This window comes from Bombina bombina, chromosome 7 (genome assembly GCF_027579735.1).
Source record: "Bombina bombina isolate aBomBom1 chromosome 7, aBomBom1.pri, whole genome shotgun sequence".
Lineage (NCBI taxonomy): Eukaryota > Metazoa > Chordata > Amphibia > Anura > Bombinatoridae > Bombina > Bombina bombina.
In genome coordinates, this window is record NC_069505.1 from 366,595,075 (window position 1) to 366,667,163 (window position 72,089).

Sequence of the window (72,089 nt, forward strand, 5' to 3'; positions counted from 1 at the left end):
GCTCTCTCCCCCCCTCTCTTTTGCTCTCTCTCCACCCTCTCTTTTGCTCTCTCTCCCTCTCTTTTGCTCTCTCTCTTCCCCCTCTCTTTTGCTCTCTCTCTCCCCCCTCTCTTTTGCTCTCTCTCTCCCCCCTCTCTTGCTCTTTCCCCCCCCTCTTTTGCTCTCTCTCTCTCAACCCTCTCTTGCTCTCTCTACCCCCTCTATTTTGTGCTCTCTCCCCCTTCTCTTTTGCACTCCCTCCCTCTCTCTCCCACCTCTCTTTTGCTCTCTCTCTCCACCCTCTCTTTTGCTCTCTCTCTCCCCCTCTCTTGTTCTCTCTCTCACCTTCTCTTTTGCCCGCTATCTCTCACCCTCTCTTTTGCTTGCTCTCTCTCTCTCCCCTCTCTTTTGCTCTCTCTCTCCCCTCTCTTTTGCTCTCTCTCCCCCCTCTCTTTTGCTCTTTCTCCCCCTTTCTTTTGCTCTCTCTTCCCCTCTCTTTTGCTCTCTCTCCCCCTCTCTTTTGCACTCTCTCTCTCACCCTCTCTTTTGCTTGCTCTCTCTCCCCCCTCTCTTTTGGTCTCTCTCTCACCCCTCTTTTCTGCTCTCTCTCACCCTTCTATTTTACTCTCTCTCACCCTTCTCTTTTGATCTCTCTCCCCCTTCTCTTTTGATCTCTCTCTCACCCCCTCTCTTTTGCTCTCTCTCCTCTCTCTTTTGCTTTCTCTCTCCCCATCTTTTGCATGCTCTCTCCCTCCCCTGTATTTTGCTCTCTCTCACCCTTCTATTTTACTCTCTCTCACCCCTCTCTTTTGCTCTCTCTCACCCCTTTCTTTTGCTCTATATCTCCCCTCTTGTGCTGCTCTCTCTCTCATGCAGACACTCAGACAGCCACAGCAGCTCCCGCCCGGCCCCTCCCCCGTCATGCTCAGACTCCACCCCTCCACATCCAGCCCACCCCTTCACTGCACAGCCCCGCCCCTTCATGGCCAGTTGGCTACGCCCCCTTCACGGATTAGGTGCCAGCAGCCAGCCCAGGTCAGTTTGTTGAAAGCCAGGTGTGTTTGTCCTTGTGCAGTCTCTACTGCACATGACAGCTTCGGACAAACACACTTGGCCTTTTATATTATAGGATTGGCAAAAATACTTCTAGTGAAAGTTATCATTATTTTAGTGTTAACATTTTTCTCTGCATGTGCATGTGGAGCATTGCTAGATATTCTCAGTGCACAAGCGGTTTAAATACTGCAGTTGCTCAGATCGCTAGTGGGACTTGTATCATGTCAACAATTAACAAATTGAGTCATTACCAGATGGTACAAGCACCGTAGGTTCTCTGAGCAAGTGCTGTGTTTAATAGGCTGGTGCACAGTGCATACTTAAATAATCTTTGAAATCAGCTATAGCTTTTATTAGAAGCATTTTTGCTAATACATGTATATTACAAAAATGCTTCTATTCAAAATTTAAATGCATCCAGGTGGATTCCAATTTAGGCTGGAATGTCCCTTTAAGGACAAATGTCTAAGTTTCCAGAGTGAAACCAGGGACTTCCTCAGTTCCATCCATAGCCTGCTCTGAACACACCCATAAAACCCCCACAATGCGTACAAATGCTTAAAGGGACATGAAACACAAATTTTGTCTTTCATGATTCAGATAGAGAATACATTTAATTTACTTCTATTATCTAATTTATTTAATTCTCTTGGTATTATTTGTTGAAGGAGCAGCAATACACTAATGGTTTCTAACTGAACACATGGGTAACCCAATCACAATAAATATATCTATGCGGCCACCAATCAACAGCTAGAACCTAGATTCTCTGCTGCTCCTGAGCTTGCCTAGATAAACCTTTCAGCAAAGGATAACAAGAGAAGGAAGCAAATTAAATAATAGAAGTAAATTGGAAAGTTGTTTAAAATTGTATTCTCTATCTAAATCATGAAAGAAAAAAATGTGGGTTTCATGTCCCTTTAAATTCATCCATGGCACACACCTGTGGTTTTGCGCCTCAGGTCACAGCTCCACCCACAAAACAACAATGGCCACAACCCACGTCTCCCTCCCTTCCCAATCCCGGGACATATATAAATATATAAATATAAATTAGCTCATACACTAATCAAGCAATTACTATATAGAAAATGTAAGGCTCCGATTTTAAATTCCAGCAGGATTTACTCTGTCCTAAAGGGGGCAGTAGAAGTTTATGACATACTAGAAATTAAAAAGACTCATATATTACAAAATAACACAAACTTTAGATTTTAAGTCCCTTGGTTCTGGATTTTCAGAGCTTTGCCCTGAACTGTTATTTATCTGACATATTGAATCAATCTGTTGATATTTTCTTGTGTTCTCCAATCTTTGACCAAAGTTTTTAAACATGGTGTTCATATGTGAGATCTTCTCCGTTTTTTCATGTAACATCCTTTTGCATTGTATAAGCTCTTCGGCTAAGAAAAATATTTCATCTTCTTGCTGGGCATTTTCTCTTTGTAGTGCTGCAATATTTTGTTTTAGATATGTGATAGTTTCCTGGAGCTTCCCGAAAAAAAAGAAAAAGATATAGATATTCTGTTAAAGCATTCATTATTATAGTGTGTGAGTTGTTTATAGTACATTATTATAATACTCATTGGTCATATTTTATTCCTAGCCACTTTAAAGGGACATTTGACTTAAAGGGATAGTCTAGTCAACATTACATTTTCATGAGCAGCAATTTTAAGCAACTTTCTAATTTACTCCTATTATCAAATTTTCTTCGTTCTCTTTGTATCTTTATTTGAAAAAAGCATGAATATAAGCTTAGCAGACAGCCCATTTTTGGTTTAGCACCTGGGTAGCGCTTGATGATTGGGGGTTACATTTAGACACCAATCAGCAAGTGCTAGCCAGGTGCTGAACCAAAAATGGGCTGGCTCCAAAGCTTATATTCTTCCTTTTTCAAATAAAGATACCAAGAAAGCGAAGAAAAATTGATAATAGGAGTAAATTAGAAAGGTGCTTAAAATTGCTGCTCTATCTGAATAATGAAAGTTTAATTTTGACTAGACTATCCATTTAAAGGGACAGTGTAGACCCAATACAGAATTTGGATTACTTGTTGTTACATTCTAGGGAAGCATACTGCAACTGGTCCCACATGTATAAACTTGTAAGAAGTACATGAAACATTTAAATACTCATCGTTTGTTAGGAGTAAAAAATGGCCGCCATTCTCTGCCCATCTATTGCATCTACATTGTGGTATGTTGTTTCTCCAATCACTATAGACTCTTAAATAAATGTTTCTACTCTTAAGTGTGCATGTGCAATTTGAAATTGCTAACTGAAAAATATTAATGTGCACTGCTAGCTAAACTGCCGTGCAAGAAAACAGCTAACTAGATAAGAAGAAAGCTGTGGGTGGGCTTGGCAGACATTTTCGGCTACTAACAAACAATGATTATTTAAAACTTATAGATGTGGAACCCGTTGCAAGATGCTTGTCTGGTATGTAACAATAAGTATTAAAGATAAGGCCCCAATGATCAAATGTGCCACAAGGCTGAGAGATTGTCACCATGTCGAGAAAGCCAGAGAATTATTTAAAAGTGCCGACAATACTGTTTAAAATTCACAATGGATGGTGATGCTGGCAAAATATTCCAAGCAGCATTGCCTCCTACATTGGTGGTGTAAATTAAAGATTCCTTTTAAATATATCACACAACAAAATAAAAGCACCCCAGCCTACACTAACAACCACCATAACCCCCACCGTAATAACCCCTACACTACTAAATTTAGCCCCCACTGCAATAACTCATACACTAATTAACCCCTATACCGCCATAACCCCCACCGCAATAACCCTTACACTACATAACCCCTATACTGCCAGAACCCCCCACCGCAATCTACCATGAGCCTATTAACCCCCTAACCACCAAAACCCCACCACAAACCACCCCTAACTTATTAACCCTCTAACTGCAAGTAAGGCCTACCATAAAACTAAAGTCCCTTAAAAAAAGCCCATTGTCACGAAAACCTCAGGATTTAGCTAAAAAGGGGTTAATTCTGGGTAGCTTGAACTCAAAACAGTTATTTGTTTTTCAAGAAGAATTGTGACTTGTGTTTTCTTTGAAGTGCCAGGAGCCTCATAAATAGCTTCTAAGGCTCACTCCACTAAATGTTATTGTGTATGCATTGAGTCATAAAGCCACTCAAGCTCTTAGTTTCAGAGATACACAGGATACAGTTTATGGCTTAGGCTGTCAGTAGAATGCATGATGCAAAACAGGACCTCAGTCACAAAAAACTGACCAGGTCACTGAAAGGCCATTGGTATATTATGTACATATGTGTGTGAAACTGTAATGACATTAAATGAAGGGAAATCTGTCATATCTGGTATCAAATTGATTCTCCCAATGAAACTAGGAGATTCCTGATAGGTATATATGAAAGTGGAGTTACCTAGCAGAAATTATAATGGATTGTATAATTTCAGGCAAGAAATTAGTCTATTGAAGGTCATAAAGACAGGGGGGTTTCCTAGTCCGCCCAGGAGGGTGTGGTTAGGCAACCTGATCTATGGAAAATAGGTATAAGAATCTTATGTTTTTAACAATAAGATTGTCATTCTTACAAGGGGAGCTGTTCTACAGAGTAAGGAGCCATCGCTTTCTGCCATTCCCCTGGCACAAATCTTGAGACTAGGAAAGTATTCAATCTGTTTTTCTCCTCTTTTTATTTTAACCTGTTTGCATGTGTAATTTTATTTGTAACAACTTTTTATTAATAATGCATTGCACATAATATTTTTAGCATAATAAATAATTCCTTTATTAAGTTTGGCCTTTGTCTAATAATTGAACCATGTTACTGAAAGAGACTGGGATATTAGAACTGTATAATTTAGGTTATTTTCTGCTAAATTATATTCAAAGAATTAATGTGTAAGTCTGGGTTTTTTCTTAGGATTTTCCCTTTAATAAATTTTAAGTGGTGACAGTATTGGAGCTATATGGTTGTTAGTCTAGTGTGGGTGACATTAAAGGGGAGTCTTGGGCATTTCTTTTACGTCTAGTACAGACTAGGGAGTGTTGTTAACCCTTGCACCCACTGAACTACATCACAAGCTGGCCTGGTGTGGCTAGATTGTGACCTATTTGTGACAGTAAAAGGGAGCTGATAACCCTTTCTGTGCTAAATAAGTGACTGGCGCAGGCTTGGATAACCTTTGTTCGTCACACCCATCCTAAAATAAAAAAATCCTATACTAACAATAAAACCTACTCTAAACATTGCCCTTAAAATGGCATTTGTCAGGCAGTGCCTTAGTTAAAGTGAATAGAAAAAACACCTATATTAAAAACAAAGTACCTCCCCACCCCCAAAAATAAGCCTATCTTTTAAAAACCTACACTAAAAATTGCCCTAACAAGTGCATTTTGTAGTGCATTGCCCTAAAGTGATCAGCATTTCTGGCTTTAAAAAAAAGTGAAAAACCCTATTTTAAAAAAAATCCTATCCTAAAAAAATTGTCCAGGGCATTTTGTAAGGAATTGCCCTAAAATTATCAGCACTTTTGCCTTTAAAAAATAAAATAAAAAATCCTATCCTAAAAAAATTGCCCTAAGAAGGGCTTCGGCAATGATCTCTTTTTCTAACCTCCCCCCCCCCAAAAAAAAAAAACCTAATGCTAAACTCACCAAACTTGAAGGGCAATTTTTAGAGTAGATTTTAGTGTTAGTATAGTGGGTTGGTTTTTTTTTGGGGTGGTCTCTTTTTTAGGGGACTTTAGTTTTAGGATAGGCCTTATTGTTTAGGATTTTTTTATTTATGGCAGTGTTTATTTTTTATTTTTTGTAATGCTAGTTTTTTTTTGTAACTTACTAGGTGTTAGGTTAGAAGTATTGGGGTGAGGGTTAGCTTTTATGGAGCAAAGTAGTGTAGGGTTAGTTTGTAATGGGGCTTGTGGCAGTTTAGGGGTTAATAGGTTGTTTTTTTGTGATGGGGTTGTGGAGGTTTAGGGTTAATTGGTTAGGGGGTTTATTGTGATGGGGGTTGTGGCAGGTTAGGGTTTAATAGGTTAGGGTTTTTTTTGCGATGGGGCTGTGGATGTTTAGGGTTAATAGGCTAGGGGGTTTATTGTGATGGGGGTTCTGGTGGTTTAGGGGTTAATAGGTTAGGGGATGATAAGGTTTATAGGTTGTGGCAGATTAGGGGTGAATGGTTTAGCAGTGTTAGGATGGGGATGAGGACGTGTAACGAGTTAATAGTTTCAAGGAGCATTGTATGTACAGGGAGTGCAGAATTATTAGGCAAATGAGTATTTTGACCACATCATCCTCTTTATGCATGTTGTCTTACTCCAAGCTGTATAGGCTCGAAAGCCTACTACTAATTAAGCATATTAGGTGATGTGCATCTCTGTAATGAGAAGAGGTGTGGTCTAATGACATCAACACCCTATATCAGGTGTGCATAATTATTAGGCAACTTCCTTTCCTTTGGCAAAATGGGTCAAAAGAAGGACTTGACAGGCTCAGAAAAGTCGAAAATAGTGAGATATCTTGCAGAGGGATGCAGCACTCTTAAAATTGCAAAGCTTCTGAAGCGTGATCATCGAACAATCAAGCGTTTCATTCAAAATAGTCAACAGGGTCGCAAGAAGCGTGTGGAAAAACCAAGGCGCAAAATAACTGCCCATGAACTGAGAAAAGTCAAGCGTGCAGCTGCCAAGATGCCACTTGCCACCAGTTTGGCCATATTTCAGAGCTGCAACATCACTGGAGTGCCCAAAAGCACAAGGTGTGCAATACTCAGAGACATGGCCAAGGTAAGAAAGGCTGAAAGACGACCACCACTGAACAAGACACACAAGCTGAAACGTCAAGACTGGGCCAAGAAATATCTCAAGACTGATTTTTCTAAGGTTTTATGGACTGATGAAATGAGAGTGAGTCTTGATGGGCCAGATGGATGGGCCCGTGGATGGATTGGTAAAGGGCAGAGAGCTCCAGTCCGACTCAGACGCCAGCAAGGTGGAGGTGGAGTACTGGTTTGGGCTGGTATCATCAAAGATGAGCTTGTGGGGCCTTTTCGGGTTGAGGATGGAGTCAAGCTCAACTCCCAGTCCTACTGCCAGTTTATGGAAGGCACCTTCTTCAAGCAGTGGTACAGGAAGAAGTCTGCATCCTTCAAGAAAAACATGATTTTCATGCAGGACAATGCTCCATCACACGCGTCCAAGTACTCCACAGCGTGGCTGGCAAGAAAGGGTATAAAAGAAGAAAATCTAATGACATGGCCTCCTTGTTCACCTGATCTGAACCCCATTGAGAACCTGTGGTCCATCATCAAATGTGAGATTTACAAGGAGGGAAAACAGTACACCTCTCTGAACAGTGTCTGGGAGGCTGTGGTTGCTGCTGCACGCAATGTTGATGGTGAACAGATCAAAACACTGACAGAATCCATGGATGGCAGGCTTTTGAGTGTCCTTGCAAAGAAAGGTGGCTATATTGGTCACTGATTTGTTTTTGTTTTGTTTTTGAATGTCAGAAATGTATATTTGTGAATGTTGAGATGTTATATTGGTTTCACTGGTAAAAATAAATAATTGAAATGGGTATATATTTGTTTTTTGTTAAGTTGCCTAATAATTATGCACAGTAATAGTCACCTGCACACACAGATATCCCCCTAAAATAGCTATAACTAAAAACAAACTAAAAACTACTTCCAAAACTATTCAGCTTTGATATTAATGAGTTTTTTGGGTTCATTGAGAACATGGTTGTTGTTCAATAATAAAATTAATCCTCAAAAATACAACTTGCCTAATAATTCTGCACTCCCTGTATATACAATGTTTAAATTATATGTATTTTCTTGCATAATGCAAGTATTGTATAGATTTAAAAATTTGTTTGTTTTTTTCTTTTTAACATAAATATTTATTTTTTAAATATAATTAGGTTATCAAAGACAGTAGCCACAACTTTAAATTTTTACATAACGGCATTTGTTTAACTTTGCAAAGTTACAGATTGTGCAATACTACAAAGATGAGGCTACTGTCTTTGATAACCTAATTATATTTAGAAAAATAAATATTAAGGTTTAAAATAGAAAAAAGAACGTGGAAAAACGAACAGCTGTTTAAAATCAATACAATACTTAAAATCCATAGTATCCACATTGTAAAATAGGATACATTTTAATGATACATTGTATATACATGTGTCACAGATACCAGACGGCTAAGGCTATCCCCCACCCCCCTACAACCTCACTCCTGTTGTTTCTCAGTGGTTTTGGGCTCCTCAGAGCAACCACCATCTCTGGAAGCTGTTTGTTTGCTTTGTGTTGGCTTGTTTTTGTGTTCAGAGAAAAGTTGGTGTATGACCAGGAAAACCCTCCTAGGCTGGCCGGGCTCCTGGAACTCCCGGTCGTCCACAGGACAGCAGAACACCCGCTAACTTTAACCCAGGTCGCTCCAGCAACCATGTGCCCCAGAGCTCTGCTCTTTTTGGGATTAGTAGCCCCTGGGGAGTACAAGGGGTGGTGGAATTGCCGGAGGGGAGCTCCTTTGGGAACCGGGGGTTTTGGACACCCCTAACCCCATAACTTCAACGGACTGTAACTCCGGTTCCCAGTAACGAATTATGATGATTTTTGGACTGTGAAATCTGGGGACCGAGAGCTTTAAAATGACACCCTGGAATCACCACCCATATGTATTGGGATTATGACAAACCGAAACTGCCACCCATATGTATTGGGATTATTTGGGACTGTGGCTCCAATGGAGGTGCCGGGCTGTCTGGAGGGGCGGGAATGGCGGGAAAATAGTGGGATTGTCCAGGGTCTTATCAAGATGAGCTGACTGTATAAAAGGAGTGTGTGTTTTCAATAAAATCAGTTCCTGTCTAACCTGAATGCTAGTGTGTCTAGTTATTTGGGTTGGTTCCAGCTAAAATCACTTTCCTGGGCTACATAGCAGCCTGTTCCAGGCAGAGAAAGGATCCTCAGGTAGAGCTATCCAGCCTGGGTAGCTGGAGTCTACCACAGGGTGGGACCCTGAGTACTGGTGCTGTAAGGCATCAGAGGTGGCTACAGGCTGTGGTCACTTGCCAGCTACATAGCTGCAGTTGGCAGGGAGGAAGCAGGACCCCTTTTGGCGGGGCTACCCAGTCGGGGTAGCCGGGGGTATCCGTCACAACATGTATTGGCATATCTTCTATAGTAATAATAGGAATGTTTCTTAGCGAAGATATAACGTAGATGTAGGCATTCTGTGGGAGTTAGCAGGGGAGTAACCTGCATTTTAATTGGGATACATCACTAGTATTCCAAGGGCAGCCCTACAGGTTAGGTATAGGGTTTCAGCCATATTTGTTTCAGATAGTGTAGGTTTAGTTACAGTTAGGTTAGGTATTTTTTAAATGTTCCTACGCAGAAACCTATTTTTGTTTCAGTGAGATCCCCCCCCTCCGCTGAGATTGCCAACGAATAGCGATGCCCATTATATCCTATGGGACACACATAGGCATTTGTAAGCACTTTGCGGTTCAGCCCACTTTTTTTGAATACATAGACAGACTGATGGACACTGAGCCTGGCAAACCAAAGCAGCCAGTTTTTTTGCCTGTCTTTCAATGTTTTGAATATCGGGGCCTAGACTGTCCCTTTAAGTATTGGGTCTAGACTGTCCCTTTAACGTCCTCAATCTACCAGCAGCAGCTTTTTCGGCTCTATTTTGATTTGCTGCAATCAGTTTTTGACTGATTCTCACGCTTGCCAATCGGTTCTCAGACTCTCAATTAAAGCCCTATTTTCCCTATGGGGCCAAGAGCTTTTCAAGTTCTTTATTGGCTTTTTGAATCTGACACCTCTAGGCACTGGATAAGTCCTTGAAAGGGCATTTAGTTCATCTTTACAACTATTTTATGGTGATTTGCAAACAGATTTTTATCTAGTACATATGTTAAACACAGGAAATATTCTAGAGGTTTATTAATATACATGGTATTGATTCATTAAAGCTCCATTCATCCCTATTAGAGAGGCTGTATACAGGGAACATTGCATTTACATATATATATATATATATATATATATATATACAGTATATATATATATATATATATATATATATATGTGTGTGTTGACTACATAATATCCTAAACAGCTAAGGGGATCTGTACAGAAAGTCCCTTCAGGACACCTACATACAGTATGGCATGTTTTTATATCATATTGTTGTGATTGTCACTAACCGTACTGGCGTCTTTAAAATCGTGTTTTTAAAGGAGATCGTTTAATTTTGACTTTCAGATTTAAATATTGTAATCCGTTTGATAACCCATCTGAATGCATCTTTTTGGTTCGTAGGATGGGTTCTCTCTCTCTCTCTCTTTCTCTCTCTCTCGTATTGTTTGTTAAAGCACCATTTTTATTTTGGCGTGAACTGAAAACAAAATGGCAACTGAGACTTACAGTATTATATCTTCTTTAACTCAATTTTAACTTTTTTTTATTAACTGCAAATCGTGACCCCTCTGCCCTGCAACATTGTATCTTCCTAAGAGACCCTTAGATGAGATTGCGCCTTTGTAAACAGGTTTTTATAGGGATGCACACTAAGTCCAAACACAGTTACAAGAGCATTTCAAAGTGAGCATTCGTGAGCTCAGTAATGTTGGGTGGCCTCACCCCCACAGAGTGATGCTGGACACTACTCACTTCTAACCACCAATGATGTGGAGCCACCGCCCCTCTAGAACAGTGTTCCCTCAGCAGTGAAACAGTTAATCAGAGCAATTAGCAAACACTACAAGATGTGGTTCCCTTATTAACTATTTCACTGCTGGGAAAGCTAAAAAAATAGCCTTAAAGGGAACACTGCTCTAGACCCCCCTCTTCTTCCTAAATCGTGGATCCTTCTGGGAAGAAGAAAGGGCTGGTTTGGGTAACTAATGGTGGCAGGCAAAGGAAATTCTAGAGTTGGTAAAGGTCTTAGGCAAAATTCAAATATATAATTGGTATTACCTATCAAGTGTTGCATTGTATGGCACTGTATATCTGGTCATGTACAATATTTCCCCTTTTTTTATATTTTTTGATAATTTATGTTTTGGTCTTTCATTGTACCAAATCTCTCAATAAAAATGCAAGGAAAAGAGAGAAAAGAGAGAGCGTGTGCATCGGATATAAACAGTGGAAAAAGAATAAAGAGAATGGTTAAAGAACAGGGAAGACAGAGTGGATAGAGAAGGAAGGGTGTGGGAGATAGCAGGAAAAAGAAAAGTGAGAGGGAGGACAAGAGAAGACAGTAGAGTCTAGAGGAGAGATTGCAGGGAGTGGAAATAAATATAAAAGGAAGAACGAGAGAGGGTGAGGAAGAGAGTGGAAGGAGAAATTGAGTCAAAAGAGAAAATAGAGAGATGAGAGAAGAGAAAGGGGGGGGGGGAGATTGAAAATGGAGAAAGAGAAAAGTGATGTTAGTGACAGATAAGTGAGTGGAGGGAGAGAGAGAGACAAAGAGAGGCAATAGAGGAGGAAGAGAAGAGGGAAAGAGAGAAAAGAGGGGAGTGAGAGAGAAAAGAGTAAAGTAAAAAGTGTATGAGAGGATGAGAGTGTGTGAGAAGGGACAGATGAGAGAGAATTTAAGAAATGTTAATAGCAACTTATCACCTCTGGTTGCAAGGGTCTAAGTGCTTAAAATGCCATCTCCTTTTCCCTTTTACATGTTTATTGTTGCCTGCGTCCCCTCTGCCTCCTGAGTATGCTGAAGCTGACAGCACTGCACAGGGTCAGGCAGAAGATGGAGGGAAGTGAGGTCTCTGCACTTGACGGTCAGAGAACTTGCAGTTGTGTAAGAGGCTGTGAGGGTTAGAATATCCAGTTGTGCCAGGAGAAAGATGATGGCCAGGGAACTATACAATCAAACACTAACATTCCAGGGGCACAAAAAGAAAACAAAACAAATGTTTTCTATGCCCGTCTGCGAGACCCCATCATGAGTGAGGCCTTAGGTATTCGCCTATTTCGCCAAACACTAGGGCTGCCTATGGTAGCAGGTTCAGAGAACAAGGCTGCAGATTTAGATACAAATTCAGGTAATTGTACAGTAATTCACTGGCTTCTGTCTTCTATATGTAAATTTGAATTTACATATGTATATATTCTTTAGCTAGAAGCATGTTGTATGCTGGTGAGGTGGCATCTCACTGTGATAAGGCTGCAGAATATGAGGAAAGGTAAGTGACAATCACACAGCAACAGGGCACAATATATCAATCAATTAGTACTGGCACCTTTTTTTTACCAAGAAAACCCACTGTACACGTCTCTTTATTGAGGTCTCAACAAACTGCTAGGTACATTGAGTCCATTATATAAATTGTATTCACCCTTTAAAATAGACAGTCCCTTATTGGGCTCCACCTAGTGACCACTTGAGAGTGTAGACAAGGTTATAGCAGTATGTGTGTATATATATATATATATATATATATATATATATATACAAAGAGGGGGTGGGGTAGTGGGTGTGGGCAGGTGATGGGTGGCATAAGAATATGTGTATATGTGTGTGTGTGTATGTGTGTATATATATATATATATATATATATATATATATGTCCGGTTTGGCTACCATTGACAAAGGCTCCTGTGAGAGCCGAAACGTTTGGTTTCTGTTTATCATCACTATTAAAACAGATTGTTAAAAACCTGCTGTGTGGAGTTTCTGGATATCATGGAGACCGTCCATGGGACTCATCACTCTCTTGGCTGTATCATTGTATGGCAGAGCACCAGGTGATTGCTTTGATTGGTGTGTGCCGTTTCCTACAGAACTATATATATATATATATATATATATATATATAGTGTATATATATGACTTAGTTATGATATATATATATAAATACATAACTTACATTGATTTCCATATCTCTTGAATACTTTTCAAGATCCTCCATCTGTTCCAGCTTAAGGCGACATTGCGAAAGAAGTTCAATCAGTGATGAAATGTGCATTTGTTCTGATTCTTCTTGCATGACGTTTGCCCTTTGTTTCTGCTCTGAGAACTTAACATCACCCTCATCTGTGCCCGAACCAGAGTCATTCGTGTATTCAGATGATTTGTTTTCAAGTGCAAGCTGTCGAGTGCTATACTTGAGTCTCATATCTAGAAGTCTAAGATTTCTTAATGTTTTGTGAAGAGGGAAGTAAGTCCTGACATTTTTATGTAGTGAATTGTTCTCTGTAAGGTAATAAGGTATTGTCCAGTCAATGTCTAATTTTCTGTCATTCAAATGTTTTGGAGCTGGAACATCTTCATCTTGTAAATCATCTCTTCCACCAGTCCAGTATGTGGCAGTTTTTTCATTACACATTTTGGGTTCTTCAGTTGGCAAACAATTGTTTTCTGTATAATTCTCCATTTTATTCTTAACATAAGATTGTTCAAAAACCTCAAGACCTTCCAAGTCTAAATCTGTATGAGATGCATTACTCATATCTATAGTGTCATCTATATTTGTCCCAGCTATAGGTTCTGGGGATTCTTTTTCAGTTTCTGGCATTTGTTGAGTATCACAGCAATCTTTCGGTTTTGAATTTACCATTTTATTGTTGCAATCATTTGACTCCATAATGGATTTTTCAAATGCACTGAGGTTAAAATGGAAGGTTTTAGCACCAAATAAGTTGTCTACTTAAAAGTATTTATTTGTATAAATAATATAGCTATTTTTTTCAACTAGTTGCATGCACTTTGTATTGCAGATTTATTAAATAAGCTGGCTGAAGTGTGAAATCTTTATATATCAGTGTAAAGACTATGCACAGAATAATTCCATTCCACAGTTCATCTGTTATGATCTAGAAATATATAAAAAAAATTGTATAAGAATATTATAAATAATGCATGTTCCTTCAATCTCTATTATTAATGCACTGTCATTAATTTATTTCATTTGCACTTATAATTTATGACCAGCATTATTTTATCATAATCATACTTTGAGGCACATACATATAAACCAGAATGGAAAGATTTTTTATGCAGAATGGTGTTTTTATCCAGTCTACTAAGATATGTGTTTATTCTGAAACATTGGGCTACACAGTAAATATTATTCCTGTTATGAAAGGATTCATTTTTTTGTCTGCTGTTTACTAACACTGAAGATTAAAAAACTGTCTATCACCTAAATTACAAGTTTTGTGCTAAAAAGGGTGTGAAACTAACGCCCCCCAAAAATTGCGTAATTGAACTCTCCATAGCGCTGCCATAATGAGTAACTGAAAAGCCTCCTTGTGCTGTGCGTTATGGTGTGTGCCAAGGGCTGAGCTTACGTGCTCGTGCACGTTTTCCCCCATAGACATCAATGGGGAAAGAGTGTTAAAAAAAAAAAACAACTAACACCTGCAAATCCAGAATGGAGATCGCCGTAACGCAACCCCATTGATGTCTATGGAGAAAAAGTTATGTTTACACATAAACCCCTAACATAATCCCCTAGTCTAAACACCCCTAGTCCGCCGCATTGCGATGTGGGGGGAGGCAGTTTAGGGTTTAATAGGTTTATTTAGGTGTCTGCGATGTCAGGGAGCGGTGGAATAGGGGTTAATCACTTTATTTAGGTGTCTGCGATGTCAGGGAGCGGCGGAATAGGGGTTAATCACTTTATTTAGGTGTCTGCGATGTCAGGGAGCGGCGGAATAGGGGTTAATCACTTTATTTAGGTGTCTGCGATGTCAGGGAGCGGCGGAATAGGGGTTAATCACTTTATTTAGGTGTCGCGATGTCAGGGAGTGGTGGAATAGGGGTTAATCACTTTATTTAGGTGTCTGCGATGTCAGGGAGTGGTGGAATAGGGGTTAATCACTTTATTTAGGTGTCTGCGATGTCAGGGAGCGGTGGAATAGGGGTTAATCACTTTATTTAGGTGTCTGCGATGTCAGGGAGCGGTGGAATAGGGGTTAATCACTTTATTTAGGTGTCTGCGATGTCAGGGAGCGGCGGAATAGGGGTTAATCACTTTATTTAGGTGTCTGCGATGTCAGGGAGCGGTGGAATAGGGGTTAATCACTTTATTTAGGTGTCTGCAATGTCAGGGAGCGGTGGAATAGGGGTTAATCACTTTATTTAGGTGTCTGCGATGTCAGGGAGTGGTGGAATAGGGGTTAATCACTTTATTTAGGTGTCTGCGATGTCAGGGAGCGGCGGAATAGGGGTTAATCACTTTATTTAGGTGTCTGCGATGTCAGGGAGCGGTGGAATAGGGGTTAATCACTTTATTTAGGTGTCTGCAATGTCAGGGAGCGGTGGAATAGGGGTTAATCACTTTATTTAGGTGTCTGCGATGTCAGGGAGCGGTGGAATAGGGGTTAATCACTTTATTTAGGTGTCTGCGATGTCAGGGAGTGGTGGAATAGGGGTTAATCACTTTATTTAGGTGTCTGCGATGTCAGGGAGCGGCGGAATAGGGGTTAATCACTTTATTTAGGTGTCTGCGATGTCAGGGAGCGGTGGAATAGGGGTTAATCACTTTATTTAGGTGTCTGCGATGTCAGGGAGTGGTGGAATAGGGGTTAATCACTTTATTTAGGTGTCTGCGATGTCAGGGAGCGGCAGAATAGAGGTTAATCACTTTATTTAGGTGTCTGCGATGTCGGGGAGCGGCGGAATAGGGGTTAATCACTTTATTTAGGTGTCTGCGATGTCGGGGAGCGGCGGAATAGGGGTTAATCACTTTATTTAGGTGTCGCGATGTCAGGGAGCGGTGGAATAGGGGTTAATCACTTTATTTAGGTGTCTGCGATGTCAGGGAGTGGTGGAATAGGGGTTAATCACTTTATTTAGGTGTCTGCAATGTCAGGGAGCGGCGGAATAGGGGTTAATCACTTTATTTAGGTGTCTGCGATGTCAGGGAGCGGTGGAATAGGGGTTAATCACTTTATTTAGGTGTCTGCAATGTCAGGGAGCGGCGGAATAGGGGTTAATCACTTTATTTAGGTGTCTGCGATGTCAGGGAGCGGCGGAATAGGGGTTAATCACTTTATTTAGGTGTCTGCGATGTCAGGGAGTGGTGGAATAGGGGTTAATCACTTTATTTAGGTGTCTGCGATGTCGGGGAGCGGCGGAATAGGGGTTAATCACTTTATTTAGGTGTCGCGATGTCAGGGAGCGGCGGAATAGGGGTTAATCACTTTATTTAGGTGTCAGCGATGTCGGGGGTGGCGGATTATGGGTGTTTAGACTTGGGGTTTATGTTAGGGCAGGGGTGTCCAAACTTTGCTCTCCAGAGGTTTTGGAACTACATTTCCCATGATGCTCAGCTAGATAAAATGCTGGCTGAGCATCATCGGAAATGTAGTTCCAAAACCTCTGGAGAACAAAGTTTGGACACCCCTGTGTTAGGGTGTTAGGTCAAAAAGTAACTTTCTGGGGGGCGGAGCCAACTGCAGAGCCGACAAGACGTGTCTTGGTGCAGCTCCCGGGCCCAAGATCCTAATTTAGGGGTCCCTTCACACTTTATTGCAATATTTTTGAAACCAGAACATGTATGGATAGACCTAAGAACCAGTAGTGTACTCTTGTAAACCTTTAGGGATCCGGAGAGACTGCACCAATCTGCCATCATTGCCTCATACTATAGAGCTGCGTGAGAGAATCGCCATCTTTATTAGCAGACCTCTAGCCGTTTACTTCACTCCCAGGCAGTTGAAAACCTACTATACTTCAAGGTTTCCGATCCAGCCTACATCATGAAGACTTTGTCTTACTTTCTGGAGGAGCTGAGGTACCTACTAGAAAAACATCATACTAGTTTAGCTGACAGGCTGTACGCTACTCCTGACAGTAATGGCGGCTGTCAGTTCTGGCAGCCTGACCTCACTAAGCCCATCTTAAGAGACCGAGATGGGGGTGGTGCTGTGGGGCCCCAGCGCTTTCCCCCTGTATGCAACACAGCTACGGTGGATCGGAACGATGGCACAACGAAAGAGCCAGACCATCTTGTATATCTGACGGCTAGAAGGACAGTTAGTATTACCGCAGCTATGGATGTCCTCCCTAAAATTAGCGCAATCCCACCTGAAGCTCTTGCACTAGTTTGGGTGCATGAACATGGCAGTGGGTCCCTGAAACTACACAGCGCAACACTAACGGCAGCTCTAGTTACTCTAGTTACTCCGCACGCTTCCCTCCAGGCCTCAGGACAACACTTACCGACTCCATGTTCAGATGGCGTAATACTTTGCGCAACTCACTCCCTGCTAAGACATTGGGACCCTGGTGGATTACAACAGCTCATTACAGCACTCCAACTAACTAGGGCCAAGATATCAGAGAACTGCCGCAGGACCCTAGAGCTGTGTAGTACATATCCCGATACGGCAGCAAGGAATTTACAGGCTCTCTGTTTGCCTCAGCGATTACCTTGTCAGCTCCACTGCAGCCTCATATAACATTTTGTACAATTTTTTTCCTTCTAAGAGGCTGGGATCCCGGTGGAAACCAGGGAAACTGTTCTGCAATATTTGAGCAAACTCGAACTTAGCAATGGGAATAAGCTATTGCTCCGTTAGTAAAATGGAAGTGAGCTCTGTCTTTTAGGACACACTGTTGCAGTGTACATGGTTATTTGTTCATTCTGCTTATGTTCATGCACACGCAGCTTTCCATATACAGCTCTCCCTGATAGTTTTTCCCCATCAAATCATAGTCTCAACTAGTTTGCAATGTTTAGGGCAGGCATTTGTAAAATGGGTGCTGCCTGGTCTTTTTACATAGGGAGCGTTACCTTCTGTAAGCCCCTGATATAATATATGCCACATCCATGTACATTACTTCAAAGAGCTCACTGTTACCACCCTGTTCTGTGTTTCAAATTGACCTCCGTAATTTATTGGTTGTATATCTGTTTACAATTTTATATTCTCACTCTAATGTTCCCAGTGTATATATTTGTTTACGTTTCACACTAGTGTTCTCTAAATTTCTAACTCTCTAGGCCAACTGTAGGCTATGCATATACTATGTAATTCTTAGGTTGCTGGAACTAAATGGGTATCCTTCAAGTTTATAACAATTACTCTATCTAGCTCTGTTGCAATATATGGCTCAACTGTGTATATGGACTTATATCTAAGATAATCAATGCGAGTCTGCTATTACTCACCAATTATTATGTGAAGGGTTAATTGCAAAGAGAACTGTAATCCCATATATAGGTTTCTAATATGATTATGCTCTCTAGGGCTATGCGAAGTAGTTACATACCTATAGCTGTTATCCACTTATAGATTTCTATCATTCCCATAAATAACCCCTAGGTTTGAGCAAATATACCTTTGAATTCTAGAGATAAAAATTGACTGTGTCTTTATGACATATCTATTCAATGTAATAGATGTACACATATGCCCTTCCATGATAGTCCTAGATTATTGCTCATTAATAAAGTCACATATCACTATGGGTAACTATGTACTTAACATAGTATTCACGCAGGCTGGTCCTGCAGTCTATACAGTCTCCCTCATCATAGTCCCAGAGCTAAGCTTTATAAGGTGTGTCAGACCCATACAGTTAGACCTTTTTCCCCTGATATTTTGGATATGGCATTGTCCCAATACGCACTGGTTCTTTGTTAAGCATTTATTGTTAACCCATATATGCTTCTTTTCATATAGCTAGGATGCTGAGCCACCCTGAGGCATGTTTACTCTATATTATAAGAACGCAGCCTAATTTACTAGACTCACTATACCCAGGTTACCACCTCCTCCCCCCCCCCCCCCCTACATAATATATCTCCTTGTTTAGGAGAGTTAGCCGCGCGGTCTCTCTTTTACTTGTACCGCATCTTCATTACCTTCTTTATGAATATATCTCTTAGCACATTATTACAGCACTCATTTTCCCATGGATATATTGTCTTTAATGACAGTTAGAAGGGATTAATCCTGGTTCTATTTGCCTGTTTTTCTTTTGACATAATCCCTAACAGTGTGTTAATATAGAATAATAATCTTAAAAAATCTGAGGTAAACAAAACAAGATCCATGAGTGATCTCCTATTTAACAGGTAGCCTCCCATGATGGTAAAACTCTCACTTAGCCAGGGGTCCAAGAGTGGCCCTTTTAAACAAGAGGGGAGGCTTAAACCATTATGGGCATGATTGTATTGTGCCTCTGAAAAACTTTTTCAACATTAGTTACCTTGTTGTTTTGTTAGTGGATATTACTGATGACGCTTATAGTCTTTCAACTGTATGATGAATCTTATACTGTGTTATTGTGATGGCACTTGTGAAATGTTTTACATATCTTGTTTGTATGCCAAATTTTACCTCAATAAAAATATTAAAAATAAAAAAAAAAGTAACTTTCTATTCCTTATAGACATCAATGGGGTTGCGTTACGGCGATCTCCATTCCGCGGTCGCAGGTGTTAGTGTTTTTTCTAGCACACTTTCCCCATTGATATCTATGTGGGAAAGTGTGCACATGCACGTAAACTCAGCCCTTAGCTTTTGTGCGGTATGGAGCTTAACGCACCAGAACGCACAGCACAAGGTGGTTTTTCAGTAACTCATAATGGCAGCGCTAATGGACAGTGCAATAACGCACATTTTTTAGAGTTATTTTCGCACCCTGTTTAGCGCAAAAATCTTAATCTAGGTGATAGAGATTTGTTTTTATCCAACCCTATTATTTTAGACATTTTAATCTGTGAAAATTGTTTTTTAGTCGTTTATAATAAATGTAATAATCTATATTTTATTATATAGCCTGTTGCCTGATATCATACTTCAGCTTGTTGGCGCTCCTATTATAATCTCCATTTGTAGCTAGCTGAACACACCAATAAACAAATGACAAGAGGCTTTTCTGTGCAGCAACCAATCAGCAGCTAACTCCTAACTCCTGAGCCTACTTTGGTATTCTTTTCAAATCAGGATACCAAGAGAACTAAGCAAATTATATAATAGAAGTTAATTGGAAAATTGTTTAAAAATATATGTTCTATCTGAATCATAAAAAATGTGTTTCATGTCCCTTTAATATATATAAAATGTAAATTGTTGCAATGAGTACATTTTTCTGTTTTTTTTCTGCTCGATTTATTATTTTCCTCAGCCACATTCCAGGATTACATCTAAAGAGTTGGAACTGATTCAGGTTAGTGCTCTAGGTGGTTGATTATTGAAAACATAGGCCGAGATAACTATTAAATAGTAAAACATGCCAGAGTTTAACTTGCAAATTTGAGATAAATGTTTTGTTGACTGGTAATGAAAATATCATGTGTGCATGCACAAAACAATTCAGTGTTTTTTTAACCACACATGTATAAACAACAACAAAAAATCTGCTTTTGGATGACTTCTGGGGGCCCATTTATCAAGCTCCGAATGGAGCTTGTGGGCCCGTGTTTCTGGCGAGTCTGAAGACTCACCAGAAACACCAGTTATGAAGCAGCGGTCCAAAGACCGCTGCTCCATAACCCTGTCCACCTGCTCTGATGAGGCGGACAGGAATCGCCGGAAATCAACACGATCGAGTACGATCGGGTTGATTGACACCTCCCTGCTGGCGGCCGATTGGCCGCGAGTCAGCAGGGGGCAGCGTTGAACCAGCAGCTCTTGTGAGCTGCTGGTGCAATGCTGAATATGGAGAGCGTATTGCTCTCCGCATTCAGCGAGGTCTTGCGGACCTGATCCGCACTGTTGGATCAGGTCCACAAGACCTTTAAAAAATAGGCCCCCTGGTCTCAACAAAACCTCAGATATTTAAAATAATTTGGTCAAATTAGGCCACAATATAAAGCTATAACAATTGATCCCGATTTATCTGAAAAACAATCATTTGAAGTCCGCATTGAACTTTAGGGGCAGATTTACTAAGCAGTAGATGCTACATTTTATGCCCATTGTTTTAGGCTTGCCTGAAACGGAACTTAAGAAGCAGCGGTCATGGGGGCGTGTGTGGGTAGCGGCCATGACTGGTCGCATTAACTGAGGCTGCAGTAGTGATTAGAATAATCTGCCGATTATCTTCTAGATTCTTGAGTATACACACTTATCAAGGCTATTTTCAGATAGCTAACTTCCCACTGAATTGACAGATATAATTTTTGCTGAGCAAAAAAGACCTCTCAGCCTAGATCCGGACTGTTGGGACTCAATGCGGCAGCCTACAGTGAGACCTAACACCCCCCCCCCCTCCCCGAGCCTCGGGGTATAAAGTCATCTCAAGACTGCTCTACATTGCTATAATTTTAGCCCTAATTATTTAGCAATGATAACTACTACTTCCCTGTCCATTTTGTGTAATAGCTTTGGATATGACCCCCGGAAACAGATCTGACATCACAGAGGTCGTAGAGCACTGGGAACAGAGTGCCTTACTATCAATCACTCAATATTTCCAAACTCTTAGGTAATACCTTAACAATATTCAACTGGAGCTGAAATTACCAACAGGGGTTCTCCTAACACTGCCTGACAGTAATAATATGTCCAGCACTCCTAGTACAATAGCGCATACAGATGAAGTCTCCTCACAGTCGGCAATCTCATTTCTACTACCAAAGCTGCCCACGAAAGGCTTGCAAGGTGCAAAATATACCTCCATGGGCAGTGAGCTACGTCAAAGGATCAACATGAGTTATGTGGACCTAGAGAGAGAAATACATGTGAGGACAATATTTCGGCTGGGTTACTTAGATGCGGAGCCATGCCTTGATTTGAAAGTTGTGATCCCAGAGCTGATACCTCCTGAAAAATTACAGTCAGACAGATCGGACTACGGAGCTGTCTCTACAAATTCCTTAAATAGACTGGCAAATTCAGCGACTCCCTATGGAAGAAAAGTGAGGGATGGACAGCTTTCACTAAGAGTAAGGAGCAGCAATACCGAAGATGGCAAACCGTTAACAATCAATGAGTTGGTGCTGCATATAGAAAAAATGCTGGGCTTTCTCGCTTTGCATCTCTTCAAAGGTGAACTGTGTTGACTGGGGCTCATGCAATACCGACGTAGATCTGGCTTAGGCTAACACATGATACAGACTATTATTACTTGCCTGCAAGGTTGTATAGGCTATAGGATATGTTTTGTCTGGTTTCTGCACCTCTCCATATAGTTTGTGGTGCTTAACATTATCTGTTAATAAATATATGTGTCATGATTGTTATTAGTCAATAAGGGATCCCTTTAGATTAGCTTAAACAGTCCTACATCTGTAGCCTTGTACAATTTAAACCATAATATTCCTCTTGTAATTTAGTAATGCTATCTGTTCATACCTATACGTTATGCTGTAGTGGACATAGGAGACATGCTGAAACTTGAGAACTGTTTCACTATGCAGCACCTTGTACTCACCATATTATAACTTTGTTGACCACGTTTTTATTTCTAAGTAGATCATTCAGTCAATTCTTATTATTTCATTAATGCTATGGTCTCTGATGCAGTGTCTAAATGGCTCTTGTTTGGCTGTACTAATTCACTTTATATAAATAATAAGCTGTTTGCAGCCAAGACAGCTGGGACTATAATATAAAACACAGCCAAAATATATAGGTTTGTAATTATAAATATCATAGACCCAGATCTTAGGCATTCACTTATTGCTGTGCAATAAAATCATAACATACAACATATTATAAAAACAATGGTCCATAAATGTCTGATTGCAGATGACTCGTAATATTTATTGGGGTGTTTTACTATACATATATGGGCATAAACCATGCTTTTTTCTCTTTACTTTATATGCCCACCACAAATTATAATATAGCTAGCAAAGGGCCCATGTAGTGTCTAGTATTGTCTTTTTGATCCTCATTAGTTTGGGCCCATGGAGTTAGTATATAAGTGTTGACATTTGGCATATATATATATTTCTTTCATGTAATTAGCAAGAGTCCATGAGCTAGTGACGTATGGGATATACATTCCTACCAGGAGGGGCAAAGTTTCCCAAACCTCAAAATGCCTATAAATACACCCCTCACCACACCCACAATTCAGTTTTACAAACTTTGCCTCCGATGGAGGTGGTGAAGTAAGTTTGTGCTAGATTCTACGTTGATATGCGCTCCGCAGCAAGTTGGAGCCCGGTTTTCCTCTCAGCAGCAGTGAATGTCAGAGGGATGTGAAGAGAGTATTGCCTATTTGAATGCAGTGATCTCCTTCTACGGGGTCTATTTCATAGGTTCTCTGTTATCGGTCGTAGAGATTCATCTCTTACCTCCCTTTTCAGATCGACGATATACTCTTATATATACCATTACCTCTGCTGATTCTCGTTTCAGTACTGGTTTGGCTTTCTACAAGCATGTAGATGAGTATCCTGGGGTAAGTAATTCTTATTTTCTGTGACACTCTAAGCTATGGTTGGGCACTTTGTTTATAAAGTTCTAAATATATGTATTCAAACATTTATTTGCCTTGACTCAGAATGTTCAACTTTCCTTATTTTTCAGACAGTCAGTTTCATATTTGGGATAATGCATTTGAATTAATCATTTTTTTCTTACCTTCAAAAATTTGACTCTTTTTTCCCTGTGGGCTGTTAGGCTCGCGGGGGCTAAAAATGCTTCATTTTATTGCGTCATTTTTGGCGCGGACTTTTTTGGCGCAAAAATTCTTTTCCGTTTCCGGCGTCATACGTGTCGCCGGAAGTTGCGTCATTTTTTTGACGTTATTTTGCGCCAAAGATGTCGGCGTTCCGGATGTGGCGTCATTTTGGCGCCAAAAGCATTTAGGCGCCAAATAATGTGGGCGTCTGATTTGGCACTAAAAAATATGGGCGTCGCTTTTATCTCCACATTATTTAAGTCTCATTTTTTGTTGCTTCTGGTTGCTAGAAGCTTGTTCTTTGGAATTCTTTCCCATTCCTGAAACTGTCATTTAAGGAATTTGATCAATTTTGCTTTATATGTTGTTTTTTCTCTTACATATTGCAAGATGTCTCACGTTGCATCTGAGTCAGAAGATACTACAGGAAAATCGCTGTCTAGTGCTGGATCTACCAAAGCTAAGTGTATCTGCTGTAAACTTTTGGTAGCTATTCCTCCGGCTGTTGTTTGTATTGATTGTCATGACAAACTTGTTAATGCAGATAATATTTCCTTTAGTAAAGTACCATTGCCTGTTGCAGTTCCTTCAACATATAAGGTGCAGAATGTTCCTGATAACATAAGAGATTTTGTTTCTGAATCCATAAAGAAGGCTATGTCTGTTATTTCTCCTTCTAGTAAACGTAAAAAATCTTTTAAAACTTCTCTCCCTACAGATGAATTTTTAAATGAACATCATCATTCTGATTCTGATGACTCTTCTGGTTCAGAGGATTCTGTCTCAGAGGTTGATGCTGATAAATCTTCATATTTATTTAAAATGGAATTTATTCGTTCTTTACTTAAAGAAGTACTAATTGCTTTAGAAATAGAGGATTCTGGTCCTCTTGATACTAATTCTACACGTTTGGATAAGGTATTTAAAGCTCCTGTGGTTATTCCAGAAGTTTTTCCTGTTCCTAATGCTATTTCTGCAGTAATTTCCAAAGAATGGGATAAATTGGGTAGTTCATTTACTCCTTCTAAACGTTTTAAGCAATTATATCCTGTGCCGTCTGACAGATTAGAATTTTGGGACAAAATCCCTAAAGTTGATGGAGCTATTTCTACCCTTGCTAAACGTACTACTATTCCTACGTTAGATGGTACTTCGTTTAAGGATCCTTTAGATAGGAAAATTGAATCCTTTCTAAGAAAAGCTTATCTGTGTTCAGGTAATCTTCTTAGACCTGCTATATCTTTGGCTGATGTTGCTGCAGCTTCAACTTTTTGGTTGGAAACTTTAGCGCAACAAGTAACACATCATGATTCTCATGATATTATTATTCTTCTTCAGCATGCTAATAATTTTATCTGTGATGCCATTTTTGATATTATCAGAGTTGATGTCAGGTTTATGTCTCTAGCTATTTTAGCTAGAAGAGCTTTATGGCTTAAAACTTGGAATGCTGATATGGCTTCTAAATCAACTCTACTTTCTATTTCTTTCCAGGGTAACAAATTATTTGGTTCTCAGTTGGATTCTATTATTTCAACTGTTACTGGTGGGAAAGGAACTTTTTTACCACAGGATAAAAAATCTAAAGGTAAAAACAGGGCTAATAATCGTTTTCTTTCCTTTCGTTTCAACAAAGAACAAAAGCCTGATCCTTCATCCTCAGGAGCAGTTTCAGTTTGGAAACCATCTCCAGTCTGGAATAAATCCAAGCCAGCTAGAAAGGCAAAGACTGCTTCTAAGTCCACATGAAGGTGCGGCCCTCATTCCAGCTCAGCTGGTAGGGGGCAGGTTACGTTTTTTCAAGGAAATTTGGATCAATTCTGTTCACAATCTTTGGATTCAGAACATTGTTTCAGAAGGGTACAGAATTGGTTTCAAGATGAGACCTCCTGCAAAGAGATTTTTTCTTTCCCGTGTCCCAGTAAATCCAGTAAAAGCTCAAGCATTTCTGAATTGTGTTTCAGATCTAGAGTTGACTGGAGTAATTATGCCAGTTCCAGTTCCGGAACAGGGGATGGGGTTTTATTCAAATCTCTTCATTGTACCAAAGAAGGAGAATTCCTTCAGACCAGTTCTGGATCTAAAAATATTGAATCGTTATGTAAGGATACCAACGTTCAAGATGGTAACTGTAAGGACTATCTTGCCTTTTGTTCAGCAAGGGAATTATATGTCCACAATAGATTTACAGGATGCATATCTGCATATTCCGATTCATCCAGATCATTATCAGTTCCTGAGATTCTCTTTTCTGGACAAGCATTACCAGTTTGTGGCTCTGCCGTTTGGCCTAGCTACAGCTCCAAGAATTTTTACAAAGGTTCTCGGTGCCCTTCTGTCTGTAATCAGAGAACAGGGTATTGTGGTATTTCCTTATTTGGACGATATCTTGGTACTTGCTCAGTCTTTACATTTAGCAGAATCTCATACGAATCGACTTGTGTTGTTTCTTCAAGATCATGGTTGGAGGATCAATTTACCAAAAAGTTAATTGATTCCTCAGACAAGGGTAACCTTTCTGGGTTTCCAGATGGATTCAGTGTCCATGACTCTGTCTTTAACAGACAAGAGACATCTAAAATTAATTACAGCTTGTCGAAACCTTCAGTCACAATCATTCCCTTCGGTAGCCTTATGCATGGAAATTCTAGGTCTTATGACTGCTGCATCGGACGCGATCCCCTTTGCTTGTTTTCACATGCGACCTCTTCAGCTCTGTATGCTGAATCAATGGTGCAAGGATTACACAAAGATATCTCAATTAATATCTTTAAAACCGATTGTTCGACACTCTCTAACGTGGTGGACAGATCACCTTCGTTTAATTCAGGGGGCTTCTTTTGTGCTTCCGACCTGGACTGTAATTTCAACAGATGCAAGTCTCACAGGTTGGGGAGCTGTGTGGGGATCTCTGACGGCACAAGGAGTTTGGGAATCTCAGGAGGTGAGATTACCGATCAATATTTTGGAACTCCGTGCAATTTTCAGAGCTCTTCAGTTTTGGCCTCTTCTGAAGAGAGAATCGTTCATTTGTTTTCAGACAGACAATGTCACAACTGTGGCATACATCAATCATCAAGGAGGGACTCACAGTCCTCTGGCTATGAAAGAAGTATCTCGAATTTTGGTTTGGGCGGAATCCAGCTCCTGTCTAATCTCTGCGGTTCATATCCCAGGTATAGACAATTGGGAAGCGGATTATCTCAGTCGCCAAACGTTGCATCCGGGCGAATGGTGAAATAGATCTGATGGCGTCTCATCTAAACAAGAAACTTCCCAGGTATCTGTCCAGATCCCGGGATCCTCAGGCGGAGGCAGTGGATGCATTATCACTTCCTTGGAAGTATCATCCTGCCTATATCTTTCCGCCTCTAGTTCTTCTTCCAAGAGTAATCTCCAAGATTCTGAAGGAATGCTCGTTTGTTCTGCTGGTAGCTCCGGCATGGCCTCACAGGTTTTGGTATGCGGATCTTGTCCGGATGGCCTCTTGCCAACCGTGGACTCTTCCGTTAAGACCAGACCTTCTGTCTCAAGGTCCTTTTTTCCATCAGGATCTGAAATCCTTAAATTTAAAGGTATGGAGATTGAACGCTTGATTCTTGGTCACGGAGGTTTCTCTGACTCTGTGATTAATACTATGTTACAGGCTCGTAAATCTGTATCTAGAGAGATATATTATAGAGTCTGGAAGACTTATATTTCTTGGTGTCTTTCTCATCATTTTTCTTGGCATTCTTTTAGAATACCGAGAATATTACAGTTTCTTCAGGATGGTTTAGATAAGGGTTTGTCTGCAAGTTCCTTGAAAGGACAAATCTCTGCTCTTTCTGTTCTTTTTCACAGAAAGATTGCTATTCTTCCTGATATTCATTGTTTTGTACAAGCTTTGGTTCGTATAAAGCCTGTCATTAAGTCAATTTCTCCTCCTTGGAGTTTGAATTTGGTTCTGGGGGCTCTTCAAGCTCCTCCATTTGAACCTATGCATTCATTGGACATTAAATTACTTTCTTGGAAAGTTTTGTTCCTTTTGGCCATCTCTTCTGCCAGAAGAGTTTCTGAATTATCTGCTCTTTCTTGTGAGTCTCCTTTTCTGATTTGTCATCAGGATAAGGCGGTGTTGCGAACTTCTTTTGAATTTTTACCTAAAGTTGTGAATTCCAACAACATTAGTAGAGAAATTGTGGTTCCTTCATTATGTCCTAATCCTAAGAATTCTAAGGAGAAATCGTTGCATTCTTTGGATGTTGTTAGAGCTTTGAAATATTATGTTGAAGCTACTAAATCTTTCCGAAAGACTTCTAGTCTATTTGTTATCTTTTCCGGTTCTAGAAAAGGCCAGAAAGCTTCTGCCATTTCTTTGGCATCTTGGTTGAAATCTTTAATTCATCTTGCCTATGTTGAGTCAGGTAAAACTCCGCCTCAGAAAATTACAGCTCATTCTACTAGGTCAGTTTCTACTTCCTGGGCGTTTAGGAATGAAGCTTCGGTTGATCAGATTTGCAAAGCAGCAACTTGGTCCTCTTTGCATACTTTTACTAAATTCTACCATTTTGATGTATTTTCTTCTTCTGAAGCAGTTTTTGGTAGAAAAGTACTTCAGGCAGCGGTTTCAGTTTGAATCTTCTGCTTATGTTTTTCATTAAACTTTATTTTGGGTGTGGATTATTTTCAGCAGGAATTGGCTGTCTTTATTTTTTCCCTCCCTCTCTAGTGACTCTTGTGTGGAAAGATCCACATCTTGGGTAGTCATTATCCCATACGTCACTAGCTCATGGACTCTTGCTAATTACATGAAAGAAAACATAATTTATGTAAGAACTTACCTGATAAATTCATTTCTTTCATATTAGCAAGAGTCCATGAGGCCCGCCCTTTTTTTGTGGTGGTTATGATTTTGTATAAAGCACAATTATTCCAATTCCTTATTTTATATGCTTTCGCACTTTTTTATCACCCCACTTCTTGGCTATTCGTTAAACTGAATTGTGGGTGTGGTGAGGGGTGTATTTATAGGCATTTTGAGGTTTGGGAAACTTTGCCCCTCCTGGTAGGAATGTATATCCCATACGTCACTAGCTCATGGACTCTTGCTAATATGAAAGAAATGAATTTATCAGGTAAGTTCTTACATAAATTATGTTATTTTATATTAGAAGTATGTCTTGTAACTAATTTTGTTCATATTTTACTTTTACTTTCGTATATTGTATGCCTTGAATTGAACCACAATAAAAATATAAGAAAAAAAAAAGAAAAAATAGAAGTAGCGGTCGTGAGACCTTTTAGGTGGCGGACTGAAATCATCCTGATACATTCGGGATGATTGACAGCCCTTGCTAGCGGCCAATTGGCTGCCGGTCAGCAGGGGGCGGTATTGCACAAGCATTTCACTAGAAATGCTTTTGCAATGTTAAATGCGGACAGTGTACGCTGTCGGCATTTAGCGAGGTTGTTGAGCGACATTTTTGCTACAGCTAATCATGTCCGCTCGACCTATAATAATTCTACCCCATTATTTTATAGACATACAGTAGATATAAAAAGTCTATGCACCACTATGCAATTGTTGGTTTTTGAAATGTAGACAAATATAAAAACAATGAAAATTTAATTATTTTTCCATCTGTAATGTTATCTTCCAACAAACTAAAATCCAGTAAAAAAAACAAATAGGTAATTACTAGAAGCATTTTAAACATTTTACATAAAAAACAGCACCTTTATTTTATTAGTCTGCACAACCCACCCATTTAATACACTGTGGAATCACCTTTTGTATTTATTACAGGGGCAAGTCTTCACAGGGGGCCAAATGATTTAAACTTTGCCAGATCCAAAGTGGTTTTTCCTATTGACCCACGCAAGAGTTGCCCTGGGGGAATTATCATTAAAAAAAGCTCTCTAGAAAAGGACACTTCGCTCCCTGGAGCAAAGTTAGCAGTGAGCAGGGGGCACACTTTAAAGGGATATTCCGGTCAAAAATTAAATGCATATAGATGAATTACATCATTGAATAGAAGCATATTTGCAATATACATGGATTCTTGTAAACATTATCACTGTTTTTGTGTTAACATTTTTCTCTGCACGTAAAGGATAGCTGTATATTCTCAGTGCACCAGCATTTTAAATACCGCAGCTGTTCAGAGCGACAGTGGGGCTTGTATCATATCAGCAATTAACAAATTGAGTCATTACCAGATGGTACAAGCACCTTAATCTCTCTGAGAAAGTGTTGTGTTTAAAATGCTGGTGCATGGTGCATACTTAAATACACATTTGAAACAGTTATAGCTTTTGTTAGAAGCATTTTTGCAAATACATGTATATTACAAAAATGCTTCTATTGAAAACTGAAATGCATTCACATGGATTCCAGTTTGGGCTGGAATGTCCCTTTAAAAATAAATGTTGCAAGCAATATAAATCACATTATGTTGCTTTCTGTGTATAGCATATTACAGGCCTTTATTTTCTATTAGGTATAAGCTCTTTGAGTGTTTTGAGAAAGCTTGCCTCATTTTAGTTTGCGATAAAAAAGTGAGAACTGTAGTGCGAAAAGCTTTACAGAATTACGCTGGGATTAGAAGGTCAATTTCATATACGCCCATGTTCAGCCCATTTTATGAAAAAAAACAACACTTAAATTACAATTGAATCAAAAGACTCTGGTGATCCTCAAAGTGTAGAAAAATGCTTTATTAGGAGAATCAATAAAATCCAAAGGATAAAAACAGCAGCATGATGACTATGCACACCGCATAGAAATAAAAAGTCCTACGCATTTCGGCAGAGTTCTGCCTTATTCATGGACATAGTGAGTGTTGAAATATGTCTGTCCTAAATATACCCCTTCACCCAGGTGAAATAAATTAAATACTGCAGTCTTAAAGAAACATACTCTCTACGTAAAAACACTGAACATATGTAACAAAAAATAAAAATGAGTAAAAAATATCAAAAAATAAAAAATGAGTAAATGAATAAACAGAAAGGATCATAATTAACAGATCATAATGACACTGAACTTAAGCCAGTTATTACATATAGTAAAATAGGATATATTTGTAAGTAAGTCAAATGTATATATATATATATATATATATATATATATATATATATATATACAGTGAGTGCAGAATTATTAGGCAAGTTGTATTTTTGAGGATTAATTTTATTATTGAACAACAACCATGTTCTCAATGAACCCAAAAAACTCATTAATATCAAAGCTGAATAGTTTTGGAAGTAGTTTTTAGTTTGTTTTTAGTTATAGCTATTTTAGGGGGATATCTGTGTGTGCAGGTGACTATTACTGTGCATAATTATTAGGCAACTTAACAAAAAACAAATATATACCCATTTCAATTATTTATTTTTACCAGTGAAACCAATATAACATCTCAACATTCACAAATATACATTTCTGACATTCAAAAACAAAACAAAAACAAATCAGTGACCAATATAGCCACCTTTCTTTGCAAGGACACTCAAAAGCCTGCCATCCATGGATTCTGTCAGTGTTTTGATCTGTTCACCATCAACATTGCGTGCAGCAGCAACCACAGCCTCCCAGACACTGTTCAGAGAGGTGTACTGTTTTCCCTCCTTGTAAATCTCACATTTGATGATGGACCACAGGTTCTCAATGGGGTTCAGATCAGGTGAACAAGGAGGCCATGTCATTAGATTTTCTTCTTTTATACCCTTTCTTGCCAGCCACGCTGTGGAGTACTTGGACGCGTGTGATGGAGCATTGTCCTGCATGAAAATCATGTTTTTCTTGAAGGATGCAGACTTCTTCCTGTACCACTGCTTGAAGAAGGTGTCTTCCATAAACTGGCAGTAGGACTGGGAGTTGAGCTTGACTCCATCCTCAACCGAAAAGGCCCCACAAGCTCATCTTTGATGATACCAGCCCAAACCAGTACTCCACCTCCACCTTGCTGGCGTCTGAGTCGGACTGGAGCTCTCTGCCCTTTACCAATCCAGCCACTGGCCCATCCATCTGGCCCATCAAGACTCACTCTCATTTCATCAGTCCATAAAACCTTAGAAAAATCAGTCTTGAGACATTTCTTGGCCCAGTCTTGACGTTTCAGCTTGTGTGTCTTGTTCAGTGGTGGTTGTCTTTCAGCCTTTATTACCTTGGCCATGTCTCTGAGTATTGCACACCTTGTGCTTTTGGGCACTCCAGTGATGTTGCAGCTCTGAAATATGGCCAAACTGGTGGCAAGTGGCATCTTGGCAGCTGCACGCTTGACTTTTCTCAGTTCATGGGCAGTTATTTTGTGCCTTGGCTTTTCCACACGCTTCTTGCGACCCTGTTGACTATTTTGAATGAAACGCTTGATTGTTCGATGATCACGCTTCAGAAGCTTTGCAATTTTAAGAGTGCTGCATCCCTCTGCAAGATATCTCACTATTTTCGACTTTTCTGAGCCTGTCAAGTCCTTCTTTTGACCCATTTTGCCAAAGGAAAGGAAGTTGCCTAATAATTATGCACACCTGATATAGGGTGTTGATGTCATTAGACCACACCCCTTCTCATTACAGAGATGCACATCACCTAATATGCTTAATTGGTAGTAGGCTTTCGAGCCTATACAGCTTGGAGTAAGACAACATGCATAAAGAGGATGATGTGGTCAAAATACTCATTTGCCTAATAATTCTGCACTCCCTGTATATATATAACAGAGTAAATAACTCAAAAAACAAACTAAGACATAAATATGTCAAACAAACATTCCTATAATTTATGCTTGGGATAGTCAGGACTAACAAGAGTTAATTACAACCAATATATCAAATGGGAGTCCCTAGCTCATCCTCCAACAACCTATCCTCATTTATCCAACTATACATTTTCTATGTTAGATGGGTGGGTATGAGGGTATTAACGGAACCTCGACATCATAAATACAAAGGCAGAGCAACAAACACAGGCAGGAGTCATCCTCATGTATGGGTATTGGGTATATACCCATTAGCACCATCTGTCCCCTCCTTATTTTATAGATCAATTGTTACATTTTTGATAAAAAACGATTTTTGGTAAATAATTTTGTTATGATTTTTAATGCACCTTAACAATTATTTGTTTTGTAAGATTTTTAAAATAGGAATTTTATTGTGCACTTTTGTAATGTATGCATCTCCTCCCCATATGAAAATGCAGTATATGCCCTTCAGTGAGACACCCTGTTTTCGATAGGATTGAGGTCAGAGCTCTGACTGTATCAAAGACTTTGATTTTCCTTTTCTGAAGCCATGTCTTGGTTGACATGGATGTGTGCTCTGGGTCATTAGCATGTTAGAATGTGAAATTCCTCTTGACAGTATATTTATAAGAATCTTAGAAGTACTCTCCAAACAATATGTGAGTATATGGCAGGGTTATAATTTGATATATTTAACAATCTTTCTTTAAACTAAACCCACAATCAAATATGCATATACTAATACAATAAAATTAATATAAATACCTGAATTCTTTATTATTACTAAATATCTATGAACACATTGAGATATATATATATATATTTGCAATACTAGAATATGAGTCAATATTATATGCGTTTAAAATCTATTTAAAATATTCTATGCAGAGTTCATGCAAATTTATCTTATTCACAGTAAAAATTTCAACCAGTTAATACAATGAAACTTAAAATCTTTAACTACTAACATCCAAATAATACAATTCTAATAATGCTTAGTAACCAATAGGGCAATATATATATATATATATATATATATATATATATACATACATATACTCAGCTATCTAGCTGCAATTGATTCTAATTCTAATTCTAATTAGGATACTAAAAATATATATATTCTTACTGTGAACAATCACTTAAATGTCTATTTATTTAAACTGGAACAAATTCTTATTTACTTATAATTAAAACCAATTCTAAGATATATATATATATATATATATATATATATATATATATATATATATATATATATATATATATATATATATATATATATATATATATATATATATTCTATATTTTTCACAGATGAATTATTTATGCATGCAAGATACAAACTGCTCTCTTCAAATCTATTAAATACAAATTGACTATGTTCTTACCAACAACCTTTGTTTCAAATTTTAAAAATTAGAACAATTATACTTCACAAATTTGAACCAATTTATGGGGTCTTTAGGTCATCTCATTTGAAGGAAAGTTATTGCATATATCAAGGGTAAGTCTCCAGTTTCATGCTGAAGTGAAAAGTGTTCCCAGGTATCGCAGCCAAAATCATTTCACTTCTCTCAGCAAGTCACAAAAAAAACTGTCCCTTTCTGCATTGACTACTCCTTTTATATAATCATTGATGACCTGTTTCATTCACGCCCTTGTGCTTGTCCCTTCTCATTGGATAATGCTGGGGAGAGCTCCCATTGGTGCAGTATATATTGTCGCTATGGAAACGCATCCTTTAAACAGTTAAGTCTCTTAACTGTTATACTGGGTTTTGGCCCTCGGTTGGCAGCATGACAACACAAACAGATTCACATTTAACCATTTCTAGACAGTGAAGAAAATATTTCTTTAAAATGTGTAACAAATGCCATAATTTCTTGCATTAATAATCCAAATTCCAGGCAGGATAACCTCATGTCAATTTTCTGATTATTTCTATACCAAACACCATTATATTATATTAAAATAAGTACACTGTTAATTCAATTTTCCCTATTAAACATATTGTAATTTATTTCATTAATAAATTACAATATTAATTGTAGATGGGGTAGTATCACATCATTTTCCTGATGATTTTAATATTACTTTATATTAAAAGAATTATGCTGCTAATTATTAGCTTAAGATCCATTACAATTTTATCAGTATCCGGGCATTTATATACAAATAACAGCCTATTTTACATTCAGTACTGTATTGTATTCCAACATGAATATACCATATTTCACGTTTCTTATAAATCCTGGATGTATGAATCCTGTCCGTGTAGATCTGAAATAAAAGTAAGTGTTATTAATCTTTTCTTTTTCGGTCCACAAATATCTATGTATATTCTTTAAAAACACAGAGGCTAAGACATTTTATGCTTTCAATATATATATATATATATATATATATATATATATATATATATATATATATATATATATATATATATGTGTCTTATTATAGATACTGTAACTAGCTCCTTACACTAAGCGCCTCTATATTTTACCTTCTCTTGGATCTATATTTTTTGGGCTCTATTAGTCTTGTGGGGTTTGGGGATCCCACTTTTCTAATAAGTAATTTTGGGGCTGCATAGTGAGCTAACTACACTTCATTTATAATTATAATATTCCAATATAATAATATTTATCTTCAGGTAATACATTAGCACTACCTATACTTGCGCCGGTGTCACAATCTTTCTCTTTGTCCACATTTTACTCCCCAGTGATAGGCTGCAATATAGGTGTTTGCCAATAATATTATTTTAACTATATATTTTACTATTATTATTTTTTATTATAGCAATCTAACACTTGAGATCTATATATATATATATATATTTCTTCTTTTTTAATCAGCTCCCACTATAGAGTATAACTTTTTATCTCACAAACAAGAGATTTCAATTAGTTAATATGGATCTAGAATATGGAGATTATTTTAATCCTAATTCTAGATCAAGAAATCTATCTATCCCTGAGGATACCTTAGTAGAATCAGAGATTCTCCAATTAATAGATCCCAAGGTTCTCCTGGGTGAATTGGAGAAATTGAGTAAAAAGCAAATTCTCAACTGGCATGATGGAAACAATTTGGCCAGATATAAGAAATATAATATTATTCCTAAGGGTCTGAAACTAGAGAAACAATCAATAGTTGATAGTTCGGAAGTGGAACTACTCACTGAATGGGACACAGCATTGGAAGAATGCTCCAACAAAATGATAGACATCCTTGTGAGATTTAGAAATAAAAAAGTAGAATCTCTCTCACTACAAATCAAAGATTTGAGAGAAAAACTCAATATCTTTAAGGGGGACACTTATTATAAAGAGCTAGATAGGGAAAATAAAAATAAAATCGAAAAATTTGACAAATTAGTTGAGGCAAGAAAACTCAACAAATTCTATAGAGATTATAATTTAAACAAAAAAGAAAAGGAAGATAATACTGACAATACTTTTTGGGAGGAACAACCAGTAGAGACTCCTAGGGGTGAAAAGGAAGATTTTAATTGGCTAGAAATAGAGTCCCCAAACTTCTCCACTAACACTCAATTTAGAGAACTCAATGAGAATGCAAATAATGGAAGAGAGCATACAATGAACAAAACAAAAAAGGGGGAGGTACAGGGTGCCAGAAATGCAGGGAATGCAAAATCCAATAACACCCATTATGGGTATAAAAAGGGTGGCCAAGGACATGGCCATCAAGGTCATTCTTTTCAAAGAAACTTTGATAAAGAAAGAGAGATGGGAAATAGAAATTCCAATTCAAGAAGACATTTTAACCCCCCACATAGTAACTATAACCGCTCAAAATTGTATTTTGAACCCAAACAAGTATACAGAAATGGGTATCATAATTCAAGAGGAGGATATAATATGGAATATCATAATCAACATTGGAGAAAGAACTCCTATCAGAACCGCAACTATGGGTATAGTGAACGCCATGATAGAGGTTTCACTGGGGGTGCATATCATAATTATGATCCCAATTACCACAGAGAGAGAACCTACAGCTCCAGAGCAAATATGGAGAAACAAACAGGTCCATGGAGAGATAATGTTTTCCAAGAACCCCAGATAACAGACAATGCTGTAGATAACAGATCTGTTCATTTTTTGGAGAACAATCCAAGAAAAACCGAGAAGAGGAAAAATACACTTCCTCAACCTCCAGCAGAGATACTCCAATGGAGAACAAGGGGGCAACAAAAAAGGGGAAACGGGGAACTAGAGGAGGCAGAGGAGGAAGAAAATCTGGGGGCAAAAAGAAGAAAACCGACGCAGATTCTACAGACCAAGATGTAAAAATGAAAATTTTTAATCTTTCGAATCGTGTGCTATTACCCCATGAGCAGAATCTTTTGGAAAAGGGTCTATCTTTTGCCCCCACTAGGGGACCAAACCCCTTTCAACTTTTCGTGGACTTTAATAAATTCACGAGAAATTTGACTTTGAAACGATATTTCGAAAAACAAAAATCAGAGCAAATCCAAGGCTCTATGAATGTAGAAGAAGATACTCTTCTTACACTAGAATCTCTAGAAATGGAGAGTATACAAATGGAAAATGGAAATGCAACTCAAAAGAACATACATACAAATCTAAAACCAAATTCGACTTTTTTTCCCGTGAACGCAAAAGGCAATTTTATTCCTGTTTTTACAAAACTAGTCCAAGAAGACCTGGACAATCTTTGTAAACAATACAGAATTAGCAAAGACAATTTGACAAAAAAAGAAAGAGATTTTATTAAAACTCTTGAACATGATGATAATGTCATAATTAGAGAAGCGGATAAAGGTGGTGGAATTGTTCTCCAAAACAGAGCGGATTATTTAAGGGAAGCTAGGAGACTACTAGACGACAAAAACACATATCAGAAACTTAAATCTAATCCAACAGATATATTTGTTACAAAATACAAACATCTTTTGGACGATGCCAGAGATTTAAAAATTCTCAATGAGAATGAGTGGAAATACCTTCAAAACGATACACCAGTGGTAGCGTTATTTTATCACCTGCCCAAGGTCCACAAGAGCTTAGAACAACCTCCCGGTAGACCAATAGTATCGGGTATAGGCTCCTTAACAGCAAAACTCTCGGAGTATATAGACTTCTTTTTACAACCTCTGGTACCTAAACTAAAATCCTTTTTAAGAGATACCCCAGATACACTGGAGAAATTTAGCAATCTAAAATGGAAAGAAGGATACTTGTGGGCTACTATGGATGTTAGTGCATTATACACTAACATCCCACATGAAAAGGGTATTCAATCTGTAGCATTTTGGCTAAAAAAAGACGATAGTCTACATGAAAACCTACAATCTTTTTTGCTAGATGCAATTAGATTTACTTTGGAAAATAACTTTTTCCTCTTTGAAAAGGATTACATTTTACAAGTCACCGGAACAGCAATGGGGACGAAATTTGCCCCAAGCTACGCGAATCTTTATCTGGGACTCTGGGAAGAAGAAGTCATCTGGCAAAACAATGTATATCTACCAAACATCGTAGCTTGGGGTAGATATATAGATGATATCATCCTAATATGGGATGGTAGTTCCACTCTCTTGGATGAATTTGTAAACAAATTAAACATCAATGATTTCAACTTATCATTTACAAGTAAGACAAACCCCCATGAGATAGACTTTTTAGATGTCATTCTTTTCCAGGAAAACAATGAGATCCATTCCAAACTCTACAAGAAGGCCACAGACAGCAATGGATATCTCCATGCTAAAAGCGGCCACTACAAGAAATGGATCCAGAATATCCCTATGGGACAGTTCCAAAGGCTGAAAAGAAACTGTTCTAAAAAACAGGATTACGATAGAGAGGCTAAGAATCTTAGTAAAAGATTCAAAGCAAGAGGATATAACACCTATAATCTATCGGAAGCAATGAAAAAAGTAAATACCATGGATAGAAAAGGACTCCTCAATACAGGCAAACAAGTCTCTAAAACAACAAAACAACACGAAACAGAAAAGGAATATTCAGGAAATGTTAATTTTGTGACAACATACAATGAAGGAACATGGGAAGTAAAGAATATAATAAAAAAGCATTGGCATATTCTGAAAAAAGATTCCTTTCTTGACTCTATTACAAGGAGGGAGCCAAGACTAATCTATAGAAAAAACCAAAATCTGAAGAATATCCTGGCCCCAAGCCAGTTGAAGTCCAAGAGCCATTTAAAAACCAATTGGCTGAACAAAGAGATGACTGGCTATTTCAAATGCAATAGAAAAAATTGCATAGCCTGTACACACCATTTTTCATCAAATAAACCAACTAAGGAGTTTATATCCACGGTGACTAATAAAAAATACAAAATTGAAAGCCTTTGTAACTGCCGGACGGATTTTGTTGTATATCTACTACAATGTGGGTGTGGCCTTCAATATGTGGGTAGAACCACAAGACCCTTTAAGAAGAGGCTACTCGAACATATCAATAATATTGAAAATGGTGAGAAGAACCATAGTTTGTCGGCCCACTACAGAGAAAAACATAATCAAAAACCATCTTGCCTCAAAGGAACAATAATCAAGTGTGTACAACAGGATAAAAGAGGGGGGGACAGAGAACTTAAACTCAGAAAAAGGGAAACATACTGGATCTATACTCTAGGTTCCCTGAATCCCAAAGGTCTAAATAAGGATATCGATCTGGCGGCCTTTTTAACTTAGCATCTTAACTTAAATCATATAAATTTCACCAGAATAAGAATTAGAATATACTCCCTCCTTTTTTCTAATTCCAAATATTATGGCCTTCCAGCCTCCCACTCCATCTGGATTTTTAATCTGTATTTCGACTTTCCAATTCTAATTTGGATTTTCATTGGATTTTTGTGACCCTGCAATCCTGGTTCCTTGGTTCACGAAACCCTCTCTCTTAGTATATATATATATTTTTTTTTAAAAAGATTATTTTAGTGTGCATATATGTATTTATTAAAGTTTTTTAACAACCTTTTAACCAATATTAGTTCGTATGCATTTCTCATTGATGTCTGAAAAAATTTTTTATTCTCTTTATACATTTAATTTTCCAAATCATTTTCCCATTACAATGATTGATATATATATTTTTATACCATATTTATATCATATTAAGTAGTATATTAATTTCTTAATATATTTAACTATGACCATCATGTTTTTATATAAATATTATTAATTATTTATTGGAATGTTATGCAATTGTGAAATACTGAGATGTACTGTACCATATTTACTATAAGAATTTTAATTTATGTATTTATTAATCTTACGTACCAATGTATGCTTCCGATATAACTTTTATAAGCAACATGTGCTATTGGTTGTCTATCAAGAGCATTCTAATCTGCCAGTTGCATAAATGTAAACAACGCCTATATGGACGGCTTTCTAAATTATTGTATCTCTCAATTTATTATAAGCCCCAGAGCGTTGTTCCATCGGACTTTTTGAACAGCCAATACTTTTGCATTAATGCCAGTAACAACTATGGCAGCCTTTTCTTCACTCCGTATCTTGCTACTGAAGGCCATGTGATCTGAGGATCCAATTGGAGTCCATAGGGGCGTGTCGCAGCTCCGCTTTAAAGCCGAAGGATTTACTTACAGTCGGTAATCACTTTTCCTCTGAAGAAGAAGGTCGTGTATGTGTGTAGACCTTCGAAACGCATTAGGACTTTTATATGCTATATTTATCTTGCACTGAACTGTTTTTAAAATACGAATACTGTTCATGCCAATACCTGGTTTTATCCTATTATGCTAATAAAATACCTCATATCCATTTGAGGTTGTCTAGTGTGAGTGTTATTCTATACAGAATTGTGCATATATATCCTTATTAACGGGGTTGCACTATTACCACCTTTCTGTTTTTTCCCTTCTCATTTATGTGAGTGAAAGCGTTGGAAGACAGGAAACAAGCCATAGGATACTTGCCACTACAAGGAAGGATTTTCTACTTACCTCACGCAACACTTACCTCATACAGATTGAGGTAAAGGAGAGTAAGTAGAACCCCTTGAGGGGACAGTGTGATCCGCCACCTTGGGATTTCCACCTTTTTTCTCCTTTTTTTCACAACAGTATCACATATGGACTCCAACTGCATGCACATTCTTGTGGTTTTTCTTTGGTAAATTGCCTGTACTAACTGTATGTACTGCGATACTTTTTTGTCATCTGTGGTGTTCTAGTAATATCAATATTATTTGCTAGACTAGTATCTCTATATATTATACAGATAGCTGCAGGTGTTTTATATTAGCAACATTATTTTATATTAGAAACATAATTGTAAACATTACTACTGCAAACATTGTGATAGCTTTATATGTATCTGGGTTTTTCCCCTAATATCAATTAGCAGTGCATTATTGTAACTCTTTGTACTTTATGTGTCTTATTATAGATACTGTAACTAGCTCCTTACACTAAGCGCCTCTATATTTTACCTTCTCTTGGATCTATATATATATACACACATTCATTTCTATATTTAATACATTCTGAGACCTACATTCAAAAATGTTTATTTTCTGTATTTCAAAGTTACATCTTAACATGTGTCTTTAGTTCACAGGGGTCACTTAACAGGCAGCTGTTAAAAGCCATAATTTCCTTAATATGCCTGTGTTCTCAGATTCCTTTCCCAGGCAGAGATCCTCTAGCAGGCAGGAAGACCATATATGGGTATGTACCTTTGAGATTCCAGTATTCTAATCTCCATCTCATCAAGCCTCAAAAGGATATTCCAGACAACCCGTCTCCACTCACTGGTGTCATCTATCTGACAATCTATCCTTTTAAATTACCTTTTATGACTCATCCTGTCTCAAACTATAAATTCTGTTCTTTCTCAAAATCACTTTTACAAATTCCTTTAAATGATTGTTTTAAGTTGATTAGAGCAAATGTTTTACTGTCCTCACTTGTGTGTTTAGAATAACTTTGCATACTAAGTGGGGGGAGAATTAAACATGAGTGAAATCAGTTTTTCTGAATGAAATTAATCATTTGCTACTGACTAGCCAAATATATGGTTAATAAATATATATATACATATATATATATATATATATATATATATATATATATATATATATATATATATATATATATATATATATTAACCTTACATATACCTTGACACTCTTCATCTTTATTTTTTTGACAGAAACTAGCAGGTTTATGCCAAAACATCTTGATGTGTGGAGCTATCCATTATCCCATTTATCTTGACAACGGCCCCTGACCCAGCTGAAGAGAAGCAGTCCTAAAGCATGATGCTACCATGCTTCAAAGTTGGTATGGTATTTTTTGGATGTTGAGTTTTATTGGCTTTACAAATTAGGTCGAAAAGTTCAATCATTGGCTCACCAGTCCATAGCCCTCCCCCCTCCCCCACATGTTTTGGAGTGACAAAATCAATCTTTGACAAAATTTAATTAGGCTTTTTTTTTTTTTTGGTAAGAAATGGTTTCCGTCTTGCCTCCCTGCCCCATAGCTCAGACATTAAGAACAAGAGAGATTGTGGTCATATGTAAGGAGTGACCAGTACCTACCAGAAATTCCTGAAGCCCCTTTAGTGTTGCTGTACGCCTCTTAGTAGCCTAAGTTTTCTCCTTGTCCTCTCCTCACCTTTGGAGGGTTGTCCTGATCTTTGCAATGTCTCTGTGGTGCCACATTTTCTCTACTTATTGATGATGGTTTTGACATTGCTCCATGCTTCATCCAGTGCCTTCGATAATCTTTTATATCCCTCTCCTGATTGGTACTTTTCAACAATTAGCTCTTGCAGTTTCTTTGGCAACCAGGGCTCTCCCAGTAGGATTACAACCCCAAATATTTAATTAAACCCTTAAGTAACAGCTGACTTTAATCTACATTTAATCAGAATCACTTTCATTGATTGCAGGTGTATGCTATTCACCCACGGGCATGATTTACAATGTAAGTGGTTAAATGGGAAAACAGCTGGAGACTATATTATAAAAATGTGTAAGGGCAGACTTATGCAATCATATATACATTTGTTCCTAATAATTTGTGGACTTTTTATATCCACTGTACTGAGTCTCATGTAAAGTCCTCTTTCCCCATTATAAAGTAATTGCAAAAAATAGACAAGTGCATTAAGCCTCGGATGAATGCAGATTCCTTCTAATGTATGAATGAATTAATATAAAAGTGCACATTTTTTCTTTTTTTTTGAGCAGGAATTTTTTTTTTAATGTTAATTCTAAACATGACCATCAGTTTTAACATTATTTTTTTATGGCAGGGGGGCGTTAATGGTAGGGCTCTTGTCTTGACTTTTTAAGTGGCTTATTGCACACACAATGCATACTTAGATAGTACTGCTCGTGCTATAATTAAAGATTTTTTTTTCTTCAGTAGGGGCACTTGGGCTCTTGCCTTTGGTCTGTAGGCTAGGCTTTGTCACCTAACAGCATAACTTTCAATTTAAATAATTTATTTACATTATAGCAATACTACTATAGACTTTGTGTGTAATAACACACAAAGCCTATAGTAGTATTGCTATAATTGAAATAATTTATTTTTTGCAGTTGGGGCATTTAGTGGACTCCTGCCTTTGCTCTATAGGCTAGGCTTTGTCATCTAGCAGCATAACTTAATTTTTTTTTAAATAAAATAATAATTGCACATACTGCATAGTAGAACTTATATAATTTAAGCATTTTTTTATTGCAGTAGGGACATTACTGAACTACTTTGTCTCAGGTAGGTGTTTATTCCAATATTCTATCTTAGGAGAGCAGGCAGGCACCAAGATAAAAACAAGTTTAGCCACAGACAGAGCAGCCAATATTGTGAAGAGGCTCCGTGAGGGGTGACTTTGTAGTTGTGCACTGTTCGGCTCACATCTTCCGCCTGGTGGTGAAAGCTGCTATCCCAGAAGGTAATTCTAATGTAGCAGTTGTACTTGACCTTTTCAGATCAAAAGGTTGATCTGCAACTAAAAAATCTGTGCATGCTTGAAAAATTCAGTTTGAGCAGTTTTTTTTACCATACGTGTCTAAACAACATCAGTAAATTGCCATTTCAAACTTTTATCAAACAAACATAAAAAAGATTATCTTATAAGATTTTTATTCATGTCACACTTGATGATCATTTGAAATTAAAATTATAAACACAATAAATGTATATGCTTATATTCATATACATATATATTTCAAATGTGCTACCCAACGCTGCTCAATTTACCCCCTGTGCTGCGCTAGGTTCTTTGCGTGTCTCACGGCATCAGAATGAGGATCCCATTGGAGCAATGCTTCCAATCAATGTGAACGTGAGGTTTGCATTGCGCTGAACTTGTAGTATTAATGAGTGGAGCACAAATATTACGCTGACGAAAGTGCAATTTTGCGCTGCACTCATAATCTAGGCCATAATCTATAAGTACCATTTAATTGGTCAGTACTGCATCAGACCTCAGGAAGAGAGGAATCTCTCAAAAGCTTGTCTACTTGTAAATATATAGGGCGAGATTACAAGTAAAGCACTATTTAACGCTCCCGCTTGAGCGTTAATTGTGCTTCAAGTAATTTTTTTTAACGTGTCTGGTTGTGCTTATATTCAGCCAGATTACAAGTTTTGAGCGCTATAGGGAAATTAACGACCGCCACAAAAGCAGCGGTATTTAACCTCCCTATAGTGCTGCTACTAGAAGTTTACAAAAATCAGGCTTGCGCGGGCATTATGGTGGCGTTGAGCTCCATGCTTCACCCAAATACAAGCGCTGCTTTGATGTGCTCGTGCACGATTTCCCCATAGACATCAATGGGGAGAGCCGGCAAAAAAAAAAATCCTAACACCTGCGATCAAGGAAACAAAAGCTCCGTAATGCAGCCCCATTGATGTCTATGGGGAAAGAAAAAGTTATGTTTAAACCTAACACACTAACATAAAAACCACGTCTAAACACCCTTAATCTGCTGTCCCTAACATCGCCGCCACCTACATAAAACTATTAACCCCTAATCTGCCGCTCCCGATATCGCTGCCACCTAAATACACTTATTAACCTCTAATCTGCTACAATTAACATCACCGCCACCTACATTACAGTTCTTAACCCCTAATCTGCCACCCCCAATGTCGCTGCCACTATACTAAAGTTATTAACCCCTAAACCTCTGGCCTCCAACATCACTAACACTAAATAAATATATTAACCCCTAAACCGAACCCTAACCCTAACGTAACCCTAACCCTAAGCATAATCCTAACCCTAACGTAACCCTAACCCTAACACCTCCTAACTTAAATATAATTAAAATAAAGCTAAATAATAGACATGTGCAATTCATTTCGGATCGATTCGTAAATTCGGCAAATTCGGAGATTCGGATCGATCCGAATTTCCGAATTAAAATACTGCTGAATTTACCGAATAAATACGAATTAGTTCGGATTTATTCGGTAAATTCGGATAGCCATGGATTACACTAGTATTGTACAGTATATTAGGTTATATCACTCTGCTATGGGTTACACCTAATATACAGTACATAATACTAGTCTAATACACAGCACACATACTGAAATTCCGAATTTCCGAACCGAACCGAATCGAACCGAATCCAGCCAAATTTTTTCGAATCCGAATGAATCCGAAACGAATTCATTCGAAGTTTTCCGAATTCGAATCGATCCGAAACGAAATTCGAAAAACTCTGAATCGATCCGAACCGAACGGAATTTTTTTTTCGATCATGCACATATCTACTAAATAAACCTTACAATTATTAACTAAATAATTCCTATTTAAAACTAAATACACATTTACCTGTAAAATAAAACCTAAGCTAGCTACAAAATAACTAATAGTTATATTGTAGCTACCTTAGGTTTCATTTTTATTTAACAGGTAAGTTTGTATTTATTTTAACTAGGTAGACTAGTTAGTAAATATTTATTAACTATTTACTAACTACCTAGCTAAAATAAATACAAAGTTACCTGTAAAATAAAACCTAACCTGCCTTACACTAAAAGCTAACATTACAATAAAATAAATTAAATTAATCAAATACAATTATCTAAATTACAAACAAAATAAACACTAATATACACAAAATAAAAAAACAAATTATCAAAAATAAAAACGAATTACTCCTAATCTAATAGCCCTATCAAAATAAAAAAGCCCCCCCAAAATAAAAAAAACCTAGCCTACACTAAACTGCCAATAGCCCTTAAAAAGGCCTTTTGCAGGGCATTACCCCAAAGAAATCATCTCTTTTACCTGTAAAAAAATACAAACAACCCCCCAACAGTTAAACCCACCACCCACACAACCAAAACCCCAAATAAAAACCTACCTAAATAAACCTAAGCTAACCATTGCCCTGAAAAGGGCATTTGGATGGGCATTGCCCTTAAAAGGGCATTTAGCTCTTTTACTGCCCAAACCCTAAGCTAAAAATAAAACCCATAAATTGTGTGTGTATGCTACCCTGGAGAGAGTTAAAAACACACTCTCTGTTGATTGTATGATACTTAGCTTGTATGATATCACTAATATAGAGTACTAGGTAACCCAGTTGTGAGACCAAGTATATATTCTAGGTGTATCTGTATATTTATCTATCTAAGGGCTATGTGGCCTAATATCTGGCCAGTCCTTCAGATTTACCCTTAGTGGGTATTGATATATGGTATACCTATTATACTTAAACTTGATGGTCTTTGTAGATAAATAGGCTTTTAAGGCATTATGAACATCAATGTCCAGCTATATTAACCAGTATACAGTGAGCTAATACCAATGTATACACTTGCAATAAAGTATCTGTGGAGACTGGGAGGTCTGGAGGATTACCTATATGTCAGTCTCTATATTGTATCACCAACACTTGATTATTGAGTTAACTTAGCCACTCTGACTGATATTAATTAAGTTGAGTATGATTGTGCACGTACTATTGCATTAAGGGATAAGCTCAGATTTCAGCTAGTGGTAATTTAAGGCAGTCTGAGTCTTATGGTACTTGACATCATGTTGTCAAAATAAATGTCGTTATAGCATCTTAATAGATTCTGGGAGTTTTCAACCGGTCTGGAGCTATATTTCAAGTGACTATTCAGACTAAACCTTCATATTTGTGCTTAAATCGCTTGCAGACTTATTTTTTCTGCCACACTGTTTTTGCTCTAGTAGTGTTGCAGCGTTTCTAAGTTACAACTTGTAATGGTTTGGCATTATTTGTCTAATGTTTAATTATCTTAGTAATGCCGCCTGTAAGCTTTACTACTTATAAAATAGTCTAAGATATTGTTGAGACAATACTGTCTTGAAACCTTATCCTTAAGATTTATATTACCTACACGTTACCGTGTTATATTATGCAGGTGCAGCGGTTAACCGTTTTTTAAACGTAGGGTAAATAGTAATAGCTACTGCTTAAGCCTGTGAAAATCTGACTTGTGTTTTCTGTCACTCTGTTTTGACTACAGTAGTATTGCAGCGTTGCTAAGTTACAGCTTGTAATAGTGTGACACTATGTGTCTAATTTTTTATTATCTTAGTAATGCCACCTGTAAGTTGTATTACTTCTATAGTAGTGTACAATATTGTGGAGACAATTTTGTCTTAGAGCTTAATCCCCCAGATATTATATTACCCACCCGTTATCGTATTATGTTATGCAAGTGCAGCGGTTACCCATTTTTTTTATACTAGGATAAATACTAATAGCTTCTGCTTAAGCCTGTGAAAAGCCACAGGTTACCAAGTACGGATTAACTAAGAAAAGTTTTTTAAACTAAGATATTTTTTCTTATTATTACAACTAGAGAGGCAGTTAAAAAATAGCGAGGACCCCTGACGCAGCGTTTCACTAAAAAACGGTTAACCGCTGCACCTGCATAATATAACACGGTAACGTGTAGGTAATATAAATCTTAAGGATAAGGTTTCAAGACAGTATTGTCTCAACAATATCTTAGACTATTTTATAAGTAGTAAAGCTTACAGGCGGCATTACTAAGATAATTAAACATTAGACAAATAATGCCAAACCATTACAAGTTGTAACTTAGAAACGCTGCAACACTACTAGAGCAAAAACAGTGTGACAGAAAAAATAAGTCTGCAAGCGATTTAAGCACAAATATGAAGGTTTAGTCTGAATAGTCACTTGAAATATAGCTCCAGACCGGTTGAAAACTCCCAGAATCTATTAAGATGCTATAACGACATTTATTTTGACAACATGATGTCAAGTACCATAAGACTCAGACTGCCTTAAATTACCACTAGCTGAAATCTGAGCTTATCCCTTAATGCAATAGTACGTGCACAATCATACTCAACTTAATTAATATCAGTCAGAGTGGCTAAGTTAACTCAATAATCAAGTGTTGGTGATACAATATAGAGACTGACATATAGGTAATCCTCCAGACCTCCCAGTCTCCACAGATACTTTATTGCAAGTGTATACATTGGTATTAGCTCACTGTATACTGGTTAATATAGCTGGACATTGATGTTCATAATGCCTTAAAAGCCTATTTATCTACAAAGACCATCAAGTTTAAGTATAATAGGTATACCATATATCAATACCCACTAAGGGTAAATCTGAAGGACTGGCCAGATATTAGGCCACATAGCCCTTAGATAGATAAATATACAGATACACCTAGAATATATACTTGGTCTCACAACTGGGTTACCTAGTACTCTATATTAGTGATATCATACAAGCTAAGTATCATACAATCAACAGAGAGTGTGTTTTTAACTCTCTCCAGGGTAGCATACACACACAATTTATGCTGTCTTTTTTATAAATAAAACTAATAAAGGTTATATTTTAAGTTGATGACACTAATTCCTTTTAAATCACAAGTTCCAGTAATCTACCAAATTAATTTCTACAATTCATTTTTCACAGTGCAATAAAAGCATTTCTTTAAGACTATCAGGTTTATTTAGCCTGTATAGTCCATTCTCGCTAATTAAGTATTTCATATGCTTATGCACTGCTCCTTAAGTGTTCAGGTATAACTCTTACAATTGCATTATTTTAAGCAAAAAGTAAAGATAAGAAACAAAACACTTAGGCAGATAATTCAAGTTTAAAAAATAAAGGTTCAAAATCTCTTCCTTAATAAAAATAAAACCCACCCAATAAACCCTTAAAAAAACCTAACACTAACCCCCAACAATCCACTTACAGTTTTCGAAGACTGGACATCCATCCTCATCCAGGCGGAAGTCTTCATCCAAGCAGGCTGAAGTCCTCATCCAAGCCGGCAGAAGTCTTCATCCAGACGGCATCTTCTATCTTCATCAATCCGGCGCGGAGCGAGTCCATCTTCAAGACATCCGGCGTGGAGCATCCTCTTCTTCAAATGGTCAACGTACAATGAAGTTTTCCTTTAAGGTACGTCATTCAAGATGGCATCCCTCACATTTTGAGTGGCTGATAGAATTCTATCAGCCAGTAGGAATTAAAGGGGAAAAAATCCGATTGGCTGTTGCAATCAGCCAATAGGATTGAGCTTTGATCCTTTTGGCTGATCCAATCAGCCAATAGAATGCAAGATCAATCCTATTGGCTGATTGGATCAGCCAATAGGATGAAAGCTCAATTATATTGGCTGATTGCAACAGCCAATAGGATTTTTTCCCCTTTAATTCCTATTGGCTGATAGAATTCTATCAGCCAATCGGAATGTAAATGATGCCATCTTGGATGATGTACCTTAAAGGGAAACTTCATTCTACGTTGACCATCGGAAGAAGAGGATGCTCTGCGCCGGATGTCTTGAAGATGGATCCGCTCCGTGCCGGATGGATGAAGATACAAGATGCCATCTGGATGAAGACTTCTGCCCGCTTGGATGAAGACTTCTGCTGCCTGGATGAGGATGGATGATGCACATATATATTTCCATATATGTGTACAGATGTATGTGCTTATATCTCTGTGTGTATATATAAATATAAATATATATATATATATATATATATACATACACACACACAACATATAAATACATATGTATACATATATAGATATGTATCTCAATGTTGAAGCCCTTTGCCTGCCATTTTTTCTTTAAGCCCTTATAACTTTTGTGTGCAATATGTTTTTAAAATAAGTTTTATAAGATAGTGTTTGTGATGGATACCCCGGCTACCCCGACTGGGTAGCTCTTCAAAATGGGTCCTGCTTCCCCCCTGCCAACTGCAGCTATGTAGCTGGCAAGTGACCACAGCCTGCAGCCACCCCTGATGCCTGACAGCACCAGTATTCAGGGTCCCACCCTGTAGCAGACTCCGGCTACCCAGACTAGGTAGCTCTTCCAGAGGGTCCTTCCTCTGCCTGGAACAGGCTGCTATGTAGCCCAGGAAAGTGATTTTAGCTGGAGCCCACTCAAATAACTAGACATACTAGCATTCAGGTGAAACAGGAACTGATTTTATTGTAAAACACACACTCCTTTTATACACAAAGCTCATCTTGATAAGACACTGGACAATCCCACAATTTTCCTGCCATTCCCCGCCACCCCCTCCAGACAGACTGGCACCTCCATAGCAGCCATAGTCCCACAGAATCCCAGGACCCAGGGGTGACGGTTTCAGGGTGATCCCGGGGGGCACTTCCAGGGTGTAATTTGAAAGCTCTCGGTCCCCAGATGCCACAGTCCAAAAAGTGTTATGAGTCGTTACTGGAGACCGGAGATACAGTCCGTTGAAGTAATGGGGATAGGGGTGTCCAAAACCCGCGGTTCCCAAAGGAGCTCCCCTCCGGTAATTCCCCCATTTCTTGTCTTCCTTAGGGGCTACCAATTCCCAACAGATCGGAGCTCTGGAGCAAAGGGCTGCTGAAGCGACCAGGGGTAAATTTAGCAGGTGTCCTGCTGTTCTGTGGCAAACCGGGAGTTCCAGGTGCCCGGCAAGCTTAGAGAGGTTAAGGCGGGTGTCCATTGTGAGGCGGCCGACCCAGAGTTCCAGGAGCCTGGCCAGCCTAGGAGGGTTTTTCCAGTCAGAGGCCAGCTATTCTCTGACAAAGTACTTGTGACAAAAGCAAGCAACCAAAAGCTTCCAGAGATGGCAGTTGCTCTGAGGAGCCCAAAACCGCTGAGAAACGTTAAATGTTGTTGTATATATATATATATATATATATATATATATATATATATATATACAATTAAATTAGGGGGCGGTAACAAGTGGGTTTAAAATCCTTTCTGGGTAAGATATGCAAATGAGGTTCACAATGACACACTTTTTTTACTTCAAGTTTGCTTTTCAGCAGATTCCCTTTATGCCAAAGCATCGCTGATCACACAGTTTTAAGCTTAGCTAAGGTTAGTTCAGTGATTTATAACCATCCCAGGACAGACTGTTTTGTGGTTTTTATATTTTTGTATTTTGTCAAGAAATCAACTTCACCCAGAAGTGATTCAAACCTTCTCCCAGCTGATGAGTGGCAAAAAACACAAAACAGTCTGTCCTGGGATGGTTATGAATCACTGCACTAACCCTAGCTAGGCTTATAAGCTGTATGAACAGCGATGCTTTGGCATAAAGGGAAGAATTGAAGTAAAAAAGTGTGTCATTGTGGACCTCATTTGCATGTCTTACCCAGACTCCTTTGCTGCATTGGAAACTATGTAAGAGGTTTCCTGTGGGAAAAACAAGCCTTCTGGCCTGTCTAGATTTGATAATAAACTACACAATGAGTTATTTTATATATATATATATATATATATATATATATGTGTATATAATATAGAAAGAATTGAAACCTTCACAGCGCTAAAATTCAGACAGTGCAACAGTATCAAAATAAAGCAGAATATACACAATTTGCAAAATGTTACAATGTTTACAAATAGTAATATATCACAGGTGTATAATAGATGAACTGATACTATAAAAGCATCTATTTCCCAAGTGGTACTAGAGTATTATGACCAAGTCCCGTGTAAATGAAATCCTTTAAGAAGCAAATAGACACATAGATAGTTGATGCCGAGAATCCGAAAAAGGGCATTCAAACTTCTTACACGAAGCACCCTCAATCCAATGAGGTAAGTAATCAGCCGAAGTGGGGTGTAACCACAGTCACTGTGGATTCGTAGCTTCTGTAGACAACCACTCTATTTTGTCTCCTTTGAGTACTTCAATTTCGTACAGTTGATCGTGTCACTCTTAAGGGACGTCCAATAAATACTGAGAGCCTCACATAGTTGAAAAAAGCACAGAGAGAGCGGACATAGTGTAATAACATTTAATGTAAATCCAATTTACAAATAATAAAAAGATGCACTCACAAGGGTACCCTCAATTAATATCCGTATTGTATAAAATCCAGTATGTATCCTTCAAAACTCAGTAACAGTAAAAAGTTCATGAACATATAAGCCAATAGAAATGAATATATTAAAAAAGGGTGTTAAAATCAGTCTTAAGCAGCCGAATATAACACCTTTAGTAAACCTGACGTGTTTCAAAGTATTAAAACTTCTTCATCAGAGGTAGGTGTTGAATAAGATACCAGCATCTATTTATAACTACCGCTTCTTGCGTGGTTGGGGGTGTGTACCTGGGTTTTTATTGTGATATTTGTTGTAATGGTCTGATAAATTATGAACCTTATATCCTATTTCAATATTTTTCATATGTTCTAACAGTCTGGTTTTATAAATTCTTCTAGAGCGACCAATATATTGTAATCCACAGCCATATTCTAATAAATATACTGTAAAATCTGTTTTGCAATTAGTTAAATAATTAATTTTACATTCCGTATTATTAGAATGGGATTTTACAATGTGAGTGGGTTTACTGTCATTGTAAGCGTGCAAACATCCTTCACAGTTTTTTCTGTTACATTTTTAAAAACTCTTGGCTTTTACTTTCTAGACAGTTCTTTTGTTTAACGCTGGTTTTAAGCTTACTGGGAGCTAGCATATTTTTTAAGCTTTTATTTTTTCTAAATATTACTGTTGGGCCATTTCCTAGTGTGTTTCTTAAAAATGTATCTTGTTTAAGCATTGGCCAATATTGTTGCATATTATTTCTGGAGCAGCTTCGTTATAAGTTGTAATAAACCCAATACTCCTGTTTGGTTTATCTATCTTTGGATTATGTACTTTTTCTGGTGTCTTTTTGGAGCTTTCCCCTATTGTTTCTTTACCCAGGAGAATATTTCTATTTGATTTTCTAGCTTTTATACAAGCAGCTTCAACTATTTTTTTTATTTAGCAATTGTGATTTTAAAAATTCAGCCTCTTTATCAAAATCTTCTAGTTTTGAACAATTCTTCCTTAATCTTTGGAATAGTCCAAATGGTTTATTGTTTATCCAAGATTTATAGTGCCTGCTGTTTGCTGGAAGATACCCATTGTTGTCTGTTTTCTTTCTATAAATTTTGGTTAGGATTTTTTTATTTTCATGAAACAACACTAAGTCCAAGAATTCTATTTCTTTTTCACACATTTTGTGTGTGAAGGAGAGATTCATTTTGTTTTGATTCACGTGTTCTATGAATTCTGTCATTGACTTTTCATCACCCTTCTATATCATAATGATATCGTCAATAAATCTCCCCCAGGTGGCATGGCTATGGGGATAATTATGCCCCCCAGCACTAACACATTGTTTTTTGTTTGATTTATTATTGTTTGTGTTTTAACAGGTTACTAATTTTATTTTTGTGTGTATATACTGTATATATATATATATATATATATATATATATATATACATATATATATATATATATATTCATATAGATATAGAGATGTATATTTTACAAAATTTCAGAAATACATTACTGTGCAAAAGCAAGAAACAGGCAGTGTTGAGGATCGATGATGCACTGGTCAGCTAGGGAAACAGAGCACCAGATGAAAGACACACTATGCTTTACTTCCCTTCACAACTAAAAGTTGTCCAGCAATGCCATCAGCTTAGAATTGGCAAAAAACAGAGAACCCTGATACACCCATCTACTGTCTGGAAAATTCTGGTCAGAAGTGGTCTTCATGGAAGGCTTGAGATGAAAAAGCCATACTTCTGATATTGAAACAAGACCAAGTGACTCACCTATGCATGAAAACACCTGAACTGTGATGCAGAAAAATGGCAGAAGGTGCTCTGGACTGATGAGTCAAAATTTTAAATATTTGACTGTAGCAGAAGGCACTTTGTTTCATGAATGGCTGGAAAGCGCAACAAAAATAATGTCTGTAGGCAAATTTCTGCAAAAGAAGTTGGGGATTTGGTCCCAATTAATGGTCTCCTCAATGCCGAGAAGTACAAAAAGACACTAAATCCATTATGCAATACCATCAGGGAGGCATCTGACTAGCCCCAAATGTATTATGAAGCTGGATAAGACTCCAAACATACAGCCAAAGTCATTAAGAACTATTTTCAGTGTAAAAAAAGAAGTCCTGGAAGAGATGGCATTGCCCCCACAGAGCCCTGATCTCAACATCATCAACTCTGACTGGGATGACATGAAGAGACAGAAGCAACAGAGGCTGCATAAATCCACAGAAGAACTGTGGTTAGCTCTCCAAGACTTTTGCACAGTAGGTTGGTAGGTACACACACACACATGCAATTACACACACATATTGATACTTTAAAGGAAGAAGGTGGGTTTGGTACTTTGGTATATAAACACCCATCCTACAAGAATAGACATATAGGGGTCTATTTATGAAGCAGTGGATGCTGCTTTCAACCCTCTCCGCTTTAGATCCGACTGAAGTGGAAGTTAAGAAGCAGCGGTCCTTAACTCTTCCGCCACCTCTTAGGTTGCGGACAGCAATCAGCCCAATCAAATATGATTGGGTTGATTGACACCCCCTGCTAGCGGCCCATTGGCTGCAAATCTGCAGGGGGGCGGTAATTGCACCAGCAGTTCACAAGAACTGCTGGTACAATGATAAATGCTGACAGAGTATGCTGTCGGCATTTATTGATGTGCGGTGGACATGATTGCTATAGCGGATCATGTCTTTCCGCACCTACATAAATAGACCCCATAGGATGTATTATGTGAGTGTGATTGAAATCATTTTTTTAACTCTATGGGCTTCATGTACAAGCAGTCTAATGACCACTGCTTCTTACACTCTTCTCCACCTCTGAGGTGGAGAAGAGAAATCACCGAGAGTGAGTGAGCTCTCAGTGATTTCTCTTCGCTACCTCAGAGGACAATGGCACTCCCAAAAGAATAAGTTAACTAGATTACATTTTTATAAAAATTACAATAAAAGTAATATTTTTTTTATTGTTTTTGCAATAAGGAACTCCAACAGAAGAGTGTACCTGAGGAGAAAGTGAGCTGAGGACTAGAATATCCAACTTGCCCTTATGCACTATTACTCTTATAGTGACAACATTAAAGAACTACCTGGTTCAGTTAGCTGTTGGCTGCAACATCCAGCCTTACATGCACTATTGTTTTGATAGTGCCACCATGATTGTAAGTTACCCATTTGGGATATTGATTTTCTCCTTTTAAATATACAGTCTACACTTTGAGGTGCCCTTTTGTGTTTTGTTTCCAGTGATCTGTCTAAGGTTCCCACACCATATGAAGAGGAGCAGCCCTAGGGAACTGAAATCCAATTTGAGGCTGGACTGATACACTTTGACATATTTTCATTATACATTCTTATGATACATTAAATCTTTTTGGTTACCATTAGCGCCCCTCTAGTACTTAGTCACTAGCCTCATACACAACTGCAATATAGTAGCCACAAAAATGACGTGCAAATGGGGTAGCACCTTCATGACCGGGAGTTCAATAATGCAGCTGCAAAATTGGAAAGTGCAGTGTCGTGGTGTCTTGCGGTGACTATGGGGCCTATTTATCAAATGTCTTGCAGACCTGATCCGACAGTGCGGATCAGGTCCGCAAGACATCGCTGAATGTGGAGAGCAATACGCTCTCCATATTCAGCATTGTACCAGCAGCTCATAAGAGCTGCTGGTGCAACACCGCCCCCTGCAGACTCGCAGCCAATGGGCCACCAGCAGGGGGGTGTCAATCAACCCGATCGTACTCGATTGGGTTGATTTCCGGCGATTCCTGTCCGCCTGCTCAGAGCAGGGGGACAGCTTATGGAGCAGCGGTCTTTAGACCGCTGCTTCATAACTGCTGTTTCTGGCGAGTCTGAAGACTCACCAGAAACACGGGCCCACAAGCTCCGTTTGGAGCTTGATAAATGGGCCCCAAAGACGCAATCCTATTTGAAAGCCCAGATACAAAGGCATGTTAAATTGAAAAGTACCCTTTTCAGGTTGAAAACCTGCCGAAAACAAATCACCTAATAGATTGTGATCGACCTTTATGAGTTAACCCCTTTGCATGGATTAAAAGAAGAGGAATTTAATAGTACAATAGAAAATGTTCTAGTGCATAAAATAATAATACTCTTGCACTAGTATTATGTCCCTTTAAGCCTGCCTTGTGACTATGTTTTCCGGAACACCTATGAGTTACACCTGTTGCAGGGTGTGCAGGGAGGAACATGAATAGTGCTGTCCAGGATCACTATTTGTGCGCTGTCCAGAAGATCAATGCATGTTCCCCTATGCACAGCCTGCAACATGTGTAGCTCATACGTGTCCAGGAAAACATGGCTGAGGGTGCCAACCCTACTTGTAACTGGTGTAATTATTTTAAAACAGATCAAGGGTAGTTAAATGTAAAAAAGCTGTTCATGAGTATAGCATGAGAATGCAAGAATTATGACTGGATTGTGATGCCGTAAAAAAGCTACTTTTGCTACCCTTTGAAAGTAACTGGAATTGCAAAGACTTAAAACTCGTCACTATTCGGGTTAATGTCAAAATGTTTATACCAGGGCACAGGTTACAATTTTTTGTAGCAAGAATAAAATCTTGGTCTACCCTTGTTTGGCACCGCGCTTATATGGTAGGAGAAATAAAAAAAACATTAAAAGAAACATTTATAATTAACTAAAGAGTCCCCTGGCACATGCCCATAACTCACACAGACATCTGTGCCACAAACAGCTCTAACAAGTAAACAAGTATTTATTTCACTAACAAGGACTTTAAAACAACTACATTTTTTTAAATATAACTTGGTAGAAAAATATAGAAGAAAAAACTTTCTGGTGGGTATTTAGTTACTGTATTTTCTTTTCTGTAAAATATCCATGAGTAAAAGTATTTTAACATGAACAACAATATATTTATAACAGAAGATGCACAACAAATTGTATAATCATAAAATTATAAATACAAACTGTTTTAAAAACGACTAAAATACATTTTAAACAGATTTAAAATATCTTCTTCCTTATACACATATAATTTTAAATGCTTTTGCACTTACCTACAGAAAGAAGTCCTGGTTTATCAATGTCTTTTGCTGTCTTGTCTTTCCAGTTCATTTTGTTTCAACAAGGCTGAACATAGATCCTTTCTGCATCACATGGTAAAGGCTTGGATTACACTTTCCTTAGTCTGCTGAAAATTCAGAAGTATATCTAAGACGTATTCAAGTAGAAGACAAATAAACAAACAAATGATATCTATCTATATCTATCTATCTATATATATATATATATCTATCTATATATATATATATATATATATATATATATATATTATATAGTTTTAACAACGGAGCATTTTTTGCTGTTAGTGAATAATTAAATGACCAGGTGAACTGATAAATGCATTTGCCTTTTACATAATTAAATAGTTAAAGCTTATGTTTCTGTGCCTATGAAGATGATTAAATGACTGGTTACTAAGAATCCCCGAGTGTGGTATAGTTTCACCTGCCCTTGTACATGTGTGTCTCAAAGGGCTTTTTACACAGGTGTAACAGGTGTGACAAGCCATTGTCAAATTCAGTACTTAGATTGTAAGCTCTCTAGGGAGCAGGGTCCTGTAATCATTTTATCAGAGTCTGCCTTTACAGGTCTGTCTTTATTTATTTTACCATCTTTGAGGAACTGTCAAATCTGTTGTCAACTTACAAATAAAGATAATAATAATAATATTCAACACAGTATCACTATGTAAAAGCAGGTTTTTAATGGTTTTATAATAAATGCAATTCATTAGGGTAGATTTATTATAGTGCGAGCGGACATGATATGATGTAGCGTATCATGTCCGCTGCACATCGATAAATGCCGACAGCATACGCTGTCAGCATTTATCATTGCACCAGCAGTTCTTGTAAACTGCTGGTGCAATGCTGCCCCCTGCAGATTTGCAGCAAATCGGCCACTAGCAGGGAGTGTCAATCAACCCGATCATATCGGGGTCAGAGCAGGCTGACAGGTTATGGAGCAGCGGTCTTTAGACCACTGCTTCATAACTTCTGTTTCCGGCGAGCCTGAAGGCTCACGCGGAAACAGGGGCATCAAGCTCCATACAGAGCTTGATACATCGGCCCCATTAACTCATCAGATATTTTGGGGTAAATTTTTTAAATGCCCGGCCGACATGATTCGCTGTAGCATACGCTGTCGGCATTTAACATTGCACAAGCATTTCTTGTAAAATGCTTGTGAAATGCTTGTGCAATGCCGCCCCCTGCATATTCGTGGCTAATCGGCCACTAGCAGGGGTTGTCAATCATCCCGATCGGATCAGGATGATTGCAGTCCGGCACCTAAAAAGTGACGGACAAGTTAAGGCGGAGACAGCAGCGTCCGCTGCTTGTTAACTCTAGCCCTTTGTATTAAGACACCAGTATTTCTTGCATATTTTTTTAATTTTATTTGAGCTATTTTTAATATTTTTTAGCTCTTGAAAACCCATGTTGACCACAAACAAATGTCACATGACTTATTGTTGCTGTTCAAACAATATTAAAGTATTAAATAAATCACACTTTTAAACGCTAACAGAAATTCCATGTGTGTTATTCTGTACCATGGCATAAGAATTACTTCCATGTAAAAATTATTTTCTTTTTTTTTTTACCAAAAAGAAAGTCAAGTTAATCTACTTGGGTGACTAAAGAGTTTATTTCTACAGTTAATTTATTAGTGGCTAACTGCAGATCATTCGGAGGATTGAAAGGAAAGAACATTTGTTTGCAACAACATTATCTATTTAGTACTTGAGGATATTAAAGGGGATTCAGATATGTTTTGAGGCAGGTTGTTGAGCCAGAAAATGCTTCCATACATTTCAAACATAGAACTAACACTTTAATCGGCCATTCTAAAGCCCCGTCAGAATGATGCCCATTTTAAATAGGGAATTTAAATTTTTGGTGGCAAATACAATATTTTTGAGGTTTAATTATAAAGTTAAATGGAAATCTATGATGTTGGGTCAAGATATTAAGTAGGATATCCCAGATCATTTTTTTTTATGAACAACCCAAATTACAGTAGGGATTCCATAGAAACCCAAACCTACAGTAGGTAAAAAACCCTATTTAAAAGGAGTAGTAAAAAAGTTGAAAGAAAATAAAGAATGGAAATAGAAAGATTACAATAACTAAGAAATGGAATTCCTCCCAGCCTTCTCTTTCATTTAAGTAACCACAGAGAACCTTAAATATACTCTCTGCAAAGAGATAGAAATCCCCAATGAGAAACTTCTCAGTTAAGTATCAATATTGTAATCATAGAAAATAAAGAAGACACCGTTTATTGCAGAAGCAAGTTAATGTGTCTACAACTATCCCAGTTAGATATTTTATATGTGCAATATACAATACTTTCATAAAACAATTTTCAAAGTTGGTTAGATAATTAGTTAAAGGGACAGTCTAATCAAAATTAAACTTTCATGAGTCACATAGGGCATGCAATTTTTAAAAACTTTCCAATTTACTTTTATCATCAAATTTGCTTTGTTCGCTTCATATTCTTTTTTGAAAGCTAAACCTAGGTAGGCTCAAACTGATTTCTTAACCGTTGAAGACCACCTCTTATCTCAGTGCATTTTGACAGTTGTTCACAGTTAGACAGTGCTAGCTCACGTATGTCATATAGATAACATTGTGCTCACTCCCGTGGAGTTATTTAGGAGTCAGCATTGATTAGCTAAAGTGCATGTCTGTCAAAAGCACTGAGATAAGGGGACAGTCTGCAGAGGCTTAGATTCAAGGTAATCACAGAGGTAATACGTGTATTAATATCACAGTGTTTTTAATATCTTACGCCTAGATTTAGAGTTTTGTCGGTAACAACCCGCGTAGCTAACGCTGGCTTTTTTCTGGCCGCACCTTTTAAATACCTCTGGTATTGAGAGTTCACAGAATGGCTGCGTTAGGCTCCAAAAAGGGAGCGTACAGGCATATTTACTGCCACTGCAACTCTCGATACCAGAGTTGCTTACGGACGCGGCCAGCTTCAAAAACGTGCTTGTGCACGATTCCCCCATAGAAAACAATGGGGCTGTTTGAGCTGAAAAAAAACCTAACACCTGCAAAAAAGCCGCGTTCAGCTCCTAACGCAGCCCCATTGTTTCCTATGGGGAAACACTTCCTACGTCTGCACCTAACACTCTAACATGTACCCCGAGTCTAAACACCCCTAACCTTACACTTATTAACCCCTAATCTGCCACCCCCGCTATCGCTGACCCCTGCATATTATTATTAACCCCTAATCTGCCGCTCCGTACACCCCCGCCACCTACATTATCCCTATGTACCCCTAATCTGCTGTCCTAACATCGCCGACCCCTATATTATATTTATTAACCCCTAATCTGCTGCCCCCAACGTCGCCTCCACCTAACTACACTTATTAACCCCTAATCTACCGACCGGACCTGAGCGCTACTATAATAAATGTATTAACCCCTAATCCGCCTCACTCCTGCCTCAATAACCCTATAATAAATAGTATTACCCCTAATCTGCCCTCCCTAACATCGTCCGACACCTAACTTCTGCCGACTGGAGCTCACCGCTATTCTAATAAATGTATTAACCCCTAAAGCTAAATCTAACCCTAACACTAGCACCCCCCTAAGTTAAATATAATTTAAATCTAACGAAATTAATTAACTCTTATTAAATAAATTATTCCTATTTAAAGCTAAATACTTACCTGTAAAATAAACCCTAATATAGCTACAATATAAATTATAATTATATTATAGCTATTTTAGGATTAATATTTATTTTACAGGTAACTTTGTATTTATTTTAACCAGGTACAATAGCTATTAAATAGTTAAGAACTATTTAATAGCTAAAATAGTTAAAATAATTACAAAATTACCTGTAAAATAAATCCTAACCTAAGTTACAATTAAACCTAACACTACACTATCAATAAATTAATTAAATAAAATACCTACAATTGGACTTCCTGTGGGCGGAGCAACTGGGTGGCAGCAAGAAGAAAGAGCTCTGCAAAACAGCTCTTAAAAAAAGCAATTAATCGCTGCCACCAGCTAACCCACGCTACTTTTCTTGCTGAGCAGGCATCCTAATATATGCGGGCACTTGCTGCAGCTGAAACCTGATGCGTGAAGGGCCCCTACATCACGCCCTTGCCCCTGAGAAGAGACAGCAGTAAAACTGCCTACACCATCTTATAAACAGCAGCTGAGGCCTCCTATAATCCTGGATGCAAAGTAGGATTCAACATGCTGATGTGCAAAGATAACCTCATCCAGGAACTGACCATGCTGTTTACACCTTCACTGGACAGATTGCTATCTGCCTGTTCAGAGTTATGCCAGGAAGTTCAGGGAGTTGTGAGAGGCACCAAACCGATAATGACCATGTGTGAAGATCACAGGGAAAATTCTACTACTGAGTACCCAATACAGCATGGCTATGTGAAGTATGCTGACAATCTAACTGTTCTCATATTGGACTCTCATAACGGCTGCTCAGAGGACATATCACTTGGATCACTGAGACTCCCACCTAAGACTGCAGAAACATGCCATGAGGTCAGTTTAAACGTAACAGGCTTGTGCCTATTTGATTTACTGATGTCAGCTCCTGAGCTACTAGCAGCTGGCTGCTCTCAGAGGAACCCTCAGTGTTACGAGACCATTTCAGAGGAGCAACATGTGGGCAGACTGTCTGGATAGAAAAGATGTAAAGCTCTGCAGGACCTTTTCAGGGACAGCTGCAATATATTTCTCATTCCACACTTGGAGCAGTTTATGTCCTGTTCACTCATGCTTTGTTTGCAGCGTTCATCCTCTCCCTGCTCGTGTAGGAGTTGGATGATATCCTTTGCAGAGATAGGGTATTAACTCACCCCCCTCATGTTTGGGACGTCCATAAGGGACTGCTTTAAAGAGATGGCAGTGCACCATCATTTTACTTATGACTTATGACAGGTTGCTTACAACCTTGATAAAAAAAATATGCCTGCAATCCTTTTTTTTTTTTTTTATTTTGAATATTCAACAGCAAGTATTCAGCAATGCAGATTTTATTCACTCCCTATCAATGCTGTCTCAATCATCACATTGAATGAAACAATTTGCATTTTATACTCTGATACCTCATTTTGCTTTCTATGTGTATCTGTAGGAAAATACGGTTTCCCTTTCTTAGAGTTACATACTTTAGAGTTAACATATTGAGGTTGCCCAGCTTCCCATGCTGAAAACTCCTGATTTGTTTCCACAGTATAAGCTAGACATTGGTATTATTGCTTATAGATTTCTCAATCCTGCCTCTTTTTTTTTTTTTTTTTTTTACATTGTAGGATGCAATTTATATTTTCTATTCTGATATACTTCAGTTTACTCTATATGCAGAAGCATGCTGTATTACTTTATTAGAATTATTTGCAGTCTCATGCATCACTTGTGTTTCATATACTGGGATTGCCCAGTCTCTGTTTCCACAGTATAGCCTAGACATTAGTAATCATTACTTAAACATTCCTGCTAATTATCTTTCAGTGCTGCCCCTCTCTTCATATTGAATGATGCATCTGGTTTTTCATGCCTTGGCTTATCTCATCTCATATTATAAAAGCCTGCTGTTTCACTTTATTAGTTTCATCTACAACGACTTGTATGTGTGGGTGTGCATGTATGTGTATGCGTGTATGCGTATATATATATATATATATATATATATGCACAACTGAATGTCACTTGGTTTCTTTGCTATGTGAGCACCACATATACATATATTCCATCTTCTATAAAGCTGCATATTACCTGTTATACCTACTGCAACGAGAATTAGTATACCCTTTTGGGCATACCACCAGTGTTAATATTTGGTTGTATGTTTTGTGGTATGTTTTGTTGTATGTTTTGTTCTGTTCTTAGTTGTTAATATATATAAAGAAAAATTAAGAGGCACAGGTTTAGTATAAAATTGGACTCGACTAGTCCTTTATGTACCTCTCAATGTTCAGATCTCTTTTATACAGACTCAATCCTTTGTATTCAGATTTGCATAGTGCATATATACCTTTGAGAAATATACCACCTTCTTCTGTAACGCTCAATGACAACTATACCACAAATGTTAATATACAGATGTTTAGTATGTAGCATTTCTTTAATGTCTTATAACTATGCCTTGTAAATGCTGATATATATCTCCTTGTACCTGTGTTTTTTTAATAAAAAAAGAATTTAAAAAAAAATACCTACAATTATCTACAATTAAACCTAACACTACACTATCAATAAATAAATTAAATACAATTCCTACAAATAAATACAATTAAATAAACTAACTAAAGTACAAAAAATAAAATAGAACTAAGTTACAAAAAATATTTTTTTTTTTACAAACATTAGAAAAAAAATTACAACAATTTTAAACTAATTACACCTACTCTAAGCCCCCTAATAAAATAACAAAGACCCACAAAATAAAAAAATGCCCTACCCTATTCTAAATTACAAAAGTTCAAAGCTCTTTTACCTTACCAGCCCTGAACAGGGCCCTTTGCAGGGCATGCCCCAAATAATTCAGCTCTTTTGCCTGTAAAAAAAAACATACAATACCCCCCCCCAACATGACAACCCACCACCCACATACCCCTAATCTAACCCAAAACCCCCTTAAATAAACCTAACACTAAGCCCCTGAAGATCTTCCTACCTTGTCTTCACCATGCCAGGTTCACCGATCGATCCAGAAGAGCCTCTGATGTCTTGATCCAAGCCCAATGTCATGAACTCCTCAGTTCCACCTTAACTTATGTTACTACATCTCACATACCACCTTAAGAATCAATTATCTGGCTCTCTTTTCCTTTAAAAGCTTTCCATTTCCCATACACCTTTGCTGGTTTATTGAAGGTTGATACCCACTCACTCTCCAGCCTTTCTTGTTACTTGTCTAAAACAGAGTATCACTTGTTCTGTGATTAGCTCTGTCTCCTTCAACTGAAGCTACTTCTCATCTAAAGCAGAAGTCACCTGTTGCAACTGCAGCACGCACGCCGCTCTAACAACTTCCAGCTTAACGGACACAGGCCGCAATCTGCGGAGAGGATCAGAGAGGCTGTACGCACACAGCTGCTAGAGCCAGGTTCTGTATACAAGTGTTAGCATTGCCGTTAAGACTGTGAACTTATCTTTACCGTATGGTGTAATGTTTAACAGCACAGCAAGCTGATACAGTATTCTTAACACTGTTTACAAATCTTTACTGCAAGGTGTATTATTTAAAGGCCCAGCAAGCTGAAACAGTAAACTTAACACTGTGAACTTATCTTTACCACATGGTGTATTATTTAAAGGGCCAGCAAGCTGAAACATTATAATCCACACTGTGAACTTATCTTTACCGCAAGGTGTATTATTTAAAGGCACAGTATTACCTTAAAGGGGACCTCACTTATCTGTCACAAACCTATATAAACTGCTACTTATTATCTAAAAGTTTACATAGTACAAACTTATCTCTGGACCCAGATATAATTCACCTGATCTTACTACTTATAATTTTGAGGGGAATATTCCGGGCTACATTAATCCAGGTGATTAAGACTCTGTCTCCTCACTAGCAGACAGACTTAATCACATGATACATACAAACTATTTACCAGAGAATTCTCATAATCAGACTAAAGAAACAGCAATCAAATTGCTGATCATTACACCCAAGCGGGGGGCTGAAGAGTGACGTCCATCCTCCGGCTGAAGTCTTGATCCAAGCGGGCAGAAGAGGACATCCGGACCGGCAAACATCTTCATCCAAGCCGCATCTTCTATGTTCTTCAATCCGATGACGACCGGCTGATCTTCAATACCTCCATCGCGGATCCATCCTTCTTCTCCGACGACTTCCCGATGAATGACGGTTCCTTTAAGGGACGTCATCCAAGATGGCGTCCCTCGAATTCCGATTGGCTGATAGGATTCTATAAGCCAATCGGAATTAAGGTAGGAAAATTCTGATTGGCTGATGGAATCAGCCAATCAGAATCAAGTTCAATCCGATTGGCTGATTCAATCAGCCAATCAGATTGAGCTCGCATTCTATTGGCTGTTCCGATCAGCCAATGGAATGTGAGCTCAATCTGATCGGCTGATTGAATTAGAATTTTCCTACCTTAATTCCGATTGGCTGATAGAATCCTATCAGCCAATCGGAATTCGAGGGACGCCATCTTGGATGACGTCCCTTAAAGAAACCGTCATTCGTCGGGAAGTCGTCGGAAGAAGAAGATGGGTCCGCGGTGGAGGTCTTCAAGATGGAGCCGGTCCTCATCGGATGAAGATAGAAGATGCCGCTTGGAAGAAGATGGTTGCCGGTCCGGATCTACTCTTCTTCCCGGATAGGATGAAGACTTTGGACCCTCTTGTGGACTTCTTCAGCCGTTGGATGATGGATGTCTAGCCCCCGCTTGGGCTTGGATTAAGATTTCGGAGCCTGGAACGATCGGTGATACCTGGCATGGTGAAGACAAGGTAGGAAGATCTTCAGGGGCTTAGTGTTAGGTTTATTTAAGGGGGGTTTGGGTTAGATTAGGGGTATGTGGGTGGTGGGTTGTAATGTTGGGGGGGTATTGTATGTTTTTTTTTACAGGCAAAAGAGCTGAATTCTTTGGGGTATGCCCCGCAAAGGGCCCTGTTCAGGGCTTTTTAAGGTAAAAGAGCTTTGAACTTTTGTAATTTAGAATAGGGTAGGGCATTTTTTTATTTTGTGGGTCTTTGTTATTTTATTAGGGGGCTTAGAGTAGGTGTAATTAGTTTAAAATTGTAATTTTTTTCTAATGTTTGTAAATATTTTTTTATTTTTTGTAACTTAGTTCTTTTTTATTTTTTGTACTTTAGTTAGTTTATTTAATTGTATTTATTTGTAGGAATTGTATTTAATTTATTTATTGATAGTGTAGTGTTAGGTTTAATTGTAGATAATTGTAGGTATTTTATTTCATTTATTTATTGATAGTGTAGTGTTAGGTTTAATTGTAGGTAATTGTAGGTATTTTATTTCATTTATTTATTGATAGTGTAGTGTTAGGTTTAATTGTAACTTAGGTTAGGATTTATTTTACAGGTAATTTTGTAATTATTTTAACTATTTTAGCTATTAAATAGTTATTAACTATTTAATAGCTATTGTACCTGGTTAAAATAAATACAAAGTTGCCTGTAAAATAAATATAAATCCTAAAATAGCTATAATATAATTATAATTTATATTGTAGCTATATTAGGGTTTATTTTACAGGTAAGTATTTAGCTTTAAATAGGAATAATTTATTTAATAAGAGTTAATTTATTTAGTTAGATTTAAAATATATTTAACTTAGGGGGGTGTTAGTGTTAGGGTTAGACTTAGCTTTAGGGGTTAATACATTTATTACAGTAGCGGCGAGATTAGGTCGGCAGATTAGGGGTTAATAATTTAAGTTAGGTGTCGGCGATGTTAGGGAGGGCAGATTGGGTTTAATACTATTTATTATAGGGTTATTGAGGCGGGAGTGAGGTGGATTAGGGGTTAATAACTTTATTATAGTAGCGGTGAGATCCGCTCGGCAGATTAGGGGTTAATAAGTGTAGGCAGGTGGAGGCGACGTTGAGGGGGGCAGATTAGGGGTTAATAAATATAATATAAGGGTCGGCGGTGTTAGGGGCAGCAGATTAGGGGTACATAGCTATAATGTAGGTGGCGGCGCTTTGCGGTCGGCAGATTAGGGGTTAATTATTGTAGGTAGCTGGCGGCGACGTTGTGGGGGGCAGGTTAGGCGTTAATAAATATAATATAGGGGTTGGCTGTGTTAGGGGCAGCAGATTAGGGGTACATAAGTATAACGTAGGTGGCGGTCAGCAGATTAGGGGATAAAAAAATTTAATTGAGTGGTGGCGATGTGGGGGGACCTCGGTTTAGGGGTACATAGGTAGTTTATGGGTGTTAGTGTACTTTTGAGCACAGTAGTTAAGAGCTTTATAAACCGGCGTTAGCCAAGAAAGCTCTTAACTACTGACTTTTTTCTGCGGCTGGAGTTTTGTCGTTAGATTTCTAACGCTCACTTCAGCCACGACTCTAAATACCGGAGTTAGAAAGATCCCATTAAAAAGATAGGATACGCAATTGACGTAAGGGGATCTGCGGTATGGAAAAGTCGCAGCTGGAAAGTGAGCGTTAGACCCTTTCCTGACTGACTCCAAATACCGGCGGTAGCCTAAAACCAGCGTTAGGAGCCTCTAACGCTGGTTTTCATGGCTACCGCCAAACTCTAAAACTAGGCCATAGTGTTGGTTATGCAAAACTGGGGAACGGGTAATAAAGGGATTATCTACCTTTTTAAAAAATAATTTAAAAGTAGACTGTCCCTTTACATTAGTTTGTTTTAAATAAAGTGGCACTTCTAAAAGATAAATCATTGTAAAGGCATAGGAACATGAATAATGAGCTATAAATAGTCCAGTAATGTTAAGATGATCAAATGTCCGAGACACTATGGGGCATATTTATCAAGTTCCGTATGGAGCTTGACACCCCGTGTTTCTGGCGAGCCTTCAGGCTCGCTGGAAACACAAGTTATGAAGCTGCGGTCTGCCCCATAACCTATCCACCTGCTCTGAGGCGGCAGACAGACATTGCCAGAAATCACCCCGATCAAATACCATCGGGTTGATTGACACCCCCTGCTAGCGGCCGATTGGCTGCAAATCTGCAGGGGGCTGCATTGCACCAGCAGTTCACAAGAACTGCTGGTGCAATGATAAATGCAGAGAGCGTATGCTGTCGGCATTTATCGATGTGCAGCGGACATGATCCGCAATATCGGATTATGTCCGCTCACACAATGATAATTCGGCCCCTATGTGTCATGTCTGCTTGCCTATTCATAAATCTACCTCCTTGACTAAAAAAAGGAAATTTGTTGAAATTATATATAATTTCTGCTTCTCGTCTAAGTAAACTTTTTTCAATTTTACCCCTCTTTTGTATATATGTATTGTTTGTATTCCCCAATATTTAAAGCAAATAATATCTCCCAAATGAACTTCTTTAAAATATTGAAAAACCTCCTTGTTTTTGCTACTGTATTTGCATGATTTACATGAGCCACTTGGAAAAAACATTTAATTTTCTAACCATTTAGGTCCCCCTCAACCAAACTTTTATTCCTAAACTCGCTGGGGACTAAAAAATGTTTTAAGTTATTTGCTTTTTTAAAGATAATCACCTAGATTATGAGTTATGTGCGCTATAGGGAAATTAACGAACGCAACAAAAGTTGCGTTATTTAACCCTCTATAGCGCAGCCATTACAAGTTTTCAAACAGCTGGTTTGTGCATGCGATATGGCTGCGTTGAGCTCCATACCGCACACAATCCAAGCGCTGTTTGGACGTGCTCGTGCATGCTTTCTCCATGGACATCAATGGGGAGAGTGGGTTAGAAAAAAGTCTAACACCTGTGATCGTTGGAAAGAAAAGCTCCGTAACAAAGCCCCATTGATGTCTATGGGGACAAAAAACTAATGTTTAAACCCAACACCCTAACATAAACCCAGAGTCTAAACACCCCTAATCTGCCCCCCACCGACATCGCCAACACCTACATAATGTTATTAACCCTTAATCTGCAGCCCCCGATATTGCCGCCACCTAAATAAAACTATTAACCCCTAATCTGTCACTATACTAAAGTTAGTACTACTAAATAAAGTTATTTGTAAAGTAAGTTGCCACTACTAAATAAAGTTATTAACCCCTAAACCTCTGACCTCACACATCACTACCACTAAATAAACCTCTTAACCCCGCCAGCCCCCCACATTGCAACAACCTAAATTAAACTATATTAACCCCTAAGCCTAACCCTAAAGTAACCCTAAGCCTAACCCTAAACCTAACCGTAACCCTAACATAACCCTAACCCTAACACCCCCTAACTTTAACATAATTAAAATATAGCTAAATTAAACTTACAATTATTAACTAAATAATTCCTAGTAGCTAGCTTAGGTTTTATTTTTATTTCACAGGTAAGTTTGTATTTATTTTAACTAGGTAGACTAGTTAGTAAATAGTTATTAACTATTTACTAACTACCTAGTTAAAATAAATACAAGCTTACCTGTGAAATAAAACCTAAGCTGCCTTACACTAAAACCTATTACAAAAAATAAAAAAACTACCATTACAAAAAATAACAAACACTAAAATTACTAAAAATAAAAAACCTACCATTACAAAAAATAACGACTGAAATTATATAAAAAAATAAAAATTATTCCTATTCTAATACCCTTAAAAAAAAAACACCCCAAAATAAAAAGCCTAATCTAGACTAAACTACCAAGGGCCCTTAAAAGGGGCTTTTGTGGGGCCTTAAAAGGGCCTTTTGTAGGGCATTGCCCTAAAGTTAACAGCTCTTTTGCTACAAAACAAAACAAACACCCCCTAACAGTATACAAACCCCCACCCCCCAAACCCACAAAATAAAAATAAAGTAAAACCTAATCTACCCATTGCCCTGAAAAGGGCATTTGTATGGGCATTTAGCTCTTTTATGAAATGCCCAAGCCCTAATCTAAAAATAAAAACACACCCCAAAACGAAAAAAATACATTACACAAAATAACAAACAAATTATCAAAAATAATAAAAAATATTCCTATTCTAATACCCATTAAAAAAAAAACCCACCCCAAAGTAAAAAACAATCTAGATTAAACTACCAATAGCCCTTAAAAGGGCCTTTTGTAGGGCATTGCCCTAAGTTAAACAGCCTTTACCTGAAAAGAAAATACAAATACCCACTAACATTACAAACCCCCACACCCCCCAAACCCACAAAATAAAAAAAAAATATTTAAAAAAAACCTAAGCTACCCCTTGCCCTGAAAAGGTCATTTGAATGGGCATTACCCTTAAAAGGGCATTTAGCTCTTTTGCTTTGCTCTGAAAAGGGCATGCAGCTCTTTTACGAAAGCCCAAACCCTAAACTAAAAAAAAACCCACCCAAAAAAAACCTATCACTAACCCCCGAAGATCCACTTACAGTTTTTGAAGTCCCGTTTCAACGATCTTCATCCAGGCGGCGAAGTCCTCATCCAGGCGGGCGAGAAGTCTTCATCCAGGCGGCCTCTTCTATCTTCATCCAGGCGGCCAAAGTCCTCATCCAGGCGGTGAAAAGTCTTCATCCAGGCGGCATCTTCTATCTTTATCCTGGCGGCGCAGAGCGGGTCCATCCTGAAGACATTCGGTGCAGAGCATCCTCTTCATATGGTCGCCGCCGTATACTGAATCTTCAATGCAAGGTATGCGATTCAAGATGGCGTCCCTTGCATTCCTATGGGCTGATTTGATTTTGGAAATTCAAATCAGCCAATAGCATGAGAGCTTCTAAAATTCTATTGGCTGTTAGTTTAAACTTAGTTTTTTTTAATTTGACAGGGGAAGTTTTAATTTAATTTAAGATAGGGAAATTGTAATTGTAATATAAAGTTAGGGGGGCGTTAGGTTTAGGGGTTACTAGTTAAAATTAGTTTATTGCGATGTAGGGGGCTTTCGGTTTAGGGGTTAAAAGTTTAATTTAGTATAGTTAGAGGATAAATGGATAACATTTAAAACTTTGTTAAATAAATATACAAAAAACAAATGTACAGATAATATGCAGGTGGAAAAATATACAATCTGTTACACAATGGTCTAAGAACTGATAAAGAAGGCGATCAATTTAGAAGTCACTCCTATGTTTATATGTATAAGTCCTGTCCGTCGAGTATACTTTTACTTATTTTCCATCAATATATTTAAAGATTTCTTCGTGGTGTATAGAGGCAAGCTTGTGCTGTTGAGTGGCTATATTTATAGTAAAGATGTGTATACAGAGTACTTCATTTAACAAACAAATATTGCCGCTATGTGACTCACCCCTCCGAGGATTGTAACTTCGTCCGATTTGATTACAGGATTAACCTTGCTAGGGCTTCCATAGCCACTCCGGTCCTTTCCATCAACTCTCAAGTTGCCGGGCTCACTCCAGGAGCCACCTTTGCCCCCGCTACTCACGCAACTCGTGTGCCCGGTTCCTCTTGGTGACGTCACTCTTCGGCGTGTTCCAACCTCTGTTACACTACGTATCTCTACACACAGCTCCGTAGCCACTCAGTGCACTTGCCTTGCCGCTGCCAACCACCACTCGAATTCCCACGTCTGGGTCAGCTCTCCGGCTCAGGGATCCGCCTGATGAACCAAGGTAGGGTCTGTGTAGAAGGAAAAAAGGAGCTTCCCACTCCTTTTAAAACTTGTAGAAAAATAATTTCCAAAAAAGGCCACGACCCTTCAATGATAATATAAAACGTTCATTTACTTGTGTACACTTGGTACAAACAATTAAAATCTGTAGAGCAGCATCAAAAAATGTACAAAGTGAAGGTAAGATCACAGTCTTACGCGTTTCAGCATGAATTTGCCGTAATCATAGACTCATTGTGAAGTTAATTACTACATACATTTAAAGAACCAACTCTCACCTGATTGGTACTCTAAAAACATACAACTACCACTTTGATTAGAGGCAACATCTAGGTCCTAAAGACCTCCCTATCTCTTACTCATATTATATGTGATTCTGTTTATATTGATCTCTTGTAATTATTTTTCCTTTAATTTAGAGAATCAAACTTCTATATCAATATCCAGTCCCTTGCATGTACTCTAACCTAATAATATATCTCTACCCTAATTACCATACTGAACAAGGAAAAAGGATCTCCAAAAAATGTATCATTATTCTTCTATATAGCTCTGGGTGAGTTACTGAAGGGAGGATGTAGATAAGTTAATTAAAGGAAATAATACTAGAGTGTTATTTGAAATGTCCCAAAGAACATAATGACAGTAGAATTGAAAAGACTAATTCAAGTGGGATCTTAATTACTGTTATAAAGTTATTAGTTAGACCTACTTCATTGGTTGATAGACAATAATATCGAAGATATCCATTTATATGTTGATACATAATTTATAAATATGAGGTTACAAATTTTACACCTCCAAGTATCTCTTAAGACATCACATAAAGAAGAAGGTCCAAAACTAAAATCATATTTAAGTATTAGAGGTTTTGCACATATGGTAAAGAGGTTATTACTACCCCTTACTCCCAAAAATTTATAATATCATTTGCTGAGTTGAAACCCATTGGGGTCAACATGCCCATCTTATTAATCCAATAGACTTCCTGTCTGGCTAAAATGGATCTCCTGTCACCTCCCCTAGGGGGGCTTTTAACTAGTTCAATAGCATTCCACTTGAATGTTGACACATTCTGATGATGTTC

At 38.0% G+C, this 72,089-nt stretch overlaps 1 protein-coding gene across 1 annotated transcript; it reads right to left on the bottom strand.

Moving 5' to 3' along the window:
* Positions 1-2,016: 2,016 nt before the first annotated feature.
* Positions 2,017-56,812, bottom strand: LOC128635900 (uncharacterized). Its single transcript, XM_053688996.1, has 3 exons — positions 56,739-56,812; positions 12,930-13,875; positions 2,017-2,526 (listed from the first exon to the last, which is right to left on the bottom strand). Exons 2-3 carry the CDS (start codon positions 13,644-13,646, stop codon positions 2,224-2,226), a joined length of 1,020 nt encoding a protein of 339 aa, XP_053544971.1. The 5' UTR covers positions 13,647-13,875; positions 56,739-56,812; the 3' UTR covers positions 2,017-2,223.
* Between the last annotated feature and the right edge of the window lie 15,277 nt (positions 56,813-72,089).

Bases quoted from the DNA above. Each gene is read 5' to 3' on its own strand.
- LOC128635900 (XM_053688996.1), bottom strand. From the start codon at position 13,646: ATGGAGTCAAATGATTGCAACAATAAAATGGTAAATTCAAAACCGAAA. The intron at 2,527-12,929 runs GTAAGTTATGTA...TTTTTCGGGAAG, and splicing joins CAAGAGATATGGAAATCAAT to CTCCAGGAAACTATCACATA.